Below are 72,089 nucleotides of genomic sequence, written 5' to 3' on the forward strand. Positions count from 1 at the left end.
ATTGCTGATGGTTACTTAAATGTAGTATGCCAGTTGCAATAGAGGCATAAGAACATTACCATTTAGGCGGGAAATTTTGAGTGGGGAACCTTTTGGGCGGTAGACATTTCCTATATTAGTAATCATTCACCCACCAGACTTGTATCCCATTTCTCTTTATTGTGCCCAAAAAAATGGGTGGGGAGAAGGTACTAGTAGTAATAGTAAACCAACTGTGGATTCATCACCATTAATAGAAAATACCAATTGTTTTGGATGCGGCGCAAGTGGTCTTTGGAAAATCAATTGTCCATAGGCCAATTCTAAGTGTCCAAAATGCTTCAAAACAAATATGAGGTATGTTGTCAGTAAAAAGGAATGCAGTATGAGGAGAAGGTATCTCTCATGCAAGGCTAAGGCAGCCAATGGTGAATGGTGCAATGGTTTTGCATGGATTGATATAGAAGGTGAAGCAAGTAAGGATAAACAACCGGTTGGAGAAGGAGTAGCTCAGGACAACCAGTTGAAGGTCACCATTGATGGTCCAATTAAAATGAAAACAAAGGACAGTGTTGAGAATGTTAGTGAACTTGTTAAGAAATGATCTATTAGAGATTAAGTCCTAGTTCTCTTAAAATCTTGTCTACTTTATTTTGTTTTCAATTGGATTCTAGTATATTATATAAATGGTTGTAATTATGTTTGATATTATATTAATAAATGTTCAAAAATGGTCTTAATTTGTTAAAAGTCATTGTCATTGTTTCAATTTATTGTTTCTTAATGGGTTGTACTTGATGAGTATTAGACAAGGAGAAGGAGTGTTGGAGAAGAGAGAGTGTGATTTTATTCTTATTTGTTGAGATCTAACAGTCCTAAAACACCAAACATATCTCAACAAAATCATGAGGAGATGGACAAGATACAAGGTCACATAAAGGGGGACAATGAGAGAGGAGAGAGAAAAGTTGTTTCTGTTGGAGAAAGAAGAGTTTGTCTTGACATGGGCAAAGACAAAAGTATCAAATTTTCGATGAATTGGTCAAAATTAACGATTTTGCCTGGATTGAGAATAAATGGAACATTTCTTTCCTTGTTTAGGAAATTTCTCCTTTCGTTTTGCATCATCCTACCTATATTTTCAATATTTTTTTATCATTTGTAACTTCGCTATGTTTTTTACATTGCATTTGACTTGCACAATTAACAAATTACTTCCTTCTAAATCCTAATTCTATTATTGAAGGCTCACTATAGATTTTAATGTAATTATAATGGCAAATTCCCTAATTAGTTTACCCTATCTTATCCAACTGTGTGCCATGTTTATTTATTATAATAAATAATTATTTATTTATTATAAATGAAGGTGTTCAGTTAAAATAAAAAAAGTTGGGAAAACTTGGAAACGTAAACTTAATGAGTACTAATAACATAAATTTAGGCCCAAACACATAAATTGACTAATAATTTCGGTTTTAGGCCTGGATGAACAATAATTACGGTTTTAGGATAAAAACGAGCTGACATCAACATCTATCATTAATAATTTTGTTATAAGGACATTTTCAGGCTAACGTCAACAAATTATTTTTTTATTAATACCAAATATGATATATGATATACATGCAAACACTACTATGCATGTATGTGTATACCAACATGCACACACCATTATACATGTGTATTATATGCAAACACTACTATGCATGTGCGTAACACACATACAAACACTACTATGTATGTGTATAGCACACATGCACACACCATTATGCATGTGTGCAACAAACATGCAAACACTACTACCACACATGTACACACCCGTATAAATGTGTCCAACAAACATGCAAACACTACTATGCATGTGTACAACATAAAATAATTAAATTAAATTTCTCGTGTTAGTCCTAACATAAAATGTGAGTGTGGTTGAGGGTCAAAAACAAAATTGAAAAGTCATAAGAAATTTCGATTTAACTGATAAAAACTTAAATAAGGATAATATCATCTTTCAACAGTGGTCACCCCGGTATATATGTCGACCAAAACTATAAGCTAAATTAATCCTCAATTTTGTCCTATGGGCCTGTTCTTTGTAATCCCCAATTATGTCCCGTGAGCTGTTCTTTGTACTAGTAAGTAACTAGATTTTGGACCCAGGCATACGCTCGGGATCTATTAAATATTTTGTGTGCTGAAAAGGCTTTACAAAATGTCTCACACAAATTTTCGAATTAGAATATATTTTTATTAAAAATAAATATAAATACGTTAATGACCAGTGATTATGGTGCATAAGTACTTGGAAACTAAGGGATCAAATTGAGATAGCCTCTTCACTTTGTGGTTTAGGATATTAATCCGTAATTTTCAAATATAATTATCTTAAACTCTATCTAGCTTGTATAATAGTTTTCTTAGATTTATGGTGATTTAGCGGCAAATTTTTGAATAAAAAAATATTTTTATTGAAAATAAACCGAAATACGTTAATGAGCAACGATTATAGTGCATAAGTACTTGGAAACTAAGGAATCAAATTGAGATAGCCTCTTCACATTGTGGTTTAGAATACTAATTTGTAATTTTGAAATAAAATTATCTTAAACTCGATCTAGCTTGTATAATAGTTTTATTAGATTTATGGTGATTTAGCGGTAAATCATCACCATTAAAACTTACGTAATGTGTACAAATCACTAAAACAGATTGATTGTTTCCATATCCTCAAAGAATACACTACTCCCACTTGAAAAGATTTTTCACATGAATGTGTCCTACGAACGGGTGTCATTATATTAAATTATTCTAAAAAATATTAACAACTATGCATAGCTATGAGATATGAAAATTATACTAATTACTCATTTAAATTTCTTGACCACTCTCTATAAAAAGGAAGCACCAGCCTTGATAAAACTCATCGAATTCTTTTTATTGTTAGGTTTAATAATAGAAGTTTGATTGAAGCTTTGTGAGAATGCCCAATATGACGAAAATAATATTGAAGTTACTTGAATAGCATGACATTCCCAATTACAATAAAATAATTATAATAAACACTATTTAAAATGCAAAACTATATTTGTTGAGACATTTATTTCCCCTACATATGATACAAATATGTTTTAGGATTATTAGTTCAATGCATTTGCATCAAGTTTTTTATTTTCCATTAATTATTCTTTGAGATTAGTTTAATGTAGTACGTTGCATCCAGTTTCCAATTTCTCATTAATTATTCTTTGAGGTTAGTTCAATGCAATTGCATCAAGTTTCCAATTTTCCGTTAATTATTATTTGAGGTTAGTTTAGTGCAATTGCATCTACTTATTTATGATTTCCAGTTAGTTATCTATTAAGGTTAATTTAGTACAGTTGCATCAAGTTTTCAATATTTCGTTAATTAGTCTTTGAGATTAGTTCATTGCATTTGCATCCAGGTTCCAATCTCCCGTTAATTACTCTTTGAGGTTAGTTCAATCTAGATCCAGTTTCTGATTTCCCGTTAATTGCTTTTCTAGGTTAGTTCGATTGTTTATAATTTGTTTGCATACATGTAAGAGTCTGTTTTTATAAACTTACTTTCGTTTTGAGTTCCTAATTACTCGTAATTACTAATGTGAGAAGGCTAAAAAAGTGGACATTTATGTTTTGAGGTCAGTGTGATGCAGTTACATCCGACTTCCGATTTCTAGTTAACTATTTTTTTAGATTATTTCAATTCATTTGCATCAAATTTCTGATTTCCCGTTAGTTAATTTCTGATTTTAGTTTAATGCAGTTGCATCCAGTTTTTGATTTTCCGTTAATTATTTTTTGAGGTTAATTCAATCCAGTTGCATCCAATTTTCGATTTTATGTTAATTGTTCTTTAAGGTTAGTTTAATGCATTTGTATCAAGTTTTTGATTTCTCGTTAATTATTTTTTGAGGTTAGTTCAATGCAGTTACATCAAATTTATAATTTATCGTTAATTATTCATTTAGGTTAGTTCAGTGCAGTTTCATCCATTTTTCAATGTTTCATTAATTAGTCTTTGAGATTAGTTCATTGCATTTAGATCTAGTTTCCGATTTTCTATTAATAACTCTTTAAGGTTAGTCCAATACATCTGCATCTAGTTTCTAATTATTTATGCTTTGAAGTTAGTTCGATACAATTATATCCGGTTTCTGATTTCCCGCTAACTATTCTTTAAAGTTATTTCAATGCATTTGCATTTAGTTTCCGATTTCTCACCAATTATTCTATGAGGTTAGTTCAATGCAGTTGCATTCGGTTTTTGATTTTATGTTAATTATTTTTTGAGTTAAGTTCAATGCATTTGCATCCAGTTTTCGGTTTCCCATTAATTATTATTTGAGGTTTGTTTGATGTATTTGCATACCGTTTCCGATTTTCCGTTAAATATTTTTTAAAGATTTGCATCCAATTTATAATTTTCCGTTAGTTATTCTCTGTCATTAGTTTAATGCAATTTGCATAAAGTTTCCGATTTCACATTAATTACTCATTGAGCTCAGTTATGTATTTGAATCCAGTTTTCGATTTTCTTATAATTATCCAATGTGGTGTGTAATACAAACTTCTACTGATCCATCTGTAGTGTCATCCTTGCAAACTTGACATAAAAAATAAATTATGCTTAATTTACTATGTGAGATCATCGAAGATTATCCAGTTCCCGATTTCCCGTTAATTATTATTTAAATTATGCATGACTCATTATGTGAAATATTCAAAGATTATCTACGAACGGGTGCTGTTATATTAATTACTCTGAAAAATATTTGTAAATATGTAAAACTATTATATATTGATATAATATTGATCACTCAACCAAATTTTTTATAGCGTGAAAATCTCACTCTCCATTAAAAAAACATAACTCGCCTTTGATAAAACCCTTCAACTTCATTTTGTTGTTTAATAATAGAAGTTTGATTGAAATTTTATGAGATTGCCTAATAAGAAGAAGTTCATATATATTGAAGCTACTCGAATAGCAAAGAGTTCTCAATCATACGGAAAGACATAATATAAACATCATTTTTTAAATGCAAAACTATACTTATCGAAATATTCCCATAACATATAACCCAACTATATTTTGAGGTTAGTTCTATGCATTTGCATCTGAGTTTACGATTTTCCGTTATTTATATTTTGAGGTTAGTTCAATGCGGTTGCATCCAATTTTCTATTCCGTTATTTATTTTTTTAGATCAGTTCAATGCGGTTTGCATCCGGTTCGATTTCTCGTTAATTATTCTTTTCGGTTAGTTCAATACATTTGCATCCAATTTCACATTGTTCTTTGAGGTCAGTTCAATGCATTTGCATCTAGTTTCTGATTTTTCGTTAATTATTCTGTGAGATTAGTTTAATGCATTTGCATCCAGTTTCCAATTTTTTGTTTATTATTTGATAAAGTTGCATTTGCATATAGTTTCTGATTTCCTGTTAATTATTGTTTGAGGTTAGTTCAATGAATTTGTAACCAGTTTCCGATTTCCCGTTAATTATTTCTTGAGGTTTTGCATCCAGTGTATTTTTTGAGATTAGTTCAATGCAATTGCATCCGGTTTCCGATTTCTCGTTAATTATTTTTTAAGATTAGTTCCACGCATTTGCATTATGTTTCCAATTTATAATTATTTTTTCTTTGAGGTTAGTTTAATGCAGTTGCATCTAGTTTCCGATTTCTTGTTAATTTAATCTTTGAGGGCTAACTCAATGCATTTGGATCTAGTTTCCGATTTTCCAACAATTATTTTTTGATGTTAGTTTGATGTATTTGCATCCAAGTTTTGATTTTCCATTAATTATTATTTGAGGTTAGTTTAATGCAGTTGTATCTATATTTCGATTTTCTATTAATTACTTTTTAAAATTTGTTTAATGATTGCATTTGCATTCAGTTTCCGATTTTCCGTTAAATATTATTTGAGATACATTTGCATCCAGTTTTCGGTTCTCCATTAATTGTTTTTTGACGTTAGTTTTATTCAGTATTATACATATTTTAAAATATTTGTCATTATTGTTTTGCCGTTATTATTATTATTATTTTCATTTTCTATTATATATTTTGTGATGTTATTTTTTGTATAATTGTTTTTAACTATGTTTTGATGCTGTGTTAAGGATATATTTGAAATAAGTCAGTGCTTTACCATTAACACTAAAATTGTATGATTTGTAATAGGGAATTAGTTTTTACAAATCACCTATTTTTTAGCAATTTTTTTTATTTGATCAAATATATAAGAATTGGAACACTAAAAGTGTTTGATTCGTAATAGGAAATTATTTTCTACAAATCATTTATTTTTTAGCAATTTTTTTTTATTTGATCAAATATATAAGAATTGGAAATACACTAAAACTCTCAAAATATAAGAATTAGAAATACACTTAAACTCTCCAAAGAGGTTCCATGTATGTGTAGGCTATTAGAAGATACTATCTTTCATATTGCCACATAGGATAGAGAAAATGTTAACTCTCATATTAGAGTGCCACATAGGAGAGAGAAAATCCTCTTTTAAAGGTCTCTGCTTTAATATATATATATACGGTTTTTTACCCCGGCCATATGGCTGGGATCTTTTAGATAGTTTTTGCCATAATTGTTTTATAAATTTTGCAAACTTTCTTCGTGGATCTTTAATTTGTTGTTTAGGCAAAACCATCAATTAAGAAATAATCAATTTGTTTATGTTGCACACCACTTTTGCAATATTGTCGCAATGGGAATTCTATGTGCTAAGAATGTTTTTAATGGGAATGAATATATGGAGTATAAACATCTTATTATTTAGACACTTACGTAAATACCTCGCTCAAAAGATGAACTTTCATAAAGAGTTAAGGGCTTATGAACTTTCACAAAATATGAACTTATGTACAGACCATGATCATACCACAGTTCCATAATAATAGGGCTCGAGTGCTAGCTTGATCTTGTTAAATGCTCCTTGGAGGTCATTGAAGCTAAATAACAGGCATGCAAAACTATTGTCATAACGTTTGTGGTATACGGCATTCCCTAAGAGGTGTTGTATATATATGAGATTCTTCGTCATGTTTATGCATTATATCCTACGCTTAAGAGCAAGATTTACACCCTTTTGCTACACTATATAATCTATATGGATTTTGCAGTGCAAGAGTTTCCAAGCTGGAATAGAACGCCCACCTAAGAGAAATTAAGAAAATCTTGCTTGGGTGGTAATTCCCTCAATTTGTTGAATTTAAGGAGTACCTTGTAAATCAAACAATTGCTTAGCTCAGGGAGCATATGATAGAAAGATAAATAACTAACGCAAAACATATTTCAGGTAACGTAGTTTAAACTGGACCAATCAATTTCAATCTGGGATAAGTACTATAGTGATCAGTTTGATCAGTAGTATAACTTGTGAATGGCATGATCATGTCTAGATGCCTCAATTCTTAGCTTGTTTGTGAATATATTGTAGTATATGTTTGTAAAACTGTAACCATTGTAGCATTCTCGATCTATAACCACCCAGTCTTTGAGTACTTACTTATCTATATGAGAAAGAGGCTTCATAAATGATGTCAATACTGCACCTACACATCACGTGCTCACAATTGTTATTGTATTATCTCTAAGAGTTTTTTAGGGTGACCTAATACTTTTAGCTATCATTGAGTTTTGAGGCTATACTATTATTTTTAGGAATGTGTACGTCCTTAAGGTTCTTAGCTTTCGAGTGGGAGAGGAGACACAACTTTTGGACACGAACTCTCTTCTAAGAAAAAATATAATTAAATTGATGATATATATGAAACCGATATATATATTGATAATCTGCCAAAGTTGTATATAATAATCGCTTAAGCCAAGCCAATGTCTACCCATTTCATTGGAGCTACAATAATATAATTCCAAAGTTTTTTAATTTTTTTTTTGTTATAACTTTCCATCAACTACATTCTTGAAAACATAGTTTGAATAACATTATCACACGTCTAACAACAAACAAATTGAACACAAATCAGAGCACTACTCCATTATCACATACACTTTATTTACCAAAAGTCAGTTCAATGGATCTTATACATATACCTATACATAATCAATTCAATACATGCATATTCCATAATTAATATATAAATAACACCGTACCAAATAGCTAGCTTGAAGCTCTGAACATCAAACTTTTTCTACATAATTAAGGTAAAAGACTAAAGGATTAAACACCATACCATAGGTTGAAGCCTTGAACGCCATAACCTCGACTATATATATTTAGTATTATACACCAAAAAAAAGGCATACTACACATACCTGTGGAAAGAAAGACGGTCTTAATAATCTCTATACCAAGAAAACCATTCCTCTTATTTCCTAATTTCGTGTCTGATTTCCTATCTTGTTCCACCGTTAGATAGTACTGTGAGGTATGGAAATTTAATCAATAACGTATCTCATGCACTCACGACTGTAAATACTTGCAACATGTATATCCCAACCAAGGCCATGAACGTAGATATTAATGAATATCGCAATATGCAATTGTAGGAATTAGTTAAAGATACAAATTCATTGAAGTGAAGATCGAGTTAGTAATGGAAACCTTGCATAGGAATTCATGTTTTTAAAGCAACGAAGGGTCAAATTTCATGCTATTTGTTTCCTGATCGGATCAGAATTGATTTCTAAATGTGGCTTATATTTGTTTACCTTTTTTTCAGTATATTATATTTGTTATTAGTTCAAGGCTCAATTATGAAACTAAATACACAAAGATATAATTATTAAGGCATTTAATTATATTTGTTTACTTAAAAGTCCAAGTTCAATTAGAAAACTAAATACACAAAGATATAATTATTAAAAGTGTCCACGTGGGAGAACTCTCTCCTTGGAGAGCCCCACCTAAGAGAGAGATATGCTTTAATATAGAGAGAGGTGATATATATATATATATATATATATATATATATATATATATATATATATATATATATATATATATTTTTTTTTTTTTTTTTTTTTTGTCCACCTCAGCGGTACTATGCTTTAATATAGAGAGAGGTGATATATATATATACTAGCCATTTGATCCGGCCTATGGCCGGACTTGCTACATAGATAGGTAATGACTTAAAAGCTTAAAGTCCACTTGAATAAATAATATATGTATATTGATAGCTAATAATTCACTACATACTTTGTTTGAAGGGTTTATGTTTTTCTATTTTTTTTAAGAGATTACAATCAAAATACTATACAACTCCTTCAGCTAAGCTGTCGACATGCCCACTGACTAACAGGGCAGCTGCTGCGTTTAGGACCTTCATTGTTCAGGAAATATGATGTTCTCAGTATCAGAACTCTAAAATAGCTAATGGAGTTGGTGTGTAATCGCAGAGTTAAGTGAACTGATAGTCGGAACAAAACTTATTATATTAGGAGGCATACACAAAAACAACTCAGGTAAGAGTTTTTAACTTGCTAAAATGTAAGTATTAAAATTATTAAATTTTATGTAAGATACAACTCATAGTTAAAGGGCAATACATTCAAATTACAAAACAAACACCACATACAATTAATACAAAAACGGTAGAGAATCTTGTATGTTGTCTCCATGTCTTAGTAACAACCCATGGCCTGCAACATAAGCTATCTTGTGAAGACTTGAGTCCTGCTCCTTTGTAGCATTGGCGGCTTTATCGTTAGTCTTTGCTCCATTCGTTTTCAGAATTCTATAGGGAACCCAACCTTGTAACCCACCACCTATTCCCTGTAAATCCTTATTCCATAATGATCAAAGGGTGAAATATCACTATTGCTACCATTATTTTGGTGTCCCTATTTCTTTGAGCCGAGCGGGGCGAAACAAATAAAGAAAAAACTGGTCATACCTCTGTCCCTCTGAATCTTTCTTTAACACCTTGGGAGAGGAATGAAGGTGCTTCTACAATGTTAAGAGGTGACATTGAGCGAGAATTGTTTCTACTCCTGATGATATTTGTGGTTTCAACTCCTATAGCCGGCCATGAACTGTCTAGCCTTCTATGTATGTGTATAGATGTTGTTATCGATACTGCATAGTTTGTCAATTGTCAACAAAAGCACATACAGATCATATGAAAAGCAAGAACTATGATCTTTTCAATGGTTTAAATTTGATAAACTAATTAGTTGATAGAGTTAGATTTTAAACAACCTTTTTTTCGTAGTGCATAAATAGAAAGCATAACATAACCTGATCTAATGTTGGAGAAAAAGCATGGTGAGCATAAAGAACCATAATATTGGCACCTCAAGTGGTTGAAGCTGACTGCACTTGTTGAGAATTTTTTAACGTCTCCTGTGTACATCAGGCTGGCACTTTGATTTTCTATTAGACACATTATGTGTTATCTTTTTCATTTGGATTAAACGCAAACTTTTACTTTGTACTACTATATCTTGTAGTAACTTCAAGTCTTTTATTTACCCAAACATTTCCTATAGATCGACATCTTTGAAAACTAACCTTGTTATACTCACGAGCTAGCATGAATGAATGCATTTTGTTTTACTTTTATTCTATTGATACATCATATTAAATTGAATAATTCAGATCTAAATCAATTTGAATCATCAGCACGTGTATCCCAATCTAATCCATCTCTAAACATCACTCATATAGACATCAAGGCAGGGGTGCATAAGTGATGGGTTTTAGCTTGGATTGTCATTGCTTTCGCCTGCATCTAAGCATGACTAAGGGAAACTCAAAAAGAAATCTAAGTTAGTTTTGGTCCTCTAACCATCATCCAAAAGTAATTACATACATATAATATATGTGGATTTATTTGATTTAGTCTAATAGAATCAGTGACCTACACTTTCCTTCTTACCCAAATTTATAATAATTTGAATAAATAAATAGAATTCTAGGAGATTCAATAGTCTAGCAATAATAAGGGGGCTCCAGCTGACATCCAATGAAACATTTCTAGTTCTAAACAAAATAAGAGTATGTGCAAGCAAGTGGAATAGTTCCGGACAAATCAAGGATCCTGTATTTTAGATATATAATCTCAGCAAGAAAATCAAAGCACGGTGGACATGAAAATTTCTACCCAAAACCGATAAAGATCTTTAGTATGATGCATGGCTGAGATTATAATATGCAAACCTTTGTCTTTTCCAGCCTTCACGGAATAAGCATCAATATAGTTATGCTCATAGCCCATTCGATCAGCAAGTATCTTAGGCGCCTTCTTGTTCTTGAAAACTCATCATCCACCGCTTTATTTGTCCTTTTTCTCATCTTTCGTTTTTGTTTCTTTCAACACTAACATTTGCAGAAATATCGGTAGGATCGGGGAGCTTTACAAAGACCATTTTCTCGGGCGAAGAACTCGGCATTTCCTAGGGAGGATCTCAAGACCGATTTTCTCTTTCTCGATCTTGATTGCATATTTGAATTTGGAAAGATTCAGGATTTAGATTTCCAAGTGTCACATGTTCTTAATGTCAACAAACAAACAAAGCAAGTAATGTTGAGATATACATAAGAAGCGGTTGTATTATTGGTAGAAACTCTAATGGAAAAAGTAGGTTCTAGATTCGGTTTAACCAAATGCACCTTAAGGTCAAGTAACACCAAGCACGGCAATTCTTAACATTCCAACATTCTCATCCTAACACATTTTCTAGCTAACAATAACACTACCATCCAATCTGCGCTCCTTATAAATGTACACGAATAACAATCTTATAGATAACCAAATCATTCACCTTGACCTAGAAGGCCAACCAAGTAATACTCCTTTTTACCCCCTCTTACCTACTCGTATTACCAAAAGTAAATATTTTCAAAGTTAGCAGACTATTTACCTCAGTTTTCTCCCGAATTGGCGAGTACTTGAGACACCAGAAGCAGGTGCAAGACACTTGATCGGTGCATAGACGTATAAATCTGTATAGCATGGAATGAGAAGATATCATAATATCAAATGTTTGTTTCTCATAAATAATGCAGCCATTCTTATATGAAACAATAGGATGAAATTAGTGTAGCAGCCATTCTTATATGAAAGAGTTAATTGCATGAGTAGTAGAATTTACTTACTTTGGAAGTACTTATCCAGGAATCCAATGTCTTCAAAGCTTTTCGACAAATGTGTTTCACGGGGCCAATCTACTCCTTCCACTAAAGTGTCGACATGCCCACTGGTGTTATTCTGTCGAGCGTTTCACATTTCACATTTTGCCAGTAGAGAGATTTGCTCTGAACCAAGTGCATTTACAATCGAGGCTGAAAATAAAATAAAGGAGTGAGTCATCCCATACTGAAATGGTAGATTTGCTTGTTTTCAGCATACAATATTCTTATATTCTCCATGTATATCTTTGTTCAATCAAAAATAAAAATAATCAAAAATAAAATAATTAGAACAATCACAATCACCTTCATGCTGATTGGCTCGAGAGAACCCACGTGATCCTTCAAAAGTCCTACTCTCCAACATCCTTATCAAGCGTTGGCCATCCAAGTTGCCTAAGATCTTTATTCCATTATCGTTGGTTGTGATTTGCCAATAACGAACCCTCTCATTAAATCTCAACTTAGGACTCGCTTTGCAAGTAGTAAAGTTAGATGTTAAAGTCACATCAACAACATTGATAAGGAGTGGGTGGTTTGTACTAACGAGGCAATCCTCCATCCGCGATTGCTTGCTATTACGCACTTAATTTGAAATTCATCACCGGCGGCCAAAAATCGATTCCTAGTTGTGTCGAATCGCACAACACCTAAAGAGCTTCCTAAATAGGTACTTTTGTGAAATAAACGGACTCTTAAAAAAATTGTTCAGGAAATATGATGTTCTCGATGATCGAAACTCTAAAATAGCTAATGGAGTTGGTGTGTAATCGCAGAGTTAAACCCGATAGTCGGTATCGGTTTCCTTCACTGCAACTTCTCTATCTTCATAAACTTTGACAATGCATTCTCAACATCCGTCAAAATTAAAAGCGGAATCACCACCTGTTTTATTTACTTTTTTTTTTATCTCATCATAAATTTCAAGAAAGATCATGTGGGTATTAAAAATTTGGGAAATTTTGGTTCCGCCTTTACTATTTCAGATTACTAAGAATCAATTCTATACCAGTAAAAAACGCATATTAAATGTGAGATAAAGAGATTAAATCGAAAAGTTTAAAAAGTATTACATAGATCAAAGCAACTGGCAACGGATTAGTATTATATATCATTGGAGAACAAACCAATTCATTCTAGGACAATTTCTTTGTTTAATTCTGGAAGAGGAGAGGTTTCGTTTTGTTTAAGAATGGAGATAAGATTTAAGAGTGGAGATGAGATAAGATTTAAGAAATAGATTTTTATCTATTTTAGGTTTTTATGTATTTTGGGTACGAACAATTGAAATCCCAAAAAAAAGGCGTAAAATTCATTTTTTTAGATAAAATCTGATGTGTCATTCTGAGAGAAAAAAGGGGGGCTGACGTGTTTCACTGGGAGCATTCTCAACTACTCAGTATTAATGGTCTTTGGGGCCACGTGATCCTTCAAAAGTCCTACTCTCCAACATCCTTATCAAGCGTTGGCCATCCAAGTTGCCTAAGATCTTTATTCCATTATCGTTGGTTGTGACCGCCAATAACGAACCCTCTCTCTCGTAAAATCTCAACTTAGGACTCGCTTCTGCAAGTAGTAAAGTTAGATGTTAAAGTCACATCAACAACATTGATAAGGAGGGGTGGTTTGTACTAACAGGCAATCCTCCATCCGCTTCGATTGCTTGCTATTACGCACTTAATTTGAAATTCATCACCGGCGCAGCCAAAATCGATTCCTAGTTGTGTCGAATCAAGCACAACACCTAAAGAGCTTCCTAAATAGGTACTTTTGTGAAATAAACGGACTCTTAAAAAAATTGTTCAGGAAATATGATGTTCTCTCGATGTCGAACTCTAAAATAGCTAATGGAGTTGGTGTGTGTCCTTGAGTTTAAGCGAGAACCGATAGTCGGTATCGGTTTCCTTCACTGCAACTTCTCTATCTTCATAAACTTTGACAATGCATTCTCAACATCCGTCAAAATTAAAGCGGGAATCACCACCTGTTTTATTTACTTTTTTTTTTATCTCATCATAAATTTCAAAGAAAGATTCGTGGGTATTAAAAATTTGGGAAATTTTGGTTCCGCCTTTACTATTTCATTGCTAAGAATCAATTCTATACCTGTAAACACGCATATTAAATGTGAGATAAAGAGATTAAATCGAAAAGTTTAAAAAAGTATTACATAGATCAAAGCAACTGGCAACGGATTAGTATTATATATCATTGGAGAACAAACCAATTCATTCTAGGACAATTTCTTTGTTTAATTCTGGAAGAGGAGAGGTTTCGTTTTGTTTAAGAATGGAGATAAGATTTAAGAGTGGAGATGAGATAAGATTTAAGAAAGAGATTTTTATCTATTTTAGGTTTTTATGTATTTTGGGTACGAACAATTGAAATCCCAAAAAAAAGGCGTAAAATTCATTTTTTAGATAAAATCGATGTGTCATTACGAGAGAAAAAAGGGGGCGTGTTTCAGGGGAGCATTCTCAACTACTCGGTATTAATGGTCTTTGGGGCCACGTGATCCTTCAAAAGTCCTACTCTCAACATCCTTATCAAAGCGTTGGCCATCCAAGTTGCCTAAGATCTTTATTCCATTATCGTTGGTTGTATTTTCACAATAACTAACCCCTCTCATTAAATCTCAACTTAGGACTGCTTTGCCTGAAGTAGTAAAGTTAGATGTTAAAGTCACATCAACAACATTGATAAGGAGTGGGTGGTTTGTACTAACAGGCAATCCTCCATCCGGCTTGATTGCTTGCTATTACGCACTTAATTTGAAATTCATCACCGCAGACCAAAAATCGATTCCTAGTTGTGTCGAATCGCACAACACCTAAAGAGCTTCCTAAATAGGTACTTTTGTGAAATAAACGGACTCTTAAAAAAAATTGTTCAGGAAATATGATGTTCTCGATGTCGAACTCTAAAATAGCTAATGGAGTTGGTGTGTAATCGCAGAGTTAAGCGGACTGATAGTCGGTATCGGTTTCCCTTCAGCCTGCAACTTCTCTATCTTCATAAACTTTGACAATGCATTCTCAACATCCGTCAAAATTAAAGCGGAATCACCACTGTTTTATTTACTTTTTTTTTTTTATCTCATCATAAATTTCAAGAAAGATCGTAGGTATTAAAATTTGGGAAATTTTGGTTCCGCCTTTTACTATTTCAGTGCTAAGAATCAATTCTATACCTGTAAACACGCATATTAAATGTGAGATAAAGAGATTAAATCGAAAAGTTTAAAAAAGTATTACATAGATCAAAGCAACTGGCAACGGATTAGTATTATATATCATTGGAGAACAAACCAATTCATTCTAGGACAATTTCTTTGTTTAATTACGGAAGAGGAGGGTTTAGTTTTGTTTAAGAATGGAGATAAAATTTAAAGAGTGGAGATGAGATAAGATTTAAGAAAGAGATTTTTATCTATTTATCTATTTTAGGTTTTATGTATTTTGGAGTACGAACAATTGAAATCCCAAAAAAAGGCATTAAATTCATTTTTTAGATAAAATCGATGTGTCATTCGAGAGAAAAAAGGGGGTTGGCGTGTTTCAGGGGAGCATTCTCAACTACTCAAGTATTAATGGTCTTTGGGGCCACGTGATCCTTCAAAAGTCCTACTCTCCAACATCCTTATCAAAGCGTTGGCCATCCAAGTTGCCTAAGATCTTTATTCCATTATCGTTGGTTGTATTTGCCAATAACTTGAACCCTCTCACATTAAATCTCAACTTAGGACTCGCTGCAAGTAGTAAAGTTAGATGTTAAAGTCACATCAACAACATTGATAAGGAGTGGGTGGTTTGTACTAACAGGCAATCCTCCATCCGCCGATGATTGCTATTACGCACTTAATTTGAAATTCATCACCGGCGCGACCAAAAATCGATTCCTAGTTGTGTCGAATCGCACAACACCTAAAGAGCGCTTCCTAAATAGGTACTTTTGTGAAATAAACGGACTCTTAAAAAAATTGTTCAGAAATATGATGTTCTCGATGATCGAACTCTAAAATAGCTAATGGAGTTGGTGTGTAATCGCAGAGTTAAGCGAACTGATAGTCGGTATCGGTTTCCCTTCAGCCTGCAACTTCTCTATCTTCATAAACTTTGACAATGCATTCTCAACATCCGTCAAAATTAAGCAGAATCACCACCTGTTTTATTTACTTTTTTTTTTTATCTCATCATAAATTTCAAGAAAGATCTGTGGGTATTAAAAATTTGGGAAATTTTGGTTCCGCCTTTACTATTTCAGTGCTAAGAATCAATTCTATACCTGTAAACACGCATATTAAATGTGAGATAAAGAGATTAAATCGAAAAGTTTAAAAAAGTATTACATAGATCAAAGCAACTGGCAACGGATTAGTATTATATATCATTGGAGAACAAACCAATTCATTCTAGGACAATTTCTTTGTTTAATTCTGGAAGAGGAGAGGTTTCGTTTTGTTTAAGAATGGAGATAAAATTTAAGAGTGGAGATGAGATAAGATTTAAGAAAGAGATTTTTATCTATTTATCTATTTTAGGTTTTTATGTATTTTGGGTACGAACAATTGAAATCCCAAAAAAAAGGCGTAGAATTCATTTTTTTAGATAAAATCTGATGTGTCATTCTGAGAGAAAAAAGGGGGGCTGACGTGTTTCACTGGGAGCATTCTCAACTACTCAGTATTAATGGTCTTTGGGGCCACGTGATCCTTCAAAAGTCCTACTCTCCAACATCCTTATCAAGCGTTGGCCATCCAAGTTGCCTAAGATCTTTATTCCATTATCGTTGGTTGTGACTGCCAATAACGAACCCTCTCTGTTAAATCTCAACTTAGGACTCACGCTGCAAGTAGTAAAGTTAGATGTTAAAGTCACATCAACAACATTGATAAGGAGTGGGTGGTTTGTACTAACAGGCAATCCTCCATCATCCGATGCTTGCTATTACGCACTTAATTTGAAATTCATCACCGGCAGACCAAAAATCGATTCCTAGTTGTGTCGAACTGCACAACACCTAAAGAGCGCTTCCTAAATAGGTACTTTTGTGAAATAAACGGACTCTTAAAAAAATTGTTCAGGAAATATGATGTTCTCGATGATCGAACTCTAAAATAGCTAATGGAGTTGGTGTGTAATCGTCAGAAGTTAAAAGCGGTGATAGTCGGTATCGGTTTCCTTCACTGCAACTTCTCTATCTTCATAAACTTTGACAATGCATTCTCAACATCCGTCAAAATTAAAGCGAGAATCACCACCGCTTTTATTTACTTTTTTTTTTTATCTCATCATAAATTTCAAGAAAAGATCGTGGGTATTAAAAATTTGGGAAATTTTGGTTCCGCCTTTACTATTTCAGTGCTAAGAATCAATTCTATACCTGTAAACACGCATATTAAATGTGAGATAAAGAGATTAAATCGAAAAGTTTAAAAAAGTATTACATAGATCAAAGCAACTGGCAACGGATTAGTATTATATATCATTGGAGAACAAACCAATTCATTCTAGGACAATTTCTTTGTTTAATTCTGGAAGAGGAGAGGTTTCGTTTTGTTTAAGAATGGAGATAAGATTTAAGAGTGGAGATGAGATAAGATTTAAGAAAGAGATTTTTATCTATTTATCTATTTTAGGTTTTTATGTATTTTGGGTACGAACAATTGAAATCCCAAAAAAAAGACGTAGAATTCATTTTTTTAGATAAAATCTGATGTGTCATTCTGAGAGAAAAAAGGGGGGCTGACGTGTTTCACTGGGAGCATTCTCAACTACTAAGTATTAATGGTCTTTGATAGTAGATAGTAGATAGTAGATAGTAGATAACCAGGACATCGAAGCAGAATGTTTGACATCGAAGCAAATTCTTACTACGAGAACAGGCCTCGGCCCTTGGATCCGGCCCACTTGAATTGTGACCGTCCCAGTCCGGTCCATCTTCAGCAGAAACTAAACTAAAGTAGTAAACTGTCTCACTTCACTTCATTTATTACTCCCTCCGCCTCGTCACTTCCTTTTAGGGTTTCAAAAAAAAAAAAAAAAAAAAAAAAAAAATGGAAAACGAAAATGGAAATGAATTACTACCAGAAGTAGACTCATTGCCAGATGGATTTGTGGAAAGCCCAACTGAACCAACACCTAAAACACCGACATTTGAAATAGAAAATCAGGTGCCACCACTTTCTCATGTTGAGAAGCTGAGAACATTTCCTGTTACGTTATCTGATTCAACTGAATCTGTGGTCCCAGAAGAAGCAGTTAACACATGTAATAGTTTATTTATTATCTAGATATTTATTTATTTATATATTTACATAACTGTTGATTGTTCCTTTTTTGTCCTTTTGCAGCAACTGCCATTCTCATGGAAAAAACTACACCAGAGAGTCCTGACATTTTGAAAACCAAAAAACTAGTCAGTAATATCCTACTACTTCCTTTTTGCATCTTTAAAAGAGATAGAAATATCTTGTTTTGTCTTTCCTTTCTTATGAATCTTTATTCAGGTGTGACTTCTTATTAGGTATGCTCGTGGCGCGTCGAGATTTTATTTATTTATTTTTTTTCTGTAAAGGAAGAATATTGGAGTTTAAGTAATTGCTGCTGGTTATATCAGTAGAGGTTATATAGTCATTTAGGGGTCTCCAGGTAGCCTGACCTATATATGTAGGGAGGGTTATTGTGAGTTTATGACACAATAAAAGGACACTCGGTTTTTGTGGGGCACATGGAGAAGAGTTAAGGTCTGATTTTTTGTGGCTATGTTATGCACATTGTGGATCATCCTTACCAACACTAGTCCGTAAAACATCTCCAAATGGGCTGAATTTTTGTAATGTGGATTCTGAGTGCCCAACTCTTCTCCATGGGTGCCCAACACCGCTTGTCTTTTGGGCTTGTCATAATATCCCTCCCCATATGGTGATAAAGCCTCGGATAGGATTGAGGTTTATTCACATCGATTATGTAACTTATCGATTGTCCGAATCTATTGCATAATTTAATTTGCACATCTTTCTTGGTGCATGTGACCAATAGGTAACTGGATAAACTTTGAGGACTAGGAGCAAGCCATCCATCAGATATTGTCAACATCAAATGTATCTTGACCTTTGTTATAATTTGAAAGTGTTGTTAGGAGATTGAGGGGGTCGGCATGTGTTTTTTTACAAACCGAAAATATTGCAATATCAATTATGTCGACAGTATAAAATTTTATTATGGGTCCTCTAGCAATATATTATGATTTTTCATGGTACTTTGTACTATGCTCATGTTATCGCACCTAGGTGGGACCTTATCACTTATGGTCGTTCTGGACTTATCATTGTCCTTTACGTGTTGATGGTCAGTGAACATGTGGAAAGAAATGGTTATATTTTCAATTCCATTTAAGGAGGTACTGTTCTTTTCTTGCGCTTTGGCAGATTTAGTTATTTATTTTTTGTGCTCGGTAAAAAGGAGATTATATTAATGAAAGCAAAATGACTCAAGAAATCCTGTAAATACAAGAAACACTCCAACTGAAAGATTATATCCATATACACCACTTCATCCCATATCTAGAAATAACAAACGATCTAGTCTAACTACAAAATGCTCAATGTGGTAGTTCCTAAACTCCTACACTTTACACCAAAGTGACCAAACATAGTAGAAGGCCTTAATGAGTATAATAGTTGTCCTCCTTTGTCGCCAATGCTCCCTTATGTGTTTCACTTAAGCCATACACGCCGTAGTATCTCAAGTGGTAGAAGACACTATAATCAGTTTCTAGGAGAAGTGAAAGTACTAAAGTTCCAAGAAAACATCAAGTTCAGCACCCAATTAGGACACACCAAAGAGACTTTGCACTCCCAGACAAATGACAATAGTTATTTACTTATTTATAATTTTTCGGACAATGGTTAACATTTTTTTTTCTTCTACCTGAGGTTATCATTAAGAATGTGCATTAAAAATTCAAATAAGCACACCACGCAAAAAAAAAGAGATTTAGACGAAATTTTGGAATCCTTTAAAAATGATAAAAGTAGAAAAGGGGATACAATGATATGGTTAGAAGTAGGCAAACAAGAAAAAAGGACCTGTTATTTGTTATCGTAGCTTTGTGAGTTAGCTTTTTAAAAGATTAATGGCTATTTATTTTCATTGCTTGGTGGGTTACCTGTTAAAAGTATTTTTTTTTTCTCGGTTAAGTATAGTTATATATATAGGTCAGGCTACCTTGACACCCTTAAATGACTTCCCTATCCAAAAGTATACCTACACAATGAGTTAGGATCTACATCTTACCTACCAAAAATCAGCTCGTTTCGATATGTATAGCCTTGGCAAATCTACTTTACAAAACTGAAATTTTGGGCCGTTAAATAAATTGCAAACTTATTCACAAATTTTGACAAGGCTAGTAGACATATCCAACTGAGCTGATTTTTGGTCGAGATAATATCCATGTTGAGGAGATCACATCAACCAAAAATCAGCCCCTAACTCATTGTGTAGGTACATTTTTTGGAGGGAAGTCAATTAGGGAAGTTATATATATATATATATATATATATATATATATATATATATATATATATATATATATATATATATATATATATTTTTCTTTCCTTTGTAACTTGTACTATAGGATTTCTCATCCTATTTATTTATGCTTTGAGATATCCTATAGTACAATTTACAAAGGAAAGAAAAGGATTTCTAGTTATGTATTTTGCACGAGGTGGGTTTTAGTTGGATTCTTGTCCTGTACTTGGGGATTTATCTTCCTTAGTACCTTGGTGAGTGGGTAATCCCTTTGAACTTTGGCTTCCTTTCTTGTTCCCTGTGTCCCCCCCCTCAATATTAGTGTAGTCTTGTTTAATTGATCAAAAAAGAAAAAAGGAAAAGAAAAACTACAAAAGAAAGGAAGTAGGGGAATTTTGGGTTTATCCGTAGCTTTTTAACCTGAAAGTTGGTTTGGCATTGTCCAGTACATGGCTTCTAAGTTGTTTTGTGAAATATTGAGCCTTGCAATTAAGTAAAAAAGTAATAATGCAAGGGAGGAAAATTCAGAAGCCCCTTCCCCCTGCCCCCCTTGGACGAAGAAATTTTCAAGTTTTGCACATATTCGATAGGCAACAAGTTGCGCCGCCCATGTAAAAGAGAAAAAAAATACTCTTTTTCTTCATTGAGTTGAGCTATTTGCTTACGTTTCAATTAGCATTTCATGTTTTCCAATTTTTTATGGTCGTCCTTTTTTATTGTAACAACAGAATATTACTGGCTATCTCAGCTTAATGAATTGATTGCGCTAATTTTGATATCTCAGGAGCCATCTGAAGTGAAACGTAAAAATGTGAAACGGGGCTTTAAGTCAGAGAAAGAGTTTTTACAGTTCACTTTAAGTTATCAACAAGTTATTGCCGAGAGAGATTCAGGTAACATCTAGAACTCTCCAAAGTCGATAATCTTCTGTAAGAGATACTGATTCCTTTTGGCATAAACATCTAGAACTCACCTCATACTGTTGTATATTATTAGTAATTGGAACAATCTGTTTTTCTTTTCATGAATTTTGTAAGTTGATTTGATTTCTTCAAGGAATCCTCCCACAAGGTGAACATTTATAATCTGTAATAGAGACAAAGTTTACCAAAGTTGATTATATCATATTGGGGGGGGGGATGCAGTAACTGTTTAGGAGATGACATTGAGAAAGTTAGGTGGCTGAGGGTCTTCCTGGGGTTTTTTGAAGCGGCCTCGGGTTTATGTGTTAATCTGGCTAAGAGCTTGTTGTATCCGGTGAGTGAGGCGAGAGATACTCAAGAGTTAGCCTATGGTCTGGAGTGTGGTGCTGACTGCTTTCCTTCTATCTATCTTGGTCACCTCCTGGGGCATCTGGGATCATGTGGTTGAGAGGTTTGGTAGAAAGCTTAGTGGTTGGAAAGGAAGATATTTGTCTAAGGGGGGGTCATCTTGTGCTCATTCAGAGTGCCTTGTCTCATCTTCCTGTTTATTGTATACCCCCTTTCTCTATGCACATGAGTGTTGCTTACAATATTAAGTCGATCATTACTGGTTTTTTGTGGGACGACACAGAGGAGCATCATAGGTATCATCTTGTTATCTAGGATTTGGTTTGCTTGCCCAAGAAGATTTAAGCGTGGGGCTTCGGAACATCCATGCCTTGAATATGACGTCACTAGGGAAATGGCTATGGACATTTGGGGTAGAGAGGGAAAGTTTGTGTCACAGAGTAGTTGTATCATAGTTTGGTGAATCTCATCTTGGATTTTGACGTAGAAGTCGCCAAGCGTCATAAGAATCTTGAGAATCAAATAGATTGTTTTTTATGTACATGATTTGTCTATATATTTTCCGAATGGGATAATATGTGGCATAGCGGAAGGGTTGAATTGTAGATCATGTCTTACAATTCGATTGTTATCCTTGAATCCACAAAGAACACTCTTGAAATATCAAGAACAGATAATACAAGTTTATGGAATTTTATTGATAATTGCATAAAGATTTATTACAATGAGAATGTCTTTATATATAACAGACACTAATTCACAGAAATAACTTACTAGGGACACTTGGCAGTCTATTAGAGACTACATTCTAATAGTAGATAATTCGAACTACTACTAATAACTGCCAATAACTGAATTCTGTTTGGATTTAGTCTTAACCCACATCAATATGGTTAATTTGTAGGTGCCGACTAGCAAAGTCGGTAAAACCTTTGGGTGATGATACCAGAGGTCTGGGGCTTGAACCTCGCCAGCATCAAAGAGTTACTGATCTCATTTAAAACAGACTTACTAATAAAAAAAAAAAAAATGGTTAATTGAAATTACAAATATAATAAGTGGTGTTCACTAGACTATCTATTAAATAAAAAGTATGCTAATTCAAAGGTTTATATTATATTTTGCACACAATTGATGGTTAAACCTGGTTTCTCTAATATGACCAAGTAGCAAATTATGCTAGTCTGCACCATGTAGATTACCTTTTCTCTCTATTATTTTGGATCGGGTGTTAATATTCTCACCACCCAACTTTATAAGCGCACCGCCCGGGAAAGAAAATGCCCAATATGCCCACATCTCAAATACTACCGCGATCCACTGCAACCACTTATATCAAATTCACAGTGTTCTCTACAAATGTAGCATACTAATTGATGTAATAGGCGTATTAGGGCAGTTTGGTAATTATTATTATTATTATTATGTTTTAGGCCATCTTGGTCCAAGTCCAAGCCAGGGATTTTGGCCAATTTTTTTTCTTCCTTTCAAGATTCGATTTTTACTGTTCACGAAATGTAGTTTGTGTTAATCATGACCTAAAATGAATAAAAAAACGTAGTCAAGATTTGAGTATCATTGTACTCCATTTAGAAACAATACGGGAAAATTGTTAAATAAGGAGGGAAGAAGGTGGTTCTGGTGGGAGGGTGGTGGTAGATAGAGGGGTATGTTTGGTATTTTCTTTATGTGGGCGGTTAACTTATCGAGTTGTGTGGTGAGAATATTAACACCCTTTTGGAATCAGTTTTATGCTTACTTAAGGAGAACAATTCCTTGTTACCAAAAAAGAGAAAAAGGAGAACAATTTCTAAGCAGATGAAAGTGCATAATTTTTATTAAGAAGTATAATGTAATTAATAAATCTTTTGGGATAAGCTTGAGGACACAAAACTTCACGATATTAATCTTAATATTGGTTGGGTTTACAGTATGGTTGTACAATCGCATGAAACGTTTCCTTCTTGTTCGAACAGAACAAATTATATTTTGATTTGCCATGTCCACTGTGTGAAGGAATCATGGAAATCAAACAATCTCCTATATTTGGGAATTATGGGTTCTTGAAACTTGTATCTTATTTTTCAGTTTTCATTTTCCAAAAGCAAGCTGGACCAACTATGTAAGGTCCTAGCTACATTTGTAAAAACTCTGGTTATTGGTTTTGCTTCTTTATTTCATCAATTGTGATGAAGCTTGATCAATATCAATTCAATGCTTTATATCTTGATTATTAATGCCAATGTTCGTATTTGGTGCAGCGGTTGCTGTCCGTGATAAGCTTGAATCGTTATGCAGGGAGTTGCAACGCCAAAATAAATTGTTAATGGTACATCTTCCTACTAATCACTTACCGAATAATTGCTTGCCATGATTGTTCTTTCATTTCTCCTAATTGGCTTTCACTCTGTGAATACTCCCTTTTCATAATCACTGCAAATTCAGCTTTTCTTCTTTGTAATAAATTCAGCACAACATATTGGAATAAGCTTAATCTGTATTAATAAGAAGAAGCCGTAACTATTTCCTATATTTTTTCATATCCTTATAGTCTATTCCCAAAGATGTGTGCAAGCAATTAGAAATAGTCTTTGGAAGGTTCATTTTGGGAGGAAGTGTAGATAGAGCTAAAATCCATTGGGTAAAGTGGACCGCCTTTGTCTTACAATGAAGGAAGGAGGGCTTGGGTGCATATATTTGGAGCGCATGAATGAGGCTCTTCTTGCAGAATGGTTGTGGAGGCATGGAGAAGAACATGATCAACTCTGGTACAAGGTCATCACAGGTAAGTGTGGACTGGGGGAGAGTAGGTGGTGGCCCAGTGTGCCTCGTAATCAGTATGGTATTATTCTTCGATTAGTACTTCCAGTGGATGGTGGCATGACATGTGGGTTTAGGATAAGGCATCGTATGAGCTATTTAGCAATTTGTATGTATTGGTATCCAAGAACGATGCTAAGATAGCACCCTACCTAGAAACAAGTGAAACTGGCTTTGCTTGTAATGTTTTGTTATGGAAAAAAGAGGTGGAAGATTTTGGCGTTTTACTAGCTATGAAATATCAAATAGGTGAGGGGTTTGGAGTGGAGGATGCTAGAAAATAAATAGGCACAAGTAATATGGAGGTCATGGTTATATTTTATGATGCAGTTTTTGCAAAGCAGTGTGTTGAAGGAAAGCTACTAGAAGACAAAGTGGATAAGAAGTTTCCTTATTGAAAGATTTGGGGTGAATTCACGCCTTAAGAGGTGGACAACCTTTAGACTATTTGAGTAGACAAAGGATGGAGATGCAAAATGTGTGATCTGTAGGTAATAATGTTGAGGAGGATGGGCACCATCTTTCTTAAATGTATGCTGGTAACTAAAGGAATACAAGAGGCTTTCTACTTGACTTTCAAGAAACTATGGATCTTACCTTCCACTGTAAAAGCGGCTTCGGGTAGGGACACCATTCCATCTCCATCAGATATGATGGGAAAATGCCTCGTTGAGTGTTTACCAAAGGCTATCATGTGGGTTCGATGGAAGAACCCCAATCAGAAGAGTTCTGAATGTAAACTGGCAGTCACATATGATTTTTGTTGAGATGAAAGAAGTGTTGGTTGACTTGTTATGGGATGTATTGTGGTTTAGAAATGTTTATATTCAATATACTTTGCAATTGGGATAGTCTTGTGAATTAGTTAGAATGTTTGATCATTGTATATTTGTATTATGAGTACATATGAGGTTTTAGCATCGTGGTAGTGACATTAGGAGGTTCAAAAGGGTGGTTTGGTGTTATTTTGTAACGCTTTACTGATATGAAATGAAATTTATGTTTTTTCACCGATCAAAAAGTAAAATAAAATAAGGGGGCCAAAGAGGTAATGACTCACTGCAACTATTGAGGTTAATTCAAGTGGTGCTTTCTTACTTTACCTTGGAAAGTTTTGGGAGAATTTTACATCTGTACAAAGTCATGGAAGTTTTCAGCACTTAGACTCGAATGAGGTCTAGTATTTCCTTGCTACTTGGACCCTAGAACAGTGTAATCTCTATTTTTATTGTTATATTATTAATAGGAACTAGGAAGGGAACTTTACATATTGAAAGAAGACTCTTTTTATTCAAACCTTGAAGGGTTATTCATACTTTGATCTTTATGACTTAATGAATTTAAAATGTATATAGTGAGAAGAATTAAAAATATTTAAGGGGTGGAGATGAGCGCTCATTATCATCACCAAAAACGTTTTTGGTATCATTTTAGCGGGAAACATGAAAGCAAGGGGTGTGCCTTTTAAGTCCGTCATTATTCAGACCGGGATCTCTTTTATAGTAGAAATCTCCTGCACACTTTTCTTTCATTCCTTTGGTTCTTGGTTAGCCAAGGTTTCCCATTGTGGGATGTCTTGTTTGTTACTCCCTACTATGTTAATCACAAATAATGTGGATGTGCACTTCTGAAATAACGTGTCACTGATATTTACTGTTGGGAATTCATTTTTTGATGTGTTGGTGAAAGCATCGGCGAAAGCCAATGTTCTAAAAAACGCTAGGCGGTAGTCGGACTGTAGGGGAACGCAGGCGGTTTTATTTATTTAATTAATTATTTATATACATGGAATAGTGTAAATGTGTAAACCGTTTTGTCCTTATTTAAATTTACAAACTCTAAAAATAAAATCTATACAAATGATGTCACTAAAATTTGGAATAGGGGTAATAAGGTAATATAGTCTTTCTCTAGAAGTGTGGTTATAATTTTTGGTTTTTTTTGGTAAGGGCACGTGCACAGAGACTAGTTGCAAATAATCAACTAACATCAGCTCATATGCATCAATGCATGCCTGAAGTTCTAATCCGGTATGCATAAGATGGAGTAATCCTTATTTCAAGAGGTATTCCAGTAGAAAATTTCAGATTGATGTAAAATCCAGCATACAGGATCACAAAAACGATCAGATCTGGATCTGATTTGAAGGAATTTGAATTCAATTCAATCACCCATATTTGTTTTTTGCTTCCATCTTCAATTGAGGTTGAAACCAGGTACGGTTTACCAACTCTCTCCAATTTCTTCCCACTCATTTTCTTTCTTCTTGGCACCCCAATTCTTATTTCAATTTGATCTCATCAGATCTGATCTAATTTGGACTCTATATTTTTCCTTCAAATCGATCTGATTTCAGCACCCCAACTCTTTCTTTCTTTCTCTTCCTTGAATCTCTCCAAAATTTCTTTTCAGAACCCAATTATCAGAGGAGAAGAGAGACTGCCGATTGATTTTGTAAGCCCTAGTGGGCCTTTTTAATTTAATTGGGCTTGTAACATTTAAGTCTGTCTTTTTTTTTCTTTTTATTTTGGACCCTCTAAACTGTCCAGTCCCGTCTGGGCCGCCTAGGCCGATTAATCACCCGCCTGGGTCCTTCTAATCGGACCACCGATTTATAAAACAATTACATACAAAAACAGTTCGGCCAGGCACCGCCTAGACGGCTGCCTAGGCCGTTTTTTAGAACACTGGCGAAAGCTTATTAAAACAGTTGGTTGGGTAATGGTTCGGCAAGGTCTATAGAGGCTGAGTGCTTTGATTTAGTGAAGATTGCATTGATTCTTTCTCCTGGAGGCAAGGCTTATTGTAATAATCACATCATCTTATAATTGGGTTTACAGGTCTCTTATGCCTACCCTAGTGGGTTTGCACGGGGTTTTGACAATAAGAGGTGGAGTGGCAAAGGAAGACTGGTCTAAGGGGTGCCAACATAGTTGGTATTAATTAGTACCATGCAGATGCCTTATTACCTCCTTTAATATGTGCATTGTATATTATGTAGATCAAGTTGATAAATATTGAATTTTTAATTTATATAAACACAAAGTATATGTTATGTATATATGTTTTCTTGTATCTTCGCTTCTATAATCTCCCTTCCTGGAGGTTTTCATTTTCAATAAGTATGACTGGCATGTGGAGATCCTAAAAGGGAAGTTTAAATTCACGTTTAATAGAGGTAAATGTTAGGCAGCCCTAATGTGTTAAACAAGAACTGTGGCAAGGGTGGGAATGGTGAACTTGACTTTCGATGTTAATGATATATGGAACTGTTTTCTTGAAGAATATTGTTTGATGAAGTACACCTAACTACACAATAATATTGTCAGTATGATCTTTTTCAATGTTGAAGATAAAGATGTAATGCAATAGCATCTATTTACTTTCGCAGGATGAGTGCAGGAGAGTTTCAACAGAAGGCCAAGACATGAGATTAGACCTAGCAACCAGGTTCCATGATGCAATTAAGGTCTGTACAATTAGTTCTTTACGTTTGTGAAGGTTATCTATTCTGTTGTAATTCAAACCAATCTGTTCAATGTTTGAAAAGGCGTTTAACTCTTTTAAGCCTCGAGGCAGAATGCCTTCTTGAGGATCGAGGCGAGCTTCACTGCTTCAGTGTACAATGCACAAGGCTCATTTAAAAAAAATAAAATAAGAATAAGAAAATAACAATTGAAAAACTTTTAAAACAATATAGTAAAATGAAAATTAAGAAACAATCATGTCGTATGAACAAAGTTTCGTTTTTTTTTGCTCGGTATATGAACAAAGTTTCTTAAAGAAACATAGAATTTATTGAGGCTGTAAGGTTTACCTCGTGAGTGTATAAGAATGCTTGAACAGAGTAAGAGACATAATCAGTGAAACAAATTTGAATAACCTAGACAATCAGTGCCATAACCATCCTAGTAAGCCACGTTCTGGTGGTCGAGCTGAGCTGCCTTCAGATTGTCTCTAGGACGCATAATGACATACCATTCCTAATGTGGGACTGTGGGAGTATGTGAACGACACAAATAAATATTTTTTTGTTAAGCAAGCTCGTTTTAAATGAGATTAGTAACTCAGTAATGCTGGCTGGGTTCAAACCCAGACCTTTGGTATCATCATGCATATATTGTATATCTGAGCGTCCCAACTTGTCCCTGCTCTTTGAGAACTTAATCCAAATGAGTCACACATTGGACAATCAAAATGGACTGGGAAAATTGTCATGAGTGGACTTAATAGACAATGGCACAATCAATAGCTATTGTCGTAAAATATGGCAATGCACAACGTAGGACCACAAAGCTATTATACATTCGTGTAATGATTTTATCACAAGCATTGTGGTGGGTGTTAACCTAGCTCTATTGTTCATCTGAACTTTTATTGGAAAGTGTACTCTGAACTTAACCAGATATATGAATATATCTCATCATGGTTAGGATTGTGGAACCCAGATTCCTTTTTCGAAAAACACACCCACTGCTGGGACCATTCATGACATACGCCATACATGACATGCATCTTATGGTGGTCTGACATTTTTATTTTTAAATGATGATACGTACCAGCATCTGAATGTATGTAGTCTAATTTTGGGTGTGTTTGGAGTAAGGATATTTGTGTCCCTAATCCCAATCCATTCCTCATTGTCTTATCATATGCTTGATATCAGATTGTGATGGCATTTTATGACCGGTTGACTAGTCTGGCCTATATTGAATCCTATGCTCTTACCTTAATCCTCTTCTAATATTCTTTGGCAAGTATTTTCTGGTATAAATAACTAAGATGATGCAGTGTGTTTTCTTGTGGTTATTCCAGTTTGTTTAGAGTACAGTAGCTAATCACCCCCTTTCTTTTTCTGTTTTCCGTTATTTGTTTTAGGATGTAAGCCATAAGCTTGAAGAGCAGAAGGATGAATGCCTAGCACAACTCAAGGACAATGACATGTAAAGTCTTCTTTTCGTACCTATGAGATATTGGTTTAGTAACAATTGTGTAGAAGTGAAATTAGGAAGAAATTTAGCCCTATACCAAGCTTTTCTTACTTTTGCCTTCAAAATTATTCTCATAAAATGCCAGGTTTTCAAAAAGCTTAACAGCTTACTCCGACTTCCCATCGTCACAGACAGTTGTATGCCCCCATTCAAATGTGAGTGAGCAACATGCCAATTAATTCTATATAGAAAGCACCTGTTATTTCCATGTGTGCACATCTTATGTCTTCTGGTTTATGGATCATTCAGACGGGATTGCAAAAATACATTGAATACTTAGCTATTGCTTTAATTATAGTACTGATGTTTACAATGATTAGGTCAATTTATGTTAACATTAATTGATTTCGGTTACTTTTTCTCCCCTCCTAATTTGTGTGCACATATGCAGTGTTATCATGATCTAGAAACACAATTCAACATTTTTCTCAATGGTGGTGGACAATATATTCCCACCAATCCAGTGCCACTAATGTTTCAGCACTATTTAAATATATTTTAAACGAAAAATTATGCTGGAAGTGTGGAGCTCCGAATAGATGAAATTAATGGTCTTAGTATATGATGTTGGAAGAGGTGGCCGGGCTTGATTGTAAGGAGATGGGCTCTCTATCTAGTGAGGAGAGGAAGAGGAGAATATATCTTAAGAAAGAGCTTGTAAGTCCTGTTTTTATTCTTCTGGGGGTGGTTTGTCGGAGGCAAAAATCAAAGGTGGTGATGTGAAGGAAGGAGGGAAAAATACTAAATATTTTCACGAGGGTAATACTATTGATTGCCATGTGTTGGAGTATTATAAAAAAACTATACCACGAACTAGGTAGATGTAGACTAAGGGTGGATGAGCTACATTTCGATAGAATATTAAGTTAAGCTAAGGCAAGTTTGGAAGCTCCTGTACTTGAAGAACAAGTGTAGGAGGCTGTGGGTAAGCTAGGGATGATAAAGCTCTAGGACTGGACGGTTTTCCTATTGTTTTTTTTAAAAGGTTTTGGCATTTTGTTAGGGGTGATTTAGTGAGAGTGGTGAATGAGTTTTTCATCAAAAGAAGGTGTCGAGCTTCTTAAGGACTATAGACCTATTAGTCTTCTTGGGTCTATTTACAAGATTATTACTAAAGTGTTGGCAAGGTGGAATGGGGATTATTATTTCTAATTTTCAAAATGTTTTTGTGAGGGGACTGGTGGTGGGTAAGCTAGGGATGATAAAGCTCTAGGACTGGACGGTTTTCCTATTGTTTTTTTTAAAAGGTTTTGGCATTTTGTTAGGGGTGATTTAGTGAGAGTGGTGAATGAGTTTTTCATCAAAAGAAGGTGTCGAGCTTCTTAAGGACTATAGACCTATTAGTCTTCTTGGGTCTATTTACAAGATTATTACTAAAGTGTTGGCAAGGTGGAATGGGGATTATTATTTCTAATTTTCAAAATGTTTTTGTGAGGGGACTGGTGGTGGGTAAGCTAGGGATGATAAAGCTCTAGGACTGGACGGTTTTCCTATTGCTTTTTTTAAAAGGTTTTGGCATTTTGTTAAGGGTGATTTAGTGAGAGTGGTGAACAAGTTTTTCATCAAAAGAAGGTGTCGAGCTTCTTAAGGACTATAGACCTATTAGTCTTCTTGGGTCTATTTACAAGATTATTACTAAAGTGTTGGCAAGGTGGAATGGGGATTATTATTTCTAATTTTCAAAATGTTTTTGTGAGGGGACTGGTGGTGGGTAAGCTAGGGATGATAAAGCTCTAGGACTGGACGGTTTCCCTATTGCTTTTTTTAAAAGGTTTTGGCATTTTGTTAGGGGTGATTTAGTGAGAGTGGTGAACGAGTTTTTCATCAAAAGGTATCGAGCTTCTTAAGGACTATAGACCTATTAGTCTTCTTGGGTCTATTTACAAGATTATTACTAAAGTGTTGGCAAGGTGGAATGGGGATTATTATTTCTAATTTCAAAATGTTTTTGTGAGGGGAAATGCCAAAATCTTGATTGTTGCTTAATTGCAAATGAGTTAGTGGTTGCAAAGAGGAAGATTATGGGGGTGGAGGCATGTTATTCAAAGTGGGCTACTTGAAGCCATATAATCATGTTTTGTAGAGTTTCCTTGATTTTGTGATGGAAAAGATGGGTTTGGACTTTGGAGCACTATAGAGAAAATAGGTTAGGGTTTACTTCTTGAAGGATTGATTTTCAACTCTTATCAATGGTATCCCACATGATCTCTTTCATAGCTCAAGAGGTATTAAGACAAAGAGGTTCGAAGACAAGGTGATCCTCTTTCACTGTTCTTGTTCATAATAGGTAATTGGGTACCGATGATCAATTCCTTGGTTGATGAGAGTCTTGCTTATGGGTTCAAGGCCACAAATAGGGAAACTGCTATCTCCGTCTCTCATTTACAATTTGCGGAGGATACAATGTTCTTTTCTAGTGCTACAGTTGAAAATGCTCGTAATACCAAGAACCTTCTTGCTTGGTTTGAGTTGATTTTGTGATTGAAGATTAATTTGTCTAAATCCAAAATTTATGGCATGGGGATGGATAGTTTGGTGGATATAGCAAATGTCTTGGAGTGTGAGGTGGAGTCGCTACCCACAACTTATTAGGGATTGCCTTTGGGAGCTAAAAGTAGATCGAAAACAATTTGGGGAAGGTTTGAGAAGGTCGTAAGTGCCTAGTCAAAGTCAGAGGGAGATGTACTTTGGTCAAATCCTCTTTGAGTACCATTCCTAACTACTTATATTTGTTCCATATTCTAGGGTGGTGGTGAAGAAACCTGAGAAGTTTACATAATATATTTTGGAGGGAGTGGGGAAGAAGAGAAAAATGCACCTTGTTAATTGCGATAGATTGTGTATCCCATTTGAAGGAGGGTTGGGGTGTAAATATCTTTTGCTAATGGTAAAGCTATGATGTCGATGTGGTTGTGGAGGTAGGGGTAGGAAGAGGAGCAATTGTGGCGAAAGGTGGTGGTGGATAAGTGGTGAGGGAGCAAGTAAATCATAAAAGATCGTACAAAGCTATACAAGTTCACACTTTGGAGAGGCATTGTTAGTGGATGAAATGAGTTTTTCAAAGGTGTTGCTTCTACACCTGGCACTAGAGTATTTCCTTTTGAGATGACATTTAGGTATGAGATTCACAGTGGAGGGGCCTATTTGGCAATATGTATGCGTTGACCCAATAACAAAAATGCAAAGGTAGCGGAAGTGGAGTGGAATGTGACATTTGGAAGGGGATGAATGATTAGGGAGATTGAAACTTGTGTATCTTTCTTTGTCCATCATTTGCTAAGAAGTGGAGAAGTTTGTGGAGATTGATAGGATGAGGTGAGTTTGGGATACTAATGAGTTCTTGGTGAAATCGTTCAACCAAAATATGGCTAAGAAGTTTGTCTTGAAAATTTTAAGAGAAGAAGAGATAATCCATAACTTTCCTCACAAGAAGATATAGGACTCAACTCCATTTTTTTTTGTGATTGGTAAGCCTGTTTTTAAACGAGATCAGTAACTCTTTGATGGTGGCGGGGTTCGAGCCCCAGACGTCTGGTATCATCACTTAAAGGTTTTACCGACTTTGCTAGTCGACTCAACTCCATTTAAGGTGGTGTTGAGATGTTTGTTATAGTCCCACATGGGATGATGGTAGCCTTGCAATATAGTATGACTAGTTAATGCCCGTGCTAGTCGGCACTCGAGACACATTGCGATTAAATAACTCTCCAAATGACCATCTTCATGCTATAACCATTTCTAGTAATTTTACACTTTAAAATCATTTCATGCATACACTAAAGTGAGCTTATGACAATCCTATACATTTCATTTCTCACAAACCAACTAATTACACATATCTCTTACACCTTGATTAATTTAACCCGTATGAGAATAAGAACAAATGAGGGAAGAGAGACCGGAATTAGAAGCATTATTATTTTATCTTATTTTTAAATATAAAATCCGACAGAATCTCTTCTGTATTTTCAACATTTTAAACACCTAAATCCTGTCATAACCCGAAAATCAAAACAATACAATTCTCATAGATCATAAAATCAACTCTACTCATATTTATAATTTTACATTTATACATAACACAAATTACTTCTGAAGCTAAAAAACAACTCATTAAACATTAAATAAGAGTCCACGTAATATTTCACCTTGGACTAATTCTTGTAACCAAAGGAAATATATATATATATTCTCTTTCTCTCCTCTACTGAGCTCCTCATTTATCTCCTTCTCCCCTTTGCATCTCACTCGGTATTAACTTTAAATTAATTTGGAGGTCCTGGAACAACTTCAAATGGTTGCACACTACTATCCTCAGTTATATATAAAAATGCACCATGGACCAATGACTGTACGAATTGATACATAAAGTTAAAGAATGTCACAACTGAAATGATGGTTTAAGAGAGCATAAGTGAACCAAATGTTATTCCTGAAAATTTTAATTTGGTTTGAAAAGAGCTCTAACAAAATAGCAGGACGAAGACTCGAAGTAGTAAATTGTAGAATACCTAATTGAAATGCAAATTAAATTTGAAAGTTAAGGAATGCATAAGAACTTGAAATAAATAACCAAGCAAATAAAGAAAAACTTGCGGAATTGAAGAATATGACAAAAATTAAAATTAAAATCATACATCAATGTTATTATGGGTGAATCAAAGGCCTGTTATGGGAAAAGACTGTTCACAATGTATTCGAGGAATCAATTAGAATACCCTACCAGGCCCAGGCAATCGCTATTATTTTAAGGGTTCCAAAGTGATTAACTCCCCACTCTAATCCATACGTTCAATTCCTTCAAATGAACTTCAAGTCTTTGTCTCTTTTCAAACACAACAGTCAACAGTGCTACAAAAACTCAAAAAGCTAAGGATAGTTCAAAGCAACAAAATGCATGGTAGTTCAAATGCCTCTTTAAGTAGGGTTTGAATAATTGTTGACTAAGTATGTATTGTGAACAATCTTTTGAACTACCCGGTCTAATGCCTACTCAAACTCTGATGCATCCAAGCTACATTATGAAGTCATTATAAATATAGAAACTCTAGCCAATTAACACCTATATTCCTAAAAGATTTCTCCATTAGTAACTTGGCCTGGTGTAACAACTCCAACACTAAGAGTCGCTCTAAAAATTTGAACAAACATAAGTACTCATAAAATCTCCTAAATTGAAAAGTAATGGTACAACTCGAAACTCATTGTTTGGTTTCAGTGATATCACGCTAGTACGACTTTAAAGCTCACATTTAATCCTAATCTTTCTGTTATACTTTAGCTTTGTGATGTCAGCTAGAGTCTCTAAATCTTGTCATGTGCCACCATGAAGAACAAATTACACTCACGATGGTACCAAGAATTGACAACACCAAGGTGGAATGACATGTTACTATTGTGTTGCATCCCATAAGTTGACATCTGACATGACTTGTATCGCGAAAGTCGTCATTGTGACATCCAAATTAGTTAGGGGATTCTTTGGTTAACTTTAACATCCTGGTACGCAAATGTATCCCCATCATCTAACTCAGTAGTCTATCCTTGCAACAATTAAAAAAATGCCTATGTAATTTGTCGCCTATACAATTGTACACTAAAGTGTATATTTTAGAACCCATGCATGCAAAAAGAAAACAATCAAATTGGGTGTGTTACAGAACTAAAAAGTATGAAAAATAATGGCTTCGAAGAAAACTTAATTTAATATTATATAGACTTGAAAAAACTATGGATCATACAAACAAATGAAACACTCGATGTTTCTAGTTTACCCTTAGCAAATTGATCATCAAATCAAATTTCACTGGCGTTAGTGCGTTGCTAATTTTTTAGACCCCCAAAACAAATATAAATAAAATAATTTTTTATTTGATCCAACATCAAGTTAAATGAAAACTGACAGTAAAGAACACAATTTAAAGAAGACCTAAAATCACTCTTTTATTGAATCTCTCAATCACAAATCACACATAAACACAACTACTCCAACCCTAACTACAAGCCCGTTATTTAAAGTAAACCTAGAAAGCATAAACCAATAGGAACACGACATGTGTCCAACTAACTAATGGACTCGAACCATGGGCTTGGACTCAATTAATGTTCTACATCAGAATTACTTACCTTGCATGAGTCAAAGACAGAAATCGACTCGAAAAGCATGGTTTTGTGCTGTTTCGATTGTATGGATAGATTCAACTGTTGAAAAAATCACACCTGGGAATCAAAGAAAAGGAGAAAATTAAATGAGAAGACGAATTTAAAAGTTTTCCAAAAATATAAATATTTGTGTTACTGTGGGTCGAACTCGCAACTTGATGAGCGTGAAAGTCGGTGATAACCAAATGGGAGCCGTTTCTGTTGATGTCAACGTTTGACAATTAAATGTATCACTATGGATCATCTCAGGGATTATCAGTGTCCCGCGGCCTTAGATGGTGCTAGAAATGATCCGCGGTTATAGCACTTGCCATTTCTCCTGTCTTAACTGTTTAACATACACAAATAGAAATGTAGAATTCAATCCAATGAAACCTCTAATATTGCACAATATGAGATACTCCGCTTTCAGTCTGCTAAAAAAACAAAGCAATTACAAACTGAGTTAATTACCAAAAATAATTAAATTATTATTTTTTATGAAATTACCAAAAATTACTGCTTCAGAGTAAATCAAATGAACCCACTTCATTATGAATCACTAATACAAAATCAAAATACCATAATATATAACACAAATATCTGAAAATTTTAAAACATTATCAGTATATATAGAGCTAAACACTAAGAGACCACTTACATTGGATTTGAGCGTAAGGAGGTTTTGAACACATGGAAGCACACCAACAAAGCTTGACGACTTTAAATTGAACAGATGACCAAGCATAAGGAATCCATTGAATCATAGAACCAATTATAACCGATTCTTTCGCCATTATGGTCTTCTTCTATGGTTCCTAGACCGGTACAGATTGATGATAAACCTTTGTAAATTCATGATTGGGAAAAGTCGAGTTAGTAGAAATTAGGGATTTAAGGTTTTGGGGATTTTGTTTCAGGAGGTGTTTTTTTGTTTGTGGGCAAAATTATGAAAAAAAAGAGTGCAAAAAAAAAATGAAATTGATGTTGGGCTCTGACTCGAACCTGCGACTTAGTGTGAGAAAAGCCCGTTAAAACCAAGTGGGAGCCGTTCCCGTGGATGTCAGTTTTGCACAAAATAATTGATCCGCACTCAGCAGCCGTTTGATCTTGCTCAAAATGATCTAGACAGTCATTTGTGTGTTATTTTGTAGCGGGAAAAAAACCCTATCTTATTAGATAGATGTCCCAACCGTAAAAAATATAGTATGATGTTCCTGGGCCTCTCCACTTATTACTAGTTGGTTTTAAGTTGGATGCTCATAATGTTTAATAGGTAGCTTTCTTTTGTTGGCTTGCTATCTTGGAGAGAATTAAAACCATAGATGTCTTGAACAGGATGAATAGGGGAGACATGGAACTTCAAAATATTTGTTCACTATGTAAGAGGAGGAGAGTGTGGATCATATTCTCCTCACATGTGCCTTATCAAAGAGTGTTTGGGAGCTATTCTTGCGTCTTTCAACAAACTTTGGAGGTTAACGACTAATGTCAAGGAGGCGCTTAGTAGAAAGGTAATTTCTCAACCGCTTTCTAGCAAGGCCGTGTGGATAGGGAAGCATCTCTTTAGTGCTATTGTTTTGATATTGTGGAAAAAGAGAATTACTAGGGTCTTTGAGCAAGTGGAAAGGGATTTGAATTCAAGCTGGAATTACATCATTAGGCATGCGCTAATCCTAGTTTCAAAGCGGTGACTTATCATGATTATTTTTGTAATTGAAACACTCTTGTATTGTGAAATGGTTTTGAAATGGGCTGGGGGACTTGTCGTGGCATGTAAAATGTTGCTACAAGAACCAATACTTGTAAACTCTTTGTAAATTTTAAAATCTCGATGAATGAATTTTACTGATAAAAAAAATAAAATAAAAAGTTCCTTTGTGCCCCAAAGTTCTAATACATATTTAATTAGTAACTAATTCAGAATCTATATTTCTCCTCCAGGCTAAGAAACAAGTTGAAGCATCTCTCTGATCAATATGCAGTTTCTGAACAACAGTTTACTCAAAAGGTACTAAAAAAGTTTTTCATGCTAGTCCTTGTTCTTGCTTGATTTTGTATACGTCTATTTTCAAAGTGTTGTTTACGTTTCTTGTTGTTTGAATCTTGAATATGTAGTTAAAGCAAAAGACTCTCGAACTTCAGCTTGCTGATCTAAAAGTTCAGCAACATGAAGAAAAGTTGAAACAGGAACAGTCCCAAATGAAACTGTATGCCGAGCAAGTGTCGCAGCTATTAGCAACTGAAAAGACTCTACGGTTACAGTTAGCTGCTGATGGAGAAAAGTTTCAGCAATTCCAGGTATTTTCCATTTTGCATTTATAGTTCATAAATTGGATAGATCTCGTGACATACATTTCTCGGAAAATCCAAAGGTCGAAACAGGGTGTTCGCAAAATATGGACTAGTATGAAAAATAACAAAACATGTTAGTCTTGAAGAGTTCTCTCGATATTTTGAGGAAAGGTTGGGAGTTCTAAAGAGGTCTATGACTTGACCTGAATACCCGTCGCTAGTCCCCCTACCAAAGATTACCCAAGGTATTTTCCAAGATTCCCCAGGATCTTCTTCATTCAAGATTCTTCTGCAATTACTCCCTCTCCTCCTCCATCTCTCTTTTTGTTTCTCCATTATGTATATAAACCAAACTTGTCGTCTGCTCAGTGTTTTTAAAAAAAAAAAGGCATAATAGCATCCCGAGGGGCCAAGCCTTTTAGAGGCTTAAGGCGAGTCTCAAAGAGGATTGTGGCTTAAGCGGTTTAGCCTCAATGTCTAAAAAGGAAGGGAAAAAACAGCAAAATCCTTGAGAAAAAAGATGAGATTTAACTTGTCATATGAATAATAGAATTAAAACAAACTAAGACGCTATTGAGGCTATAGGTTTTCCCTTGTGTGTAAAGTATGGGGCTACATATAGAGTGATTGGAGACCCTAAAAGGACTTTGAGGGTTGTTTTTTATGTTGAGGGAGATGCGGAGTGTCAAAGTAAGAAATCAAACAAAAAGATGAAAGAAAAAATGTTAGGTGTTCTTGAGGACGCGAGATTATTTTAGCAGTGAGGTATAGCCTCATTAACCCTCAATACTATAGCATCAAGGCATAAGTCATATGTACTACCTGTGATGGTATAGCCTCGATGCAAAGTTTGGTCTTTACGCTCTGAGGCGCGCCTTGAGGTGTAAGCCCTCAATCCTTTTTTTTTCCAAACACTGCTGCTTTCTGTCTGTGTGGCTGTCAATGAAAAGTGTGGTTTTGAAATCCAAGTGTCATGTCTATAATCTGTCGAATGTTTACATGTCATCTCATGGACCTTTTATTGAGATTCATTATCTTTTTTGCCTATACTTTCGTCTCCTTCTCTTGACCCTTTATCTAATAAAAAGGTGTTATTAAAATCAGAGAAGTCAAGAAACAAAGTGAAAATGGTTAAAGACCTAGGTAAATCTTGGTGGATGGGTTAAAGACGATGGCCAATGAAGGAAATCTGTGTGTTGCATGTGGAATTTCTCAAAATTTCATTGAAAATTTCAAAATATTGGAGGAAATCTCGGTTTTGGGGTTCCTTAAATTTTATAAATTTCAGATTTTGACACTGTAACACCTTCATATATTTTCACCACCACACTATTTTTTATTATCATCTTTTTTTTTTCGAGAAAAGAGAAAAAGGAAAAAGTTATACCAGGTGAATGAAATTGCTTTGTTGGTCAAAACTCAATTGCCAATGGGTTCAGGGCATTTGTTTGGCTTAAGACGTGTCTTTTCAGCTCTTTTATCTTATCTATTCTTAATATTTTGTTTTCTCTGGATTACTTTGTCCTATATGCATAGTATCATGCCTTTTGAATTTTTGATATCATGTTTTCTAAGATTGTTAGATTATATCTTCAATCAGAACTAAGGTATAGAAGCTTAGTGCGTTATAGTTGTTAGTTCTTGTTATCACAAAAGTTGTCAGGTGTAGGGTGGTCTGTAGAACTAAGGTATAGAAGCTTAGTGCGTTATAGTTGTTAGTTCTTGTAATCACAAAAGTTGTCAGGTGTAGGGTGGTCTGTGTATGCCACTATGCTCCTAACTTGACCTTGGGGCCTTTTTGATAATATACCTTGGTGAGGCTCGGGCTTTCAGAGTTGAGTGATCCTGAACTGCGTGAGGTACCAGAGCGTAAGATCCTATGGTTTCCTCGGGTTTAAGTTTCTAGTCCCGCTAAGGGGGTGTTGTGAAGTGCCTGATTTCCCCATGGAGTTTTTATGCCTGTGCATGCCTCTCCTTAGACCTGTGGCCTGTTATACATTGTTGTTTCTCTATCTGTCTGCTCAGACTTTTGGAGCAAAATGGAAGTTAATGTGTACATTATAACATAATCTTCTTCAGTTTTAGATTGCTGTATCTATTGATTATAGTTGAACGAGTCACATGCAAAGTATGTCTGCAGGAGGCATTGATAAAAAGCAATGATGTCTTTGAGACATTTAAGCAAGAGATTGAGAAGGTATGTTTTTAATTTTCATCGAGCATTTATGTATATTTTGTTCATACTCTTTTAACATGTTTTGTGCATTTCTTGCATGTGACCGTGAACTAATAGAAAGCTATTTGACTTTGTTATACATATACATAAACTAGATGGCCAAATCAACCAAGGAACTCAAAAAGGAGAATGCTTTCTTGAAAGGCAAATGTGAGAAGTCAGATGTTACACTCATAGAACTTGTCGATGAGGTAAGTTCGGCGTGCATATTCATCTCTGTATCAGTAGTACTCCTGTTTGCACTTCAATAACATGATCTCCTATGCATATTGCCAACAATGAATTCTGCTTGCCTTTGTGTAGTCTCTTTCATTGCAAGCTACAGCCTTCTTTGTGACCCGATTTTTCCAAATGCTGTAGCAAACTTATTGAAATCTATTTCTGATATTAGGGCATCTTAACATGCTTGTCGTTGAGGAATGATTTCCATGTTTGCCTACAAGTGCACCTATTGCTACTTTTATTTGCCTTCCTTTGTATACTTGGAAGTTGGAATTTCTTTGCTGCACCCATTGCTTACTGTTAATTTTAAAAAAATGAAGAGTCTGGACTATAAACTGATGTCTTTGTTAATTTCTATTCTTTGTTTTGGTGAAGAAGGTTGAAATGAATATGTAATTTGATACTTTAAATTCCATAAACCTGTCGACTGGTGGTAGTGGAGTCCTTTGAATGGAAAGAAACTATAGCAATAGCAATAGCAATAACAATAACAATTGAGAAAAGCTTAGAGAAAAGCTTACTTCTAGTTTCTTTTGGGTGGCGCAAGTGGAAAGCCTACATAGTAATCCCCTTTTCAAGATTTAATTGATTAAACAAAACAATAACAACAACGGAAGGAAACAATAACAATAACAATAACAGTAAGCAATTGCTATACCGATTTGATCCAGATTATATTGCAGACAAACAGCGACGTTCAACCGTACATAACACAACCCGTCAATATTTAACCATATAAACTACCAGTTGTGTCTAAACATTAATTAAATTAACCTTGCTTTACCTCTGGCGTGCCCTGCATTGGGGAATACTTGGCTACAGAGGTGTAATTTGAAAGATCTCATGACTTCTTTCTAAGGGGAAGAATCTGGGGAATCGAGAATTTGATTCAAAATCTGACCGAAGCTTTGCATTGTGTGCTCTTGGTGAGCTGGGATGGAGAAATGTCCCATTTTTAGCCTGTTTATACGGGCTTAAGGGAGCCAAAGGCGCACCCAATAGACTTTTGGAGATATTTCTGCCTGTATTTACCAAATTGAATCGGTATTCACCACTCTCGTCCTCTCAACAAACATATGTTCTCTTGTACTCAAAATCATCCAACATGTTTTGGAAACTTCCTCAGTTTATGGAAGTCCTGAACATGCTTTGTTTTTTGACTTTTTTCCTTTTGTGAAAATTGCAACTGTTTGTTTTCGAAATCAAGAAAATTATCCTCAGTGTTTTGCACAATAAATGTTAATCTTACGATTGTTATGGCATCTTCCTGTATTCTCAGCGTGAACAGTGGAAGAAGCAGCTGGACAAAATGAGAAATCAGAAGGAAAAACTTGAGTCACTCTGTAGGTCGCTACAAGCTGAAAGGAAACAAAATTCTTTAGACACCAACAACTCTAGTCAAACCCTTACGTCGATAACCGTATCATCTGAGGAAGTCTCGTTGGAGACTGGCAGATGTGCCTTGCAATCGGAGTAGTTACAGGAAACATTTAGTAAAGTTTATGACAGATGGAGGACGTCGATGTGCTTAGTATATGTCCATTTTCAGATTTTGAGAATCTTCCTACCAGTTTAAGTGACACTTATTGTCGAAAAGGAGAAGTTTAAGTAACATCTTATGTCAATTCTGTTTTTGGTTTTTTTGAGTATCAGCATTATCAACTAAAGCACGGGTATTATTAATATAATAGTGTAACGGTTATACGTAAAGCGTGGTGTCGGTGTCTAAGTTCCATATATCTCTACTATTTTTTTTTATTAAACTCTGCTATTTATTAGTCTAAGTCATGAAACTGGAGATGGAAGTCCCCATCATACAAGCAACTGTCACGGATGCTTTGTCCCTTCGCCCATATGGCTTTATATAAAAAGAGGAAAAGCTAAGCAGACATCACGTTAATGTTCTCCACTATGGGTCTCCATTGACATTTATAGGATGATTCTTCTCCCAAAATGCAGTTCAAGTTTTGGAATCTCTCTCAGTGATGATAGTTAAAACCTTGTTGCCGTCAATAGGTCATTGCAAGTTCAGCTGTCACCAATTTCGTATGCTCTTTAGAAAGAACCTTCCTAGTCTGAGTGGCCGCCCCTAAGAAAGCTCCATTATAGGCTCATAGACCTGAAATGACATGTTTATAAAAGGCGAGCTACATGCCTACATAATTAAGTTGTATGCCGTTCTTGCTCATGTATTTTTTCGCTACATGTTATCTGTCCTATTTTCCAACCTACGCACACGAAGTATAACGCAAATTATTTCTAAAAGTGAGGTGCGAGGTATGTGCACACACACTATAGACTAGTAGGAGTGGAGGACGCAATAAATCAACCAAAAGACTGATGGATCATGATGCTCTTCATTGCATGTCGGAATCTTCCATTTATTGTCTCCAATGTCCAAATCAAAAGACAGTAAAACAAGGTCCGAACTAAGAATCGTCTAATGTATTTAAAGAAAACTGAAGAGTTTTTTTATTTGTTAAACATAAAAACAATTTTAAAATTGAACGAAACCAAAACCAAAACTCTTGTTTAAGGTACGGGTTTAAAACGGTGTATTTGAAAAAAACTTAGTTCGTGTTTTAAACGGAACGTTTCGGAAAAAAAATGGAAAAAAAGCGTAAAAAAACGTGGGACATAAAAAACAGGTTTAAAACGTATAATACATAAAAGAAATGGTAAAAACCGATGATAAATAATATAATAGATAAAAAATTTGATTTTTTTATAAGAGTGGAAAAAAGAATTGACACATAAAATAAAAATAAAAATAATTCAAATGAAAGAAAATTCAAATACATGAAAGTATCAAATTATCATTACTTATCCAAATACTAGAAGTTTTAGATTCAGTACCAAAACACGACTCTAAATAAGATACTACTAATTACCAACCATAATAGCATAATCAAGTTCTACAAATAAATTAATAACTTTAAAATTTATAATTAATTATTAATAGTCCAAAACAAAATAAAACTGTCTCAATAAATCAATCTAATGCCCACTCTTCAGAAAGGTAAACTCCAAAACCTCTTTTTCTTCTTCGTGTTTTCTTTTTTTTTAAAAAAAAAAAAAAGTTTTAAACGGGAGATTTTCAAAGTTTTAAACGTTTTTTAAGTTTAAAACACGTTTAAAACGTTTAAAACGGGTTTTTTTTTTGAAAAACCCGGGTTTTAAACTAGAACCAGATGCATTGCCAATATCTCGGGTTTTAAACGCGTTTAACTTGGTGACAATGGTTTAAACAAACAAAGAGGGTTGTATGCAGCAATCAAACCATTGAGAGCTGCCTTACAGTAATTAAGATTATCCAGGTGGAAACTTTATTATGTTTTTCCTCGTTCTTAGATGAATACGGAGACGAAAGGTGAATTAACTATGGTGACAGTTGCGAAATTTGGACCAGACTGCATAGAATGAAACCAAAAGCATGCACTTGATGATCAAGTGACTGAAATCGTTGGGAAATGATTAACAATTTCGAAACTCAAAATGTTAGTACGATGTCTTTTACCTTTTCGATCGATTTAATTTATTGTTTTTTTAATGCTATTTAACTAAAATACTTTTACAAAGGAAAGTAAAATAAATTATGTCAGATTGCTGAGACAAATTATGAATAGCCCTCTCAATACTCACAACAAAGAACAGACAATCTCTATTCTGTTTAATTATTCAAATCCAAAATTGCTTTTCCTAAAACCCTAAGAAGCCTTTATATATGCAGCCTAAAATACATGCGAAATAAGAACTAGATTCATGCTTTGCGATATACTCACAAAGCCTACAATCTACAGAACGGAAATAACAACTGAAAAGTAAAGCCTAAACGCCCTCCCTCTCTGATAACGTTATACCAACTCATATTCTGACATGAGTTATCTACATCATTCCCCCCAGCTTGGTGAGAAATTCGACCTCGAATTTGGAATTTCATCACCGAAAGAATCATCATCATGAAAAGGGATTAGATGATTCACATTGAAGACATCTGAAGTGCCGATATGGTTTGGTAACTGCAACTTGTAGGCATTAGGATTGATCTTGCGAATCACTTCAAACGGACCAATCTTATGCATACCCAACCTATTGTAGTCACCAGCAGGAGCACGATCTTTGAAATCACCTGCTTCAAAGTTAACAACCTGACGGTGTTTATCAGTAGCCACTTTGTACTTGGAATTAGAATCAACTAAATGCTTCTGGGCAGCGCTCTGGATCTTCGGCCTTAATCAGTTTAATAAACTCATCCGCCGTCTGATCAGCTCCCAAATGTGCGTTTTATGTATGGATATCCAAATGGGTACCCGACCCGGTCCAAACCCAATTTTTCGGGTTTTGAATGGATATCGGATTACCCAGACCGGTTTTCAGTGGGTCGGGTTTAGAATTGGGTATTTTGTTGAGAAGTGTGACCAAACCCTACCCTAATCCTATATTTCGGGTACCCATCGAGCTCAGGTTCGGGTAGGATAAAACCCGGTATAAATTAATAAAAAAAAACAATAAAAAACCTCATTTGGAATATATATCTACATTTTATTCTTCTTCAGCTATCTACCAATCCTTCAAACAAAATAAAACTTCTAATGAATTTGGAAGTAATTATGACATATACTCTGACATAATTTTTTTATATGCTTTATAAATATATGGACTTGGAAGGAACTATAGACACATGACCACGTGCAATTGCTGAAAAAATTGGAAACCCCGACGTAAATTTTTCCATAATATAATATATTAAATAACTCATCATTGTAAACAGGAATGAGATCATAATCCAAATATTTCTCTAACTCATTCTTTTCTATGAGATTAGTAGTAGGCAATTGAAACTGGATTCAGAGTTCGGTTTCGGACTGGGTTCAGTTTTGGTCTTTTTATCGGGTCGGGCTAGGGTCAGTTCGGATTTAGAGAGTGTGACCAAACCCTACTTTATATATTTCGGTTTGGGTTTGGATTCAGGTTTTGTTAGGTTCGGGCAAGGTTCGGTGCGGGTTTTGGGCAAGATAGACATCCCTAGTTTTATTTCTCTTATATTACTGGATTACAGCCTTTCTTACGCATAATGAAAAGACAACTCATAACTTTTATTACCTTTTTCAAGTTACAAAGAAATTCAGATCACTTATAATAAAAACTGCGTCTTAGCACCAAAAAAAGCATTTCTTCCGCTTATTATGAAGACTCGAAGCTGTTATGAAAAAGTCAAAGTCAAAGGTCAAAGGTTAATGACTCATAACCAAAGAGCTGAAAGCCAAGTCCTCAACTCAGAAGACTAGAGATAGATGTCCTTAACACAAAAGAATGCTTTCTCTAAAACCTATCTTGATAAAGAATAAATCAAAAAGCAAAAGGAAAAAGTAAAATCATAAAGCAAAGGGTGAGGTGTCTCAAATGTAATGGAGAAGGGCAAATCAGTCATTTGCATAAAGTAAGGGTATAAGAACTAAAAGTTAGGGAGAGAGAATGCACCTAGGCTTATTCTAGTGTCATGTAGAATTTATTTTCTAGTCATTTTCATTCAAGTCATTTACTTTTTGTTCTTCAATCAATCAATCATTTATTTTCTTTGTTGTTCTTCTTTCAATCAATCATTCAAACAACTTAGTCTTTCAAGTCATTCAACCCATTAGAGTTAAACAACACAAATGCTAAACTAAAAGAATCTACCTTCCTTCCTTTTAAAAGTCCCAAATATTCAAGCTCTAAACAATTTATGGCGAACCACATTCAATATCTTTTGAAGACTCCCACAAATAAAACTTCAAATGGCGCCGCCGTCATGGATTGAAGGAGCAAAAATACTTGGTTGGGCATCTAAGGAGGGAAGCATCACTCTCACCTTTTCACTTCTTATTTTTCTAATTTTCGTTGTTTTTCATTACTGACTTACTTTTTTGTAAATCCAGGTTCGAGATCAACATGCTGGAGAGGAGCTGAAGCTGCCTGCAGCTGGAAGATGACCAAACTTCGCACACATCCGGCGTGACTGCTTGGGCGACTGCCCCCTTGCCGGCGGGCGGCGAGTCCACTTCCACACAGTGATAGTTGGTTTTTTCATAGTTCAGTTATTTTATGTGTGTGGTTGTACTATGAAACTCAGATTTTGTAATAGAGTAGTATAAATCATAGTATAAAATATCGCGATATATATCGAGAAATCAGAGATGGATACAGAAATATTGCGATATTCAATTGGATAAATTATAATATAAATATCGACGATATTTATAGATATATCGAGATATTTCGACGATATAGCGATATTTATAGGATAATGACATGTATGAAAGAATTTTTGGCGATGAATTGAAGCTTAAGAAATTTCTTAGATAGAGAGTTCAAATTCTTGAAAAAGGGATCGATCTTTTGGATTTCAAGCCAGGTGGAGTGAACTTATTCAAGTTACTGATCTCAAATATATGCCCAAGAGAGAACTAAAAGTTGCTTCTAGCCAAATTTTGTCTTTGTTTCAAGATAATTATTCTGAAATGGTTGCTAGAAAGGTAAGTGCTGCTTTTTGAGATTGAATCTGCTTAGAATCTCAGTGTTTCTAATGTGAGTTTCGGTGATGCAAGTTTTTATTAATGTTCCATGGTACTTTACTATGTTGTATTCAATGTTTAGTCCTTTCTTTACTCAAAGAACTAAGCACAAGTTTGTGATATCTAAGGAAGGGAATGCTGCTGAGACCCTTTACAAGTAAGTTAATCATCGTCAGAAATTTTAAAACAAATTTGTAGCTTCCACTATGTTGTATTATTTAAAAAAAATAGAAGAAAATTTTGAATGGTCATGGTAGTTTGGTCATTAGGTAGTTGGTACTTGATGTCGGATGGTGAGACGGGGATGTATGAAAAGTTAGTCGCGAATAGTTTATCTTTGATACGCAACTTTAAGTTTAGTGTGGATCGTATTAAAACAGTTTTCAGTTCTGCAGTGATATTTGAAATTTCATATCAAAGTGGAATCTTGGTATTTCTGATTGAATCCAATTCTGGATGATAGTTTAATGAGTCGTCTATCCAACGCAGCAAGCCTCATTTAATTTGGATGTGGGTGGAAAAAGATATGCACTCCAAAATACTGTACATCAGAAAATTTTGCTAGTCGGAAAGACAGTTTCTGCACAATGTTAGGCCTCAGTTTTGATATGGATAGAAGGAGAGATAGGTTTTTGGTAAAAAATGAAAAAGTAAGACACATGAGTCTACTTTCTAACCCAATTGGCCTCAATGCGTTATGAGGCCTGTGGAGATAGAGATGGCACCGTGAAGTTGGGTTGACAGAGAAACAGTGCGTTAGAAATCAGTTTATGTGCACTGTGTTCGAGCCAAATTTTCGCTTATTTAGAATGAGATCGAGTTTTTTTGTAAGACATAAAGAAGTAAGTTCTATGTGTTAGCATTTTAACGCAAAAAGCCTTGATGCTTTTGGATATCTGTGGAAAGAGTTGTGCTATCCCAAAGATAGCCTGTCAGAATTTTCATTTGCTGAAAATTTGGATTGTTACCAAGTTCGCGCTATAATTACTTCTAGTTAGGCTGAGATTGGGACATCGAGTTGTACATGAAAAAGTAAGTGTATATATCATAGTTTTCAAATAATTAAGTGAGGTGTCATTTGGATGACTGGAGAAAAAGTTATTGTATTGGTAACTCAGCTAGAAAACCTACCGTGTTCTATTTTTACGTGCATGAACCTAATTTTGACTAATAGGTTCATTGTGCATCATTAAGGTTGGAACTTCATTTATTTATAGTGGCACTATTTGGAGCTTATCTTTATTCGTTTTGAGATGATCTAAGTTGTTGGTTTTTTTAAGTGTAAATGTTATCTAACTGTTTTGGCATTTGTCGATACGGTTATATACTTGATCCATGTATTTTTAAATAGGAATCATCAAATTTAATTATTTTTTCGATGTATGTATTAGATTATTCTCGTTTGTGTTAAACGAGGTTAGAAATGTCAAAGGGATTAATATCGGGTAGGACCACGCTATCCGTATCTCTGGAAATAAAAATGGGACACAGTGCAAATACTGTGATAAAATTTTAGCTGGAGGTGGCATTACAAGGCTTAAAGTACATCTTGGCAGAGGGAGCAAAAATATTGAGAAATGCTCGAAATGTGGAAAGGAAATTCGAGACATGTTCTGACAAATAGTTGAGTCTAGAATTGAGAAAAAAAAAAAAAAAAAAAAAAAAAAAAAAAAAAGAAGCTCAAGAACATTATAAAGCCGCCATGTATGCACATCCTCCTGGAGAAGACTCAGACGAAAATGACTACGAATTCGAGATGGCTCGGCAACTATCTAGAGATAAGTACGAGAGGTTCTGACGAGGAGGACTCGTGGGATATTTTATTGTATCTCATGTATTATAATTTCATTTTGTGTAAAATCAAATATTTTATTTCATGTAGTGTAACTTTCCTTTATTCTATTTCATGTATTTTGTTGTGGAAGTAGATATGTAATGTTATTTATGTGTTTGTTGAATATCTTGGAAGTGGATATGTAACTTGTATATATGTAATATTTATTTTGTTATTAAAGTGGAGTAGTGGAGTATATATATACATATCTCAGAAAGGTTGATCAATGAGAATTGTATTGTTTTGATTTTTAGGTTATGACATGATTTACGTGTTTTAAATATCGAAAATACAAAAGAGACTCTGCCGAATTTAAAAAAAAAAAATGATTTATCGTTGATTTTAATTAATTAAAATTGAACGTAGTCATATTAACGCCTAGTAATCTTTCTTTAATATTTTAATCTTGAGGTGTTACAATTAATGTAGTAATTTATGTGACTTTTTAAATATTTGAATTTGTATTTGAAACTTAGAATATGATTTTATAACGACATATAACCATTCTAAATATTTGCAAATAAGTTAGTAAGTATTTTTGAGCATTAGATAGTAGTTCATATTAAAAGTAATTACCACATTCAAAGAAAATATAAATGATTTGTGGATATTTGCACGATATATGTGGATATTTGTCGATATATGTGGATATTTGTCGATATATCCACGATATTTGCAGTTAGAAATACCCACACATAGTTGGTCAATATTTGTGGATATTTGTTGATATATCTTGATATATCTACGATATTTATAGATGCCCAAATGTAATATATCTCCACAGAGGGGGATATATTCTTGATACATATCTATAAATCAGGGGTCGATATTTTGCCATATCCTGATATTTTGTACTATGGTATAAATCAGTAGAACTTGTTTGTAATAGATAGAGATAAAGAAAAAAAAAAAAAAAAAAAAAAAAAAAAAAAAAAAAAAAAAAAAAAAAAAAAAAAAAAAAGATTTTTGGTTGATTATTTCTTTGGATTGATGTAAGTGGAACACTTGGTTGAAGTTGTGCAACTTATCAAGAGTTGGAGTTTTCATTGCCTTGGGAAGTTCAAGTGTGCGAGGAGAGTCGTGAATCATACGCTCGCGCACTTTGAATCAACATGGTAATCAACACTCTAATTACGTTTAGCTCTAGTTAATCTAGATAATATATCTAAATTAGTTAATCTATTAGGTTAGTATTAGTGTTAGTTTACTTTTATGTTTTGGGCCCTTGAAGGCAAAGTTGTTTAATTATCAAAAACCCAGACTGTGGGTTTTTTAAATGGACTTTTTTTGTAATATAAAATAGGGAAAAGCTCGAACGACTGGGCCTGATTCTCAGATCACGCACCAACCAACGTCGCCTTCTCCTCAAGTAGCGTGTAAGCACGGCTTGAGAGGTAAATTCTAAATCTCCTTGAAGCCCATGTAAGAGTATACCTTATGTGTTCAAGCATGCTTAAGTGATTGTTTGAAATTTAATTTCCGCACTGCAATTTCAATTCACGCATAAGGCTGAACCTGAGCCACATAACAACCATTGGGAAGTCATTCCTCAATGTAGATAAATCGGACGATGCTTGATTCTTGAAGCCCTAGACAAAAAAAAAAAACAAAAAAATTAAAACCAATCAACTAGAGCCCAAAGTAGTCATGCTCCTCTAGAAAAGGAGAAAAATATAGCCACGAGGATTTAGAGTAATCAATTACCAGATTCCGGTGGACCAACTGTAGGAACCGTTATTTCAGAATGCAAATTTCTACAAACAGCGAAAACCCACGCGCAGCGGAATTAATGGGTTCTCACGATTTTGGATAGAAAACATACTTTTTGAGAATCAGCTTAGATGTAATCTCTGAGAATCCAAGCTTTATGAAATCCGAAATCAACCCCTTGATCTTCTGTTGTATTCCTTTAGAATAGATTGGACGATGTGTGGACAACGATCTACCAACCCCCTTCTTTCTCACAAAGCTAGATCCAATTTTGGATCTATCTTTCCTTGCCTCTTTTTCTAATCCAGTGAAATAGTGAATTTCAGCCAGAGAGAAGAAGGATTCTATTTATAGGCTACAATAGGGACCATGAGGAGAAATTAGGGTTGGGCCTCCTGACGGGCTTGGGCTTCCCATGTTCGCCCAGAACACACGGCCCAAGTCTGTCAACAAATGGCTTATTCCACTAAAGGCCATTGTTGCACTACCTCCCTAATCCCAAATTACGTGTCAGCGTTTATGGGCTCCATATTATATGCTCGTTGATCTCCTCGTGTTTAAGATATCGAATGTCCATTGATTAAGTCAAGTTACTGACAACTACATTAATCAACTTTTTATGTCCTTGAGTAGTACCACTTAACCTCATTGTCATGTCGGAATAAATCCACCTGCAGGGTTTACATGACAATCTTTTTGAGCTCCTCAAGGGGACATCATCAACCCGACTTCCTGCGGGTCACGGATTCCTTTTATAATCAACATCACACCTTACATACAATGTCATTACCTAATCCATCGAGTTTGTTGATTCACAAATGAATCTCACTCAAATATTTTCAAAAATCCAAAAAAATGAATTGTTACTGTTTGTGCATCATCATTGATTGAGCATTCATGTCTTATCAATATGCATCGCAATCGTCATGGAATTACAATGCAAACCCAAAACCTTGTTCTTTTTGCAGTAGTCTTTATCACTGGTTATCTCATTGTCCATCATATACCGAATTCGGGTCTACTATGGGAAATCCTTACTATTGTGAACTTTAATTTTCAAACTTCCCTAGTACCCCATACACTTAAGAGTTTTCTAGTCATGCCGACAATTCATGGAGTTCCACCACAAATAGTCAACCACCATTCATATATCCATATGGTCAGTCAGAGTACGGTTTCACCCAAGGCCCATTACCATTCACATCACCATCCATATCAAATTCATATTCCACTCCACCATCCATCATAGACCAACTCTACCAAGAAATGACCAAGCAAACAATACTAATTTAGCAAATAGCCACTACCTTATATTTTCTCTAATTCGATTCAAATGATGCCACATCTGAGACTAATATTCTTCCCACCAGTCCATAACCCAACCGAAAAGATAAACAAGGTGTTACTATAACAAAGCCAATTACTGAAGCCCATCCTGATATTTCTTACCAATTAAACACCCATCAACCTCCACCTGACTATCGTGAGAATTCCAAATTTTATGATGATGATTATATGCCTGAAGCTACAGTTTCTCTCACATGCCTTAATGTATTATGACCCATAAATGAGAAAACTCCGGCAGAAGAAACCCAAGAGCATGTATTGGACTCGACACATTTGGAAAATGGCATTGAGAAAATTTATAAAGATCTAGGCAGAGTGGACAAAGAAAATGATGTGCTTGGAAAAGAGAGAATAAAAGGTGGAAAGTGGATTTCAATTTAGTTTGGCAATTAAAGACTTATCGATGGAACAAATTTGTGACATCCTTACTATTGCATATATGAACCACAATCTTGTGGAAACGCTAAAACTAGATGAAAAATTCTTTGAGTCCGCAAGATCATGTGAAGAACCACCACCCAACCATCACCATCCCAATTTAACACCTCTTAAAATCCAACCTTCATTCATAAAAAAATCACCAATTTCTGAGGACTGCACCACAAAACTATTTCAAAGAAGCTTCAAATTCGCACTTAAGCCAATTGCCTTTGAGATCATTCATAATTTTCTAAACCTTCCCAGTAAAGAAACTTTGCCCAATATACAAACGCAAGAGTCCATCATTTCAGTAATAGAGAAACCTGGTATGTCCTATTCCCCATCATTTGAGCCTCATGAAAGACGTCTACTACCAACCTCTCACTCTTTTGGACAAGTTAACTATGATGGGTTATTGCATAAGTTTCATGATGGGTTACTGACATGCGCTCCTTTTGTGTGTATAAGATGATATAAGGAATGTGTAGATGGATGATGGTCATTGAACAAAACAGATGCCCTCTTGGACAAAACATCGTTAACAATTAACTCTACTTAAGGTTGTTTCTATGCTTATGCTATTAATATCTTCTTTCCTTTTATGTAAGCTCGGGCAACCATTCAATGTATTACCGAGAGCAACATCAAGGAGTACTTCCTAATAGGGCGGCCATTCAATAAATCACCACTTAAGGCAAACACAAATAATACTTCCCTAGGAAGCCACTCCCTAAGCTACCCCTTCTAGGGCAATACAAAGAATACTTCCCTAACTCTAAAAAACTACACTACTAGAAGAAAAGTAAAGAACACTAGCATGATATTAATATTGCAAAACATAAACCCTATTCTATACTTCCATCCCTTGGTGTGGGAAATGTAACTAATAACTAAAAACATAAATAACTAACCTGATTGGAGAACACCATGAACCAGAAGAATCACCGAACCCTAAGTACTGGCTTCATCTTCTCCCTTGAAAGAGAAGATTAGCCTTCCATGAAGAAGGAAAAATACGAAGAACGAGAAGAAGAAGAGTCGAAGAACATAAGACTAGAAGGACTAATTTATTAAGACTCGACTAGTTAAAACTGAATATTTTATTATTAATCTCTCTCTGTCTCAAGTTATGGAGATAAGAATGTAAGTGAATTGGTGAGTTTTATGAGGCACTTAGGTCATCTATTTATTGGGGTTACAATGAGTTCTAGAAACATCCCAAATCGTGGTTTGTTTCCTATTACAAATGGTATTCTTTTAGAGTCCAACTTTGTTTCCGAAATAGTAAAAGAGGTGGGCTACAGTGTCAGTTCTTGCGTCTGGATGCATGGGCTTTGCATCTCAGATGCAAGGGTCATATTTGGACATATGATCCTTGCGTCCCAGATGTAAGGGTCACATTTGGATGCACGAACCTTGCGTCCCAAACGCAAGAGTCTATTTTTCCTCTTTTGCTCCATCCTTCTTTCCTCTTTTGCGGGCTTTGGTCTAAGCAACGAATCCTTTTGCCTTGGGCTTCCAAATAGGATTTAAAACAAGTCCAAGTTGCATCTTTCATAGCTTAAATTCCTTGCCCTTCTCCATGATTGTCCACGGGCTTCCCATGTGATTCTTAATTCTCCAAATTACTCCGTTTTACCACCTTTTCTTTAATATTCTACAAAACTCTCTTTTTCACCTGTAGAATCATAAAACATGACTTACAAGTACTGTTAGTCCACTAAGATGGCTAAACAAGAGGTATAATTGAGGGTTAAAATGCACTTTTTGAGCACTTATCACAACCCCCAACTAGCCTTTTGCTACTCTCTTAGCAAATAAGATAAAAAGAGGTAAGTGATCAAAATCACATCCTCATAACAAAAATAAAATCTTAACTCACTTTCGCAAGCATCGTGATTACATTTACCTTATGCAATAAGGCTTTAAACCTTTAAGTTCCCCAAAAAGGACGAGTTACAGTCTCGTGAGGGTTTTCAGGTGATATACCCACAAAATGAATCAATAACATGCTCAAGAATGATAGTATTTTTCAGAGAGAGAAATTCCTTACCCACTTAGTGCTTACTCCAACAGACGGTCTCCATTGCTAACTACATTGCTGCAAAGACTCATAGATTATGATGGGAGATAGAAAAAATTGACAAAGTTCTCAATCAAGGCTTATGTGTGTACTCAGTCAATCTCCCATACTCTCCTATCCAAGAAATGGAATCCCCAGTTTACTATAGGCAGATAATCTCGACTTTCAATCCTCATCGGTCATACTCTCAGAAAAGAATCTCTTAGAAGATGGTCTACTATTTTACCTCATGTATGTGGGAAAAAGAATAATGATTACGAACATCCCACATACTACTTTGAAAGAATCTCATGGAAAGAATGTCAATCACGTATGAAGTGTCAGGTCCTTCGCTTTAGCATCCTCTCACCTATTCTAGACTTCATACCATATTGTAGTGATAAGTCATGGGTTGTAACTTGGCTTAGGTATTGGGTTATGAAGGAAAGGTAAAAAGGATTCAAAGGTTGTTTCTGAAAAACACTAAGGGTCTTGCTTCTTTCTTTGGAAGATTTCTTCAACTTTTGTATTGCAGAGTAAATTCTTCCTTTGTTTTAGCTTTTCCATCTATTCAGTTCAACTTTTTTTTTTTTTTTTTTTTTTTTTTTTTTTTTTTTTTTTCATTTATTTTCATTTTCTATAGCTCAGTGGTATATCCTTGATTAGTATTGGATATGCTTGTTTTCCACTAGCTTCTTTCACATAGTGCAGAATGATGGTCTTCATTGTATCTCTCTGATATTTCATTGTAATCTTTCTTTTGTGCTCTTTCTTCCTCCTTGTGCCCCTCGTATTCTCCGAAACATATGGGTATGGCTGATAAAGATTTTGGGTTGTATTCCTTGTCTAGAGTTGGGTAAAAGGTAAAGGGTTTTATGAAAGAAAATAGCTTATTGTAAGGCTCAAAAGGGTTTAACATGATGGTCCTACTAGGTGGGATAAAGGCTGAATGGGTTCACTACTTGACTTATTAGTATGATACTCTGTTTCGAATAGACTACAAGACCTAATGGCTATCTCCCCAGTTGATGTCACTTCGTGATTAACCAAATTAATGAATAATGAGACTATATTACAATGACATAAGAACTAAAAGATGTTGAGTCACTAAGACTCGGAATTTTTGTAAGAACTTTCCAAAGAATGGGTATAAGCTCAAGTCTCACGGGCTAAGTCTAAAAAATCTACTTCCAGTTTACTAGGGGTTAAATCTCTTTTCTAACAAAAGTACACAAAACTGACCAAGTACTATGGTGGTACCTTGATAAAGAATTCTATCAACAAGAACTATGTCTGAGCATAATAAATAGTCTAAGCGGTAATGAAATCAACAATATAAACTATCCATTAAACTCAACATGAAGTGATGTAGAATATATATCCCAGACTCATCATTTTTCTCATGCTAATGATATAAAAGAAAACAAAAAGATTTTTGTTTTGAAAACCAGTTTTCGAAATTCATTTATCAATTACACCCTCCCCCAACTTAACATATGCATTGTCCTCAATGTATAGAAATTAAGTAAATGAAATGAATGAGAAAAAGGGAAGATGTTACCATTGATGTCGAATATCATTACATGATTCTTTCTCTATCAAATAATGTTAAGCTCACAAAAATAGAGAAAATCATGTATAATTAGTCCAAATCAAAATTAATCCCAAAAATAAGAACATTTCCTTTTACCAAGATTTTTTTTTTGTGAATTTATTTATTTATTTAGGTCTTTTTAAGTCAGATCCCTAAGACTATATATTATATCATGCATTATTAATTTGGAGTGAGGAGATCAGAATTTCTTATCCAAATCTGATGAATGTTTGGAGGACGAGGAGGTCTCACCTTGTGGGTCGTCAAAAATACTCCTCGATATGCTGGACATATTACTGGTGAAGTTGCTTCTCTACCTTGAACTATTTCAGGTCTGATGATTGTGTGATAGGCCTTGAGGTTTCTTTGTGTACAAGATTGACGAAAATCTTTCTTTCTAATAAGACAATAGTATCTGATGTGTCCTTTACCACCACAGTAATGATAGTGGATGTCTGGCTGACTGCGCTCAAGGTGGGCAGTAGACTGGTTCACATACTTCTCTTGTTCAAACAATGATGGTGTAGAAGAAGCTTCAACAGTGCAATGCTTCTTATCAATATGGTTCACTTTCCGCTTCAGAAGACTCATTTCAGTTTCTAGATTCTGTTGTTTTTCCAAAACTTTTTTAAGCTGATTCTCTAGCAAATAATTTTTCTTGGCAGAAGTCTGTTGTTCATCCTGAAATGTAGAGTTCATCTTCTCAAGATATGATACTCTCTCTGCCAATTTTCCATTCTACTCACTTAAATCCTGAATTTTCTGCAGAGATTCCAGGAACATGGCTAGCAACACCTTTGTGGTGGGGTTCTTAGGTTCATCACAGTTTTCTGTAGATTGAGCACTCTTAATTGTATCTTTGAATGGGAAACATTCTTGTATCATGTTATCAAGGAAGTACACCTCTACACCTTCGGCGTCATCACAATCCTTATACAACAGGTGAAAGATATTTATGTCTATGGACATCTTACCAAAGTTGATTTTCATTTCACCGTTATGACAATTTATCAAAGCTTTTGCGGTAGTGAGGAAAGGCCGGCCTAGAATAATTGGAATTTTATCAAAGGCCTCCTGGGTGTCTATCACAATGAAATCCACTGGATAGTAGAAATCAGCTACTTGAACAAGAACATCCTCAACTATGCCTCTGGGAATCTTGGTAGAACGGTCAGCCAACTTCAATTTGACTTTTGCAGGCTTTAGGTTCTCCAAGCCCAACGCTTGGTACACATGATATGACAAGAGATTAACACTAGCACTAAGGTCTAAAAGAGCATTAATTGTGAATTTTTCTCCTATCTTTCATGATATTGTAGGACTTCCTAGATCTTTGAGCTTGACTGGAGCTTGCTGATGAATAACAGATGTTGTTTGTCTAACTAGAAATGCTCGCTTTGGAACATGAGTACTTATCTTTATGTTGCATGCATCCTTTAAGAATTTGGCATATGATGGCAACTGCTTGATAGCTGTGAGAAAGGGGATATTGATTTTATCTTTCTCAAATGCCTCCTTCATCTCTAAAAATTGTTGTCTTTTTGGCTTTGAGCAAAAACCATAGGAAAAGGTGCCTTTGGTACAAACACATCAGCATGTGTCTGCTGTTTTTTCTCTTTGGCATTCTTGCATATCTTGTCTTGGTCATCTTGACAAATAGGAGTGGAAATGATTTCTCCCACTTCCTTTCGAACTTCATTTGAAATCTTAACCGATTGCTCTATAGCAATGCCATTATGAGAAGGTAAGTCAATCTTGTTGTCTATCTTCAATCCTAATCTGAGAGTAGTGACTGAGCTGACATGATCATGGAGTTGATCAGTACTAGAAGTTGTCCCAATATTGCATACATCTTCACTCCTCAATATTAGTTCCAATAAGCTAGGTTGAGTGGCTTGTGTCTTTACAGAAAAAGCAGTAGTGAGTTGGTTGACCTTAGCCTCTAAAGACTCCATTTTAAAACATTGACTTGCCTGAGATTGCTAGAGATTGAGCTGAGACTGTGCAATAAGCTCTAGAACACTTTCAAACTTCTGATTTTTCTGTGATAGCAAAGTAATAGCATTCTCCAAGTTGGCAGGTGCGGCATAATTTCTCATAGGATTAGGCACTAACTCTCCACTTGTATTGGAATTCTGCAGAGAGTATAATTGTTGTTGAGGAACCAACTGTGAAGCTTGACTTGTCTGAGAATGATAGTATTCTACTGAGAGTATAATTGTTCTTCCCTAAGAAGGGTATCTACTAGGGTGGGGACTAAGGCATCGACCGTACTAATGTCAGAGAAAAAACTCTTAATAGACTTCACTTCTCTTTCTACAGGCAAACCTAGTTGTCCCTACTTGAGTCTAAACATGTTAACCTCCACAGACAGATTTCCAAATGAAAGAGTCATTGATCTATCCCGGTAATTGGTTTGGGCATTGACGGCTGCTAAGAAAGGGTGCCCTAAGATGATGGGAATAGAATCATGAGCAACTGCTGTGTCAAGAATAACGAAATCAACCGGGTAGTAAAAATCCTGAACTTTAACGAGAATGTTTTCAACTACGCCTTTGGGATACTTAATAGAATGATTGGCTAACTACAAATTCATTTTGGTCGGTTTAAGTTCGTTGGGACCTAGCTGTTTATATAAATAAAAAGGGAGTAAGTTAACACTCGCCCCAAGGTCTAATAGTGCAGTTATGAATTTATCGCCTAAGGTGCATTGTATAGTAGGACGACCAGGGTCTTTGTACTTAACAATTCCGTTATGTTCAGATAAAGAGGGATATTGTTTAGTTAAAAAGGCTTCTTTGGGTATGTTGGTTTTTCTCTTTGTGGTGCACATCTTATTTAGAAACTTAGCGTGTCTAGGTAGACTTTTTATAGTCAGATTTTTAAACACTTCCCTAATCTCATCAAAATTCTCATCCTTTTTAGACACAACTAGTCTCTCGGGAAGCGGTGATTTTTTCTCTATACTTAGCATAAGGGTCAACAATATTATTAGCCTTGTCTTTATCTTTTGCCGCTTTCCAACTAGGTTTCCATATTGGAACCTCTATAGGTTTAGGATCATCAATTTCAATTATTGGCTCTTGTAAGGTTTTCCCTTTTGGTTGTGGTTGGACTGGAACTTCTACAGTTTTAGGGTCATCAGTTTCTATGACATTATTTGGTATGGTTTCATTCTTAGCTTGCGGGCAATCTTTAGGCATAGTCACTTGGTTATCCACTACCTTACCTGAACGAAGGGTAGTGACTGCCTGTAGGTCCCTTTAGTTTATATTACTATTACACTGAATACTATTTACTTCAAAGGCAGTGTTTGTTGACTTAGGATTAGGCACTGCTTGATATGGAAACACGCCTTGTTGGTTATTATTATGGTTAGGAGATAGATCAAGTACCTTTGGCACAAAGACTGCATCATTTGCATCGTTTGTTGTAGCATGTTAGAGTTTTGATAATGCTGATCTTTCATAAATCTATAGTGTTGTTCATTTTATTGCTTCATCAAGTTGGAGTTTTGTTCATTTTGTTCTTTCATCAAGTTGGAGTTTTGTTGCATAATTTGATTTTGATGTTGCAGCAAAGTTACTACTACGTCCTCTGTAAATGGTTTAACTGGTGGAGTGACTGGAACTAAGGCTTGTTGAGTGTTTATGTCTCTTTGTTGATAGTTCTGGATAAAGGGCACTAAACTTCGGTGCTGGTGGCCTAAATCGCCTTGTCCTAGATGTTGGTTAAATTGGTGGAAGTCTGTAGTGGACCTAACATTTTGATTATTAAAACTTGGAGGTGTAGCTTGTTGTAGTTGATTATAAATAGTGTTTTGCCTCCATTGTGTGTTAGGGTTGTTATTAAAAGTGTAGACATTGTCTGGCTGTGGTGGTTGATGTTCATGGACAAGAGGATAATTGAAGTCAGAATGTTCAGGACTAAAATAGAAATTACAATGAAGAGAGTTGATGTTCATAACTGGAGTGGGTTTTGCTTCTTGTTTATTTACAGAAAGGGCATCTACCTTACTAGTGAGGGATTCAATTAAAGTTCTAAGTTTAGGATCTGGTTTAACCTCAAACATACTGGTTGCCTTAGCTGTAGAAGAAGAAATATTGGAGCAGGAGTAATTGTTACCTCCCCAGTTGTTGCTTTTTCTTGGATTGAATATCTAAAAAGTTATAAGCATCTGTGACTCCTTTACTTAAGAAATTTCCTCCATCCATGATGTCTAAAGTCTCCTTATAGTGTTGGGATAGGCCTTTGAAAAAGGCATGAACTAGTGTGTCTTTACCAAGATTATGATGGGGACATTATACTAGAAGATCAGTGAAACGATTCCATGCCTCAGAGAAAGATTCTTGAGGCTTTTGGTTAATTGAAAAAAGTGAATATTTTGAAGCATTTCGTCAGTCTTCTATGGTGAGTAGAATTGTTCCATAAATAATTCAACTAGTTTTTCCTATGTGTCGACAGAGTTTGGCTTTTGTGTTGTTAGCCAAGCTGCTGCTTTGTCAGCTAGGGTGAAAGGAAACACCCTTATCTTTATTTGTTTAGGTGTTATGTTAGGATGATGGAATGTAGTAATAACTTGTATCCTACGTAAGTGTTGATAAGGTTTCTCATGGTCTAACCCATGGAAAACATGTAGCAGATTAAATATATTAGGGGGGATTCTAAAATCTCCCGTTGTATCTGCAAGAATAATGCAGGACCCAAGTCCATCATTCAAAGCCTTATAAAAATCAGAGAGGGGTCTCTCTGCTGTTTCTTCACCCATTGCTACAAATGTAGTTGGGGTGGGTGTAGGTGGTATGTGTGTGGTGATGTGTGAATTTCTAGATAGGCGATTATTTTTGCATCTATGATAAACTAATAAGGCAGGTTTATGCGTACCAGATCTAAATCTTATGCAAGTTTTAAGTTTAATATGCAATTCCTAATGAGCATGCAAAAATTAGCCTGATTATTACTAGAAATAGAATCCTCTTACAGTAGATTCGAGGATGTAGAGAGGTGTTACCTAGAGCATCCTTGCTACACGCATGAGTAGCGCTTTCAACAGCCTTAAAGCACGTCTATGTTACTTGAACAATTATATGAGTGTTGGTCCAGGTTCACAGGGTGGATGGTGAAGTCTTGTAAAAAGTTTACCCTGATTAGTGTTGAAGTTTTAAGAATTTGTTCTAATAGGCTTTTTACTATGGGCTTCGTGTTGGGGCTTGATGTCAGGCCTGTGAAATGGGCTTTGGTAGTGGGTGGGCTTACTAACTAATATGAATTAAGTTATTTTTTTTGTATTTTTATATCAAACCAATGGCCAGGCCACTTAAGAATTGAGGGAGGTTGTCCATGTGTGCGCGTTCCTTAATTAGAGAACCCCAATTCTTTGAGTTTTCTAGATACCATTTAGAATGAATTTTTTTTTAAAATTTTGTAGTTGATAGCATACGAGTACTGTATTGTACTTGTGAGATAATATTGCAATGAATATAAAAATATTATTCTAAGCTAATTAACCTAGGGCACACACGCGCTTGAAAATAAGGTAAATGAGGTGCGATGCTCGAGTAAAAGTAGAGTGCGGGTAACCCTTTCTATAGGCAAAAGTGAGGCACGTGCACTCTCACTGGTGAATAACTGGAGTTGAAATTTTTAGGTCAGGTCACGGGAATGCAAGGAGTTGGTTTCACAACTCGTATGCAGTAAGACAGTAGCAGAAAAATTCGAAGAATTTGCGAACAATGTTTTCAGTGTTGTGTTTGTGAATAGTAAAAATAGTTTTTCTTCCTAACATACGTATCATAAATGAACTAGATGGGCAGCGACGCCATTGATAAGAAAGAATTTAAATTAGACTGATGAACAATAAATATGGTAGCTGAAGATGAACTAGGATTACGATGATGACGAGCTCCCAAGGTGGCTAGCTGATCCTGAATATCCTCTAGAGATTGTAGCACCTGACCTTGAAACAGGTGATGGTTTGCCATGATCATGTGCTAAAACTCGTTCTGACGAGTAAGCATGTTCTGCTGGAATTCGCCCATGGAAGTTTCCATATTCACTTGGCGCGTGAACATGTTATGCATGCCAGTGTTGATCGAGCATAATGCTTCCATTGGGATACTCATTGCTCGCATGTCATGCCAGTGTTGATCGAGCGTAATGCTTCGATTGGGTTACTCATTGCTCGCATGTCAGCCTCATTAAAATAATTTGGGGGAGATGTAAGAGGAACATGCACGTGATCGTGCTCTGCCGCTACTTTCGTTGTAGGGTCCTAGTGATCCATAACACATGACTTGAAAATCCCAAAGTTTTCAAATGGCCTCGTGGGAATTAACAGAGTAGTAGACTAGAATCCTAAATGAATCATTATCTGTGTAACAAGAACAGTAAGAAGGGCATACCTGTTAGTGGCATGAGTAATGATATCGCCGAGGAACATCACCATGCAGAAATTTTGCTTCCTCTCTTGTAGGATCCATGATAGAATTAAATTTCTCTTTTACTCTATCTTAGCTAATTATACTAGGAAGAAGTAAACTATAATTTCATTCTATTGATCAAAGTTCCACTCTCAATTGTCATGCAATAAAACTAGAGTAAGAATTTGTTCCACTCCTAGTAGCTTAGAAAATAACTAATTCACTTAATGATTAACAATCAACAGCATGAGAGTAATGATTCTAATATGGTGAAAACTAATATTGAATATATTCTAAATTAAACTATGACAATTAAATAAGAAGATGTGAATAAGAAGAAGGAATTAATGAGATTTGAAATCCACCTTGATTAATCCCTAACATGCTAGTATAGAATTTGTTGCAACCCTAATCTTTATGTTTTCACACAAGGTTCAACATAAAGGTTAGATCTTTTTATCCCTAATTATTCATGGTATCTCTAGCCAACTAATAATTAGTATGAGAGGAAGTTTAAACCCATTCTCATGGTGAATGAACTACCCTTTAGACTTGAAGCTTTTAAATTCAACTATTCTAAACTAACACATCAAGTCTTCATCAAAGCTTAAATCAAACCCCTCTAATGGAGGTTTACCTATGTATCATTAGACTATCATTGAATAAATAATAATAAGAAGAAGACATAATTAAAGGAATACTTGTATTGAAAATAACTTGAATTGTATTAATGGTGGCTAGGCTAATAAAACATAAACTAGGTTTAGACTAAAGATAAGAGGTAGGAGTTAGTTAGAGTTTTTCCTTAGTCCTCTTTATGTAGGAGAGGGCTAGGTTTACAATTTCGTACATGGGCTTTGGAGCTATATTTTGGGCCACTAAATCAAGCCCAAAACCTAATTACTTAAGTCCAAAAAAGGTTTCTCTGCTAGAAATTACTGCAATAGACTTTTTGTCCACTTTTACTCCTCCAATTAGATCGAAGTATAGACCATTAGAAAGCTCTTTCTGAGCCGGTCGTTTTGACATATAATAGGCCCAATTCTGAGGTTTGAGTCCAAAGATACGGCCTGCGTACGTTCTGTTGACTTTTATGCTCTATTTATGCCCTCGTTGACTTTGACTTTTCAGCTTTGACTGGGCTTTAAAAGTATTTTTTCTCCTTGAAAATTGGGCTTTAACCATAGAACTTCTTAGCAACCAACCTTCGCTCTTTTCTCTTACAAAAGTGACATATTTCTTCACATAGTTGGCCCCAAGACCTGAAATACACAAAAGTACGTAAACAATACCAACTCTTACTTATTTATAAACATAATTGGTCTAAATGTAATATTATTAAGGGGTTAAAACTAAATGGAGTTCACTAATCTCATTTCGCCGAGTGCGATTGCATTGACTATATGCAATAAGGCCTTACACCACTAGAAATTCCCTAGTGGATGAGTTATAGCCTCGTGAGAGGTTTACAGAGAAGATACTCACAAACTTCATTTATACTACAAGGACTAAGAAATAAAATTAATTTTTCCTTATTTATTCTCAGATATCTATACATCTCACTAGCAATGAATAAAGAATAATTAATTCGAAACCTAAGCTAATACGTATATAATAATCAATCATCTACGGATAAATATATATATAATGAACTATGTTATGAAATGCAATAACAGATCCGTTTATGAAACTTTGGAATAACGTCCTTAAGTAGTTCATCACAAATATGTCAAGACAAAAATACTCTGATTTTTCCACTCAAGTTTCGCTCACTCCAGTGTGCAGTGGGCATACTTTTCCTCATAATCTCAATGATGTACTAAGGAGCCGAGGTCGATCAAACACATCTGCCACTTACTATCACACCAACCTATTCCTAATTGAGCTAGAGGTTTTTATTAGGTGTTGCGAGGATTAGGTGATGGTTTAAGAAGAAAGGAAATGGATATTCAAAAGGGCAAGTATGAGATAATAGGATATTCAAAATATGTAACTTAGAGAAAACCTTATTCTTACTTTGCTTCTACACTTTGTTTCCATCCTTAGCCATTTTTTCTTTTTCTTTTGGCTTTTGACTCCTTTGATTATGTTTTTGGAGTTCCAACTTTTTATTTTATTTATTTATTTATTTTTTCTTTTCTTTGGATGGAAACTTTCTTTTCTTATTTGAAGCAACTAACAAATTCTTGGTTTTCCATATGTCTTTCTCTTTTCTTTTCTCCATTTCATCCTACTTCTCAGACTCATTCAAAAATGGGTAGGCTGATTTTATTTTTATTTTGTTTTTATATAAAGGATTTGTGGTTTCAGAAAAGGCTAAAGAAATTATTAGAGGGGCGACTAGCGGAAAATAATTTCATATATGTTTGAATTTCTAGCTATATCGATCCAAAAAGGGCCTAATTTCTCGCTTAGGATATGGTATATAGTGATCAAACAAGTGAACGTGTGATTTCTTTATTCGGAATTTACTTCTCCCTTGTGTCATTACTCAGATATTTCACTCATATAAGGCTTTTAGGCTATATTCTCACAGGATTTGTAGAATAAGTATTCTAGCCTAGATTTCAGAAACTTACTACCAATACAAACATTGATGCTCATGCAATATATTTATGAAAAGATGCAATGACTATTACCTACATATTAACCTAAGTTTTAAAAACTATTCTAATTTAAGAGCTAACGTGAAACTTCTAGACTACTATCATCACATAAAAAGAAACAATACTAATATTCCTAAGTGCATAGTATAAATACTTTTTATTTATATTTATATTATTATTTATATTTTTTTACTAGAAATCAAAGTGCACATTATACGTATATATATCCTAATAGGTGTCTTAAATTCCGCATGTTTCTATGCCACCCCCAAACAAAAACATGCTTTGTCCTCAAAGTATAAAAATAAGAAGGATAGAAAATACCATGGAAATGGGTGAAAATTTTAGCACCTGCAAAACAAATTGAGAACATACTAATATAAGTAAAGAAAAATAGATGTAACTCCTATATGAGTTCCCCGTTATGGGAATAACAAGAATTAAATTGCTTGGGACATAAGCATACACTAACAGAAAGTAAAACTTACCTTATATCTAGCACTAAGCGTTGTCCTCTCCTCCTATAAAGAAGTGAGGTTCCTTTGCGTCCTACCAAGCCATGATAATCTGTTAGGCCTCACGCCATTTATCATCTACCTTTTCTAACCTGTTAAGCGCTACTTGGTCGGATGGGGTGTAAGGGGCAACCCAATTAGGTTGTAGTCGCCACCCTGACCAAATCATAACATGAAAAGAGCGTACAATGCAATTGGTGGGTTGCATAATGTCAACCCCAACCCAATCTGTGAAATGGGTACAGAACTCAGGAAAGAAACATAGCATTATGCGGAAAACCAAGACAGGCATAAGAAGGTGCTTATGCTTCAAACTATGGGCTCCTGCTAAACTAGACACTAAGGTCTGGGGAAGGTCATACAGCATACGTCCCTCAGCTAGAGCAAGGAAGACATCACAAGTGACATTATTCACAGAAGAAAAACGCCATTCCCCTAAAATATTCAGCATATTAAAGAACATAATAGTGCCTAGCTTAATTAAGGGGCATGCTACCAAAGGCTACATTATATTTCCCTTAGTCCTCTACACGAAAACTCCCCGCCCTATAGGTCTCATGGAAATACTTATAGTTGTAGATGTACACATTACCAGCCATATTGCCCCATGAGTTTTGGGCAGCAGGCATAGAAAGTCCAATAGCAAAGGCTAACGAAAACTTGCTTAAATCCATTGTTTCATCATCAATGGTGACAGAGAACACTTGTTCCCCATCTGGTTGATAAAAGAACCTACAATTATCATAGAAATAGGCAATAAGTGTAGGAGAATAAGATTCATCAGCACTTACCATTAGAGGTTGCCATCCTAACTACACAATTATGTTATGGAACCAGAACCCATAGGTGTCACCCTCGAGCAATTTTTCAATGCACTGCTTGGGTATGATTTGAGGAGATTTCATAGCAAACAAACACACTAATGAACTCTAGGAAATGACTGCAGAAAACCCCAGAAAAAATAACTGGAGGTATGTTGAAGTAAGGGCACGGGCATGCTCAGAATGGCCTATGTCAGAGGGTGGACACGCTTTCTTCGGACAAAAGAAAATTCTGCGATACTGGAATTATAGCGTGGGTGCACTCTTAGTTAATGCAATATAAGGGCATGCGCGCTTTGAACAAGACTTGTGATATGAATTGGAGAGGTGCAGAGTGAAGTACATGGCGTGCCATGTATTTATAGAGCACTAGTTTCTTAAACAAAGGTTCCTAAGGTTCCTAAATTGATAAGGAAAGAGATGGAATAAGAAAAGGGCTTCTAAAACCAAAATAGAAACAGCCGAGAGTAGACTCAACACCAATTCTATATGGTTTTAAGCATGGAATAAAAATAGCAAACTTAATACTTCTAACCCTTGAGGTTGCACCAAACAACAGTAGCTAATTATGGCTACACCATATTAGCAGGATGCTCACATAAACTATATTCCTTAAGCATTTCAATATTAATTCTAAAAACATGTGGATATGGTAAAATACAGTGCTAAGCAAATAATTCCACCCCAAAACAAGTCAGAAGGGTGGGATTCATGAAAAATAGATAGCATGCGTAGACAAAAATTAAACCAACTTGAAATTCAAATAACAACCAACTTACATAATCCAATATTAACTACTTAAACTAACAACTGGAAATACTAATTCTACTGAATAGGGAAATTGTTCTTAAATAACAACAACAAGGAACTAGCCATGAGAGGAGGAAGGGATAAAAAATAGTAAGTTGAGTGATCAAGAATGGAAAGACCAAGCACCCCACCCCCAAACAAATTTTTGAAAACATGGTTTAGAAAATTTGTTTTAAAACGTGGGTCTTTTAAAGTCAGATTTCCGAGACTTACTAGACTAATGTTTATCGGATTATTTTTTTTTTTACTTTTTATGAATAAGGTTTAATATAAAAGAAAACAATAAAGCAATAAGGACAAAATTCACTCCATAGAGAAACACAACTCAAAAACAAGAAAAGATGCAAGAGTGGAAACGTGAATTACGTTACATGTGGACTTAGGATCCGGTACTTATAGCCACACACTCCAAAGGGAGGGCCCGATTACCTTAATGCTGCACTTACCAATATATATGGAAATGAAAGGAAGTACACCAAACATCAAAGTCAGTCCTCATAAACAGGGTCCTGTAAATGGACATTCTCCACATCTGTGGATCTTAACTTGTGAAAATGTTTTAAACATTGGCCATTGACCTGAACGGTACTGTTGTCCTTGGGATTTACCAAGGTGATTGCCTTGTGAGGGGTGACTTCAGTAACCAGAAAAAGACCAGACCAACGGATTTTTAATTTCCCTGGGAAAATATGCAAACGTGAGTTGTAAAGCAGAACCTTTTGACCAACTACAAACTCTTTACGCAAAATTTGTTTATGATGAACACGTTTCATGTTAGCTTTATAATCCTTTGCGAGATTATAAGAATCGCTACGGATTTCTTCAAGCTCATTTAATTACAATTTGTGCTTGACACCCGCCTCATCACTATTAAAGTTTAGGTTTTTTATAGCCCACATAACATGGTGCTCTAATTCAACATGCAAGTGACAAGGTTTTCCAAACACAAGTCTAAAGGGAGACATTCCTATAGGAGTTTTAAAAGTTGTCCGATACGCCCATAAGGCATCTGTTAGATGCTTAGACCAATCTTTCCGATCAGGATTGACTGTCGTTTCTAATATTTTTTTAAATTTCCCTATTAGAGACTTCTACTTGGCCACTAGTTTGCAGATGATAAAGAGTTGCCACCTTATGGGTAACTTCATATTTCTTAACTAAAGAAGCAACAACTCTATTGCAAAAATGCATTCCACCATCATTGATGATGGCTTTAGGGATACCAAAATGAGAGAAAATGTTTTCCTTAACAAAAAACATAACTATCATATGGTCATTGCTACGGCAAGCCGTGGCCTCTATCTATTTGGAAACGTAGTCCACGGTGAGAAGAATATAAATAAAACCATGGGAAACAGGAAAAGGACCCATGAAATCAATGCCCCATACATAAAAAATTTCCACTACCATAATTGGATTTAAAGGCATCATATTACGTTTAGTGATACGCCCAAGTTGTTGGCAACGAACACACGTCCTGCAGTTTACTTGGGCATCTTTAAAAAGGGTAGGCCAATAAAACCCACATTGAAGAAATTTAGCTGCTGTTTTCATACCACTAAAATGGCCACCACGTGCTTTGTCATGGAAGAAGGATAAAACCTCATTATATTCCCACTGGGTAATACAACGATGAATAATATGATCCGTATAATAATTAAAAAGGTAGGGCTCATCCCAGTAGTATAGCTTAACTCTGGCACAAAATTTCTTACATCGCTTTTTGACCAAACATCAGGTATAATATCATAAGCTAAAAAATTCACAATGTTGGCATACCAAGGTGCAGAAAAAATAGAATAAAGGTGCTCATTAGGAAAAGAATCAGGTATGGACTCAGAGTCACTATCATTGTCATTGGTTAGTCTAGATAAGTGATCGGCAACTATATTTTTGACCCCTAGTTTATCCTTAATTTCTAAGGTAAACTCTTGCAGGAGAAGGATCCATCGGATCAATCTTTCTTTAGCATCCTTCTTGGCGAGAAGGTACCTAAGAGGTGCATGGTCAATATACACTAAGGTCTTTGAACCAACCAAATAAGGACGGAACTTATCTAAAGCATAAACCACTGCTAAAAATTCCTTTTCTATAGTAGTATAATTTCTTTGAGCATCATTTAAAATCTTGCTAGCATAATAAATAACGGTGAACTTATCATCTAGTTTCTGGCCTAACACAGCACCAACAACATAATTGCTAGCGTCACACATAAGTTCGAAAGGTTTAAACCAATTGGAAGGCTATATAATCAGTGCAGATGTTAAAGCGGCTTTTAATATTTCAAAAGCCTATTTCCAGTCATAATTGAAATCAAAGATGACATCTTTTAAAAGCAGATTAGTTAAAAGCCTAGCTAATTTTGAAAAATCCTTGATAAAATGCCTATAGAAACCTGTATGACCTAAAAAGGCTCTAATATCATGGATAGTCCATGGTATAGGTAAAGACGCTATTTTATCTAATTTGGCCTTATCTACTTCTATGTCGTCACTAGATACAATATGACCTAGAACTTTTTTTTTAAACAAATAAGATAGGGTTAGGCAGACCCCCACCTGTATTAAACTCAATGTTTCCTTACATAAATTTTTCCAATTGAATCCTTATTTACAATGGTTTGTAATTCATACTCTAAGGGACTAGCAAAATGGACCGTAGACAACTCATGATTATGAACAAGTCCTGCAAGATAGTCAGCTACTCTATTCACTTCTCTAAAGACATATGAAAAAGTAATATAGCTAAACCTATCTTTTTTTTCTCTCGATAGCCGCCACCATATCTTTACAGTACCAGGGAGGTTTCTCCAACTTGTTAATGGCATTTATGGCTCTCATGGAATCAGACTCCACTTCTACCTCAGCAAAACCTTATAATATGCATCTCTCAAGACAAACCTCAATAGCCTTGAGTTCTTGGAAAATAACTGATTGATGACCTCCAGTCCCACTTAAAGCTGCAACAACTCTACCTTCCTTGTACCTCATCACACCTCCATGACTTGGGCCATTCTTGTTTAGAGCCCCATCTGTGTTTGCTTTAATCTTGTTACCTATTGGATGATTCCATGAACAATTAATATTCACCTGTTGCTTGAACTGGGTGGTGATGTTTAACCTGAGGAAGAGATTTCGAACCTTGACAGTATCTTAGACATCAGGACACAAGACTTGTATATAATTCCTCAAATTTCGTACCAGCTTGTTGAACAGTATCTCTGAAGGTTTACAGGTATGCTGGAACCTTCTTTCATTCCTTTCTTTCCAAATGCTATTCACCGATGCACAAAATAATATTTTGTAAATCTCCCCTACTTCTGCGTCTTTACTCAATCTCATTAAAGAAGCCCATTCTCGATTTGTATTATTAGTATCGGTAGAAATTCCCAACAAGCTCTTTACTCTTGAGAAGAAATCCCTCGAGTAATGACACTCAAAAAATAGATGGGTGGAGAATTCTCTACTGTGCGAACAGAGACAGCAGGAAGACTGATTAATAATTTTCTTGCGAACTAACCTATCTTGTGTGGGGATGCTGTTGGAAAAGAGCTGCCAAGTAGTGAATGAATGTCGTGGCATCACCCACCTGCCCCAGACCATTCGACTCCATCTTTTCTTATCTCAAACATGAAACAAAGCTACATAGGCACTACTGGAAGAGAACATCCCACTATGATGTGGTGTCCACACTATGAAGTCCGAGTCTAGATGCTTGTTTATGTCCACTGCCAAAATGCATCCTTTCAAGTTTTGAGATTGTAAGGTATGTATTTCTGCATTCTAGCTTCCAGAAGTCATGATAACACCCACTTTAGCGTTCATAGGAAAATCCCAAGTAGTCACCGCCTCTTCATCATGGATTAGGGGAGAACGAGCACACCACAAGTCATGCCATAGTAGAGTGGTTTCCCCATTTGCAATCTCATATTTGATGAATTTCTTTGCAATCTCTCTGGTACTCATGGTCCAGAAGAATTTCTTTGCAATCTCTCTGGTCAATATTTTGCCAAGTCCATGAGCAATCTTTTGGGATACTCATGGTCCAGAAGAATTTCTCCTTAATGTGCTGCTTCCAAGTCCAATCCACCCAGATATTGTCCTCTCTTGTCACTAGCTTGAAAATTAGACCACAATAGGCACTTGAGTTCCATCTTTGTAAATTCATAACTCCCAAGCCACCCTCTTCTTTAGTGAGATAGACCGTACTCCAACATGCCTGGTGGTGCCCTTTCATCATGGTTGTACCCGTCCATAAGAATTATGCACATAACTTTTCCACTTGTTCCAGAATAGTAATTGGGAGAATAAAGGTTCTCGACCAATAAGTGTAGAAAGAAATAAGAACTGAGTTTATCAGTTGTAATCTACCTGCATGCGAGAGCAACTTTGATTTCCAATTTGTAATTTTCTTAGTGATCTTCTCAACAAGGGGTTGACATTCCCTTATCCCCAATCTGACTGAGATGAGGGGAAGGCCTAAGTATCTAACAGGAGGTTTAACCAGCTCCACTCCCAGAAGAGTAGCCAAAGCTACAACACCATGGTGATTTAATCCTCCGGCTAACAAAGATGTTTTGTGCTTGTTGATATTTAACCCCGTAGCATCTCCAAATGTTTTTAAGCACTCTTTGATAGCAGTCACAGAAGCACAATCACCCTTGCAGAACAACAAAATATCATTCACAAAGGCCAGATGAGACAGTCTCACTCTGTTACATTTTGAATGAAACGAGATGGCTTTGCTGTTAATGTGCTAC

The 72,089-nt window shown here is 35.2% G+C and overlaps 1 protein-coding gene across 7 annotated transcripts; it reads left to right on the plus strand.

The window, feature by feature from the left end:
* The first annotated feature begins 18,107 nt into the window (after nt 1-18,107).
* On the plus strand, nt 18,108-46,978 carry LOC147481831 (alpha-taxilin-like protein). Of its 7 annotated transcripts, none has more exons than XM_086580923.1 (12): nt 18,108-18,391; nt 18,475-18,543; nt 19,477-19,523; nt 21,447-21,555; nt 24,195-24,262; nt 28,145-28,222; nt 29,632-29,696; nt 37,830-37,896; nt 38,004-38,186; nt 40,321-40,377; nt 40,512-40,607; nt 40,808-41,051. In XM_086580923.1, exons 1-12 carry the CDS (start codon nt 18,178-18,180, stop codon nt 40,940-40,942), a joined length of 1,188 nt encoding a protein of 395 aa, XP_086437049.1. In that variant the 5' UTR covers nt 18,108-18,177; the 3' UTR covers nt 40,943-41,051. The 7 variants fall into 7 exon arrangements, with proteins under 7 accessions (XP_086437049.1, XP_086437051.1, XP_086437050.1 ...); XM_086580925.1 differs by lacking the exon at nt 40,808-41,051 and adding an exon at nt 46,557-46,978 and having other exon boundaries at nt 18,109-18,391; XM_086580924.1 differs by having other exon boundaries at nt 18,109-18,391; nt 40,720-41,051.
* The last annotated feature ends 25,111 nt before the right edge of the window (nt 46,979-72,089 follow it).

This window comes from Coptis chinensis, chromosome 8, assembly GCF_015680905.1.
Source record: "Coptis chinensis isolate HL-2020 chromosome 8, ASM1568090v1, whole genome shotgun sequence".
Taxonomy (NCBI): Eukaryota; Viridiplantae; Streptophyta; class Magnoliopsida; order Ranunculales; family Ranunculaceae; genus Coptis; species Coptis chinensis.

Excerpts from the sequence above, each read along its gene's own strand:
- LOC147481831 (XM_086580920.1), top strand. The coding sequence starts at position 18,178 with ATGGAAAACGAAAATGGAAATGAATTACTACCAGAAGTAGACTCATTG. Across the intron at positions 18,544-19,476 it reads GAAAACCAAAAAACTAGTCA|TGAACATGTGGAAAGAAATG; the intron begins GTAATATCCTAC and ends GTTGATGGTCAG. Across the intron at positions 28,223-29,631 it reads GGTTCCATGATGCAATTAAG|GATGTAAGCCATAAGCTTGA; the intron begins GTCTGTACAATT and ends TATTTGTTTTAG.